The sequence below is a fragment of the Poromitra crassiceps genome (assembly GCF_964638095.1).
Source record: "Poromitra crassiceps genome assembly, contig: HAP1_SCAFFOLD_501, whole genome shotgun sequence".
Lineage (NCBI taxonomy): Eukaryota > Metazoa > Chordata > Actinopteri > Beryciformes > Melamphaidae > Poromitra > Poromitra crassiceps.
This window is the reverse complement of record NW_028151907.1, coordinates 56,994-127,832: the sequence shown is the minus strand read 5'-3', so window position 1 is coordinate 127,832 and position 70,839 is coordinate 56,994. Positions and strand designations below refer to the sequence as shown.

The 70,839-nt window shown below is 44.5% G+C and overlaps 1 protein-coding gene, 1 long non-coding RNA gene and 1 pseudogene across 3 annotated transcripts; 2 read left to right on the top strand and 1 right to left on the bottom strand.

The window, feature by feature from the left end:
- The first annotated feature begins 16,481 nt into the window (after window positions 1-16,481).
- Window positions 16,482-21,342, top strand: LOC310771292 (N-lysine methyltransferase setd6-like; annotated as a pseudogene). The gene is made up of 9 exons: window positions 16,482-16,502; window positions 17,149-17,229; window positions 17,578-17,722; window positions 18,389-18,530; window positions 18,820-19,014; window positions 19,435-19,564; window positions 19,807-20,002; window positions 20,710-20,846; window positions 21,154-21,342. The product of its transcript is annotated as an N-lysine methyltransferase setd6-like (transcript).
- A 198-nt stretch (window positions 21,343-21,540) lies between these two features.
- On the top strand, window positions 21,541-27,631 carry LOC310771291 (histone-lysine N-methyltransferase, H3 lysine-36 specific-like; the record flags this gene model as incomplete). Its single annotated transcript, XM_083663938.1, has 12 exons — window positions 21,541-21,633; window positions 21,744-21,794; window positions 21,913-22,144; window positions 22,648-22,804; window positions 22,903-23,108; window positions 24,381-24,493; window positions 24,589-24,858; window positions 24,983-25,099; window positions 25,220-25,361; window positions 25,531-25,640; window positions 25,968-26,175; window positions 26,865-27,631. The coding sequence occupies 12 exons, from the start codon at window positions 21,541-21,543 to the stop codon at window positions 27,629-27,631; spliced, it is 2,466 nt and encodes an 821-aa protein (XP_083520064.1).
- A 35,350-nt stretch (window positions 27,632-62,981) lies between these two features.
- On the bottom strand, window positions 62,982-65,690 carry LOC310771289. Its single transcript, XR_014552405.1, has 3 exons — window positions 65,577-65,690; window positions 64,460-64,555; window positions 62,982-63,329 (listed from the first exon to the last, which is right to left on the bottom strand). It is a non-coding gene; the product is annotated as an uncharacterized lncRNA (long non-coding RNA).
- Window positions 65,691-70,839: the final 5,149 nt, after the last annotated feature.

Here is a 70,839-nt window from a genome sequence, read left to right as displayed (position 1 = left end):
ACTCCTCCTCTCCTGTCCAGAACATGGAGGTGGCAGCGGTGAGCCATGCTGCTGTTCAACATGGTGCTGGAGCAGGGCAAGTGGGACCTCTGCAGGCACATGATCTGCTTCCTCAAGGCCCATTGGCTCTGGGGAGATGGACACCCCGCCCCCAACAGCCACCACTCAGGTGAACATCTGCAGGTCTTCTCAGCACAGCTCTCTGCCTTTCCTCACCTCTTTCCTCTGACATTAGCAGCAGACATCAGTCAAGCACAAGTGACATGAGAGTGTTTGTAACTCAAATGTTCTAATTCAGCTGCTGTCTTAGCAAACCTTAGGACGTGCAGCACATTGCATCTTTATACCAGTGTTGTTCGCAAACTCTTTCCCATCAAGGACACCTACATTGACACCAATTAGACCTAGGGATGTCGACCGATAACCTTTTACCCGATAATCGACCGTTTCAACATTAACTGATTAATGCTATCAGTGAAGCAAATGTTGCACGTGCCCTTTAACACGTGCCATGCCATGTATCACACACACACACAAGGAGGCATTGAGGCATTGTGACAAGACTGATCAGCAGGCCCAAACGGAATCTGCTGAGTTCAGTGTGCACAGATTCCGTCTGGGCCTGCTGATCAGTGAAGAATTGAGAATATAATGATCACAATATTGAGCAAAATAATTGGGCTGATCATCTTTGACATAATCCACCTTCCAGTTTTCCTAGAGATTTGAGATGATTTCTCCCCCTTGCCTCAGATCAACATGATGCTAGCCAACCTGTACAGGAAGGCTGGTCAGGAACGCTCTGCGGTGACCAGCTACAAAGAGGTCCTGAGGCAGTGTCCCCTCGCCCTGGACGCCATCATCGGTATGCATGTCCACAGAGACGCCTCCATCCTGCTTTGGCTTGCTTACTGCTTACAGCACTTCCTTGCTGAAGTCAGATATCTTAAGTTGATCTTCTCTCTCTATACCAGCCATTCACAACCAGTGGGCCACGAAGGTTTTGCAAGTGGGCTGCCAAATCATTTCCAAAACATTATAATCTTTTGTCTTTAATTTTTCTCATACTTATTATTAGTATGAGAATGCATTTCTCCATTGTTGAATGATGCCGCAATTTAATTTGTAATCAATTATTTAATTAATGATTTGTTAATTAGCCTATTGCAGACAGCCCCTCACTTTTAGTTTCTGCTTTCTGTGTGCTGCTGATGGACAACTATTTTTATTGTTAAAATAAAAAGTGCTGTGAGAACACATTTTGGCCTCCGTACTGTTTATGGTCAGATGGGGGCAAAAAAACAAAACACCCCCCCGCCCCTGATTTCCCCCATTTTCTCCCAAATTATACTTGTCAAATTTTCCCCCTGCTGCCCCGGTTGCTGCTCCACCCTCTGCCGATCTGGGGAGAGCCATAGACTAGCACCATGCTTCCTCCGAACACATGAGCAGTTGCCAGCCGCTTCTTTTCACCTGACAGCGGGGAGCTTCACCGGCAGAAGGTAGCACGTGGGAGGATCCCGCTATTCCCACCAGTTCCCTTCCACCCCGGCCAGGCGCACGCACACGCACGCTCGCTCGCTCTGGCCCTCTGTCTTGGAGTTTGTATTGTACCTGCTGTCTCTTGTGTTTCTATGTTTTGTCTCTTTTGTGCCTCAGCAGATAGTGGAAAGCTCTCTCTCATCTTGTTTCCTCTAGGCCTCCTCTCTCTGTCAGTGAAGGGAGATGAGGTGGCGTCTATGACTATGGATGTGATTCAGAGTATCCCCAGCCTGGACTGGCTCTCTGTCTGGATCAAAGCGTATGCCTTCATACATTCAGGGGACAACCACAGAGCTATCAACACCACTTGGTGAGCCCAGTAGTTCTCCTTTCTGCAGAGGGATGGCTTGTAAAAGTACCATTTAATGCACACATGGGCAAACTAAGGCCCGCGGGCCGGACTCAAAGAAAACCAAAAACGACCACCAAAAACTCAATAAAAGGCAGAATTATGTTAATAAATCTTATCTGCTACAGCCATTGGATTTGTATCCCTATTATATCAGGAGATTAACAAGAATAATCACAACGGGAGAGAGGGTTAAAAATAGGGAGACCTTTGTCCTTCACTTACTTGATGTAAGTCAGTATGGCCTTCAGGAACTAAATGTTGCCCACCTCAGATCTATCCAGTGATATGAGCTAGTTAGCAGCGGCAAGCTGTCTCTCTGCATCAATCATATTAAACGCCAGACAAAATCTTCAAAACAGATCAAAGTGTGGAAAAAGAACAGTATGGCATTTTGTCATAGAAGATGTGTAGGAACCCTGATAACAGTACTCTTACACTTTTCTCCATGCTGCCTCTCCACCCAGGCGTTGTTGCTGGCCCAGTCCTGTGCCTCCCTCCCCTACTCCCCCCACGTCATGGAGCTGATGGTGCCTGTGGTGCTGGAGAAGAGGCCACGTCGCAGGAGCCCATCCCCGACCCGCTGCTGCCCAACGTGGCCAAGTTCATCACGAGTTCCCCCTCTTCCTCCAGACCATCGTCCACTGTGCAAGGAAGACGGAGGATGCCCTGTGGAATGACCTGTTTGCTGCCGTGGGGAACCCCAAGGACCTGTTCAAGGAGTGTCTCATGGCTCTGGATCTTCTGGACACAGCAGCCTCGTATCTGATCATGCTGCAGCCTGCAGGTACTGATTGGTTGCTGTGGTGGTCAGACAAACACAGTTCCACTCTAACACACTATATCTATACAGTGGGGTTTACAGCGAGCTTTGTAAGGATTGTCAAACATATTCAGCCTGGGACCTAAATAAAACAACAACTTCTGACTGGAACTAGGGCTGCAGCTACGTTATTTTCATCTGTCAATTATTTTCTCCACTAATCGGTTAATTAGATATTCATTTGGTTTATAAAATGTCACAAAATGGTAAAAAATGGCAATCAGTTTTCCCCCAAAGGCCAAGATGACCTCCACAAATGTCGTCTTTTGTGCTGACCAACAGTCCACAACACAAAGATAATCACTTTATTGTCATAGAAGACTAAAGAAACAGAAAATATTCACTTTTAAGAAGCTGGAACGGGATAATTTTAGTATTTTTCTTCTTAAAAATGAGTCGAAACATGAATTCATTCAAATGTTAAGAAAAAAAAAGTAATGTCAAAAAGAAAAATATAATTGTAATTATGATGTACAGTATGTCTCTTCCCTGCTCAAAATAAATATGATAAAAAATAATAGTCTAGTGCGGCGATCCTCAAAGTCCGGACTCCGGTCCGCATCTGGACCGAGACGCCGTCCTATCCGGACCGAGCCCTATAACCTACAAATCATCGATAACTTACATTTTCACGGACCGTTTCTATTTTAACCGGCACATGCTTTATAGTCTTAACGGTAATACTGGTTTATCTGCCAGGAAGCTCACAGACCAATGCATGCGCTGTAAATCATCACACGTGATGCTACTCGGCCAATCAAATAAGCGAATCGTTTCTCTCTGTTGCTTCTCAGTGGTGCTGCGAGAGTGTGACACACGGGGGGAGGCGAGGCGAGGCGAGATATAGTAATTTGACATGGTGTGCTTAAAAGAAACCACTCTTACATGTCCATTCATTGTTCTTACAGGCAGATCAAAACCAGTATGTCTCGTGTGAAGTGCGGTGCGATCCTGACTAGGGATGTTCATTTTGAAAATTTTCCAAAATCGATAATCGGTGAAAATTAACGATCAATTATCGATTATCGATCTATTAATACTTAGAAAATTTTCAATTTTTTTTTTTTTTTTTTTACAAAATGAATGCCTATGGCAGAAAATACGAAAGACGTGTTTGTGTAAATAACTTGGATTGAAAGTGATGAGATTTGTTCCACATGCAAAGGGCATTGTCATGTTTTCTGATGTGCAATGTTCATAAACAGTGCAAGATATGGATATTGATGATTATTATTAATGGAGTGTGCATTGACATATTCTTCATACATGCACCCAACTGTGAGGCACATACCGTGATGGCACGGGACGAATACATGTACCGTGAAACCCCTTATATGTGTGTGTGTGTGTGTGTACATACAACCATACATATATAGTGTGTGTGTGTGTGTGTGTGTGTGTGTGTGTATGGGGCCAGTGCACATTAATCAACATATCAGCATTATACATCAATGTAAATTTGCTGGAAGTGCACACGTGACTTGCTGTTCTCTACAGTACATTTAGACTTGAGACTTGATGTTAATGACATGGACTTGACTCAGACCTTGTTTGGTAATCTACATTTAGACTAAGCAAAAGTGGACAGAGGGACCTACCCGCTTGTCGGTGACCATGCTGCTGTAGCACCCGGACAAGGTGGGCAGTAGGACCCTGGGGGGCAGCTTGGTGGCCAGGGTGCTCCTCAGGGAGGCGAGGTGGACCGGCAGCTGGGGTGGACAGGACGGGGAAGACTCTGCCAGCTGGGTCAGCCGGCACACCTGGAGGCAGTGGTCGTGTTAACCCAATAATATGGTCAATGGTAAATGGCCTGTATTTATATAGCGCTTTTATCCAAAGCGCTTTAAAAATCAGTAGGTACATTCACCCATTCACACAGACATTCACACACCAATGGCAGCAAGCTACCACGCAGGGTAGCAATCTGTAGAGCGGACATCCCGCCCCTTCTGTCGATGTTGACAGTCCGACAACGTCTCATATGCAGCTATTTATTACTATTATTATTAACCAAAATGTTATCTGGACATACAATCCATCAGCTCCACCTCCATTCTGTTATCTGGACATACAATCCATCAGCTCCACCTCCATTATGTTATCTGGACATACAATCCATCAGCTCCACCTCCATTCTATTTATTAATATTATTATTAACCAAAATGCTATCTGGACATACAATCCATCAGCTCCACCTCCATTCTCGCATCAACTGGACTGTAAACAATAACCATGATTACCCAGATTGAGGGTTCAGTGTCTTGCCCAAGGACACTTCGACATGCAGACTGGAGGAGGTGGGGATCGAACCACCGACCTCTTTTATCCAAAGCGATTTAGACCTCTTTTATCCAAAGCGATCAGTGGATGACCCGCTCTACCTCCTGAGCTACAGCCGCCCCAGTATTCTCTGTCTTTCAACTTCTTTTTTTTAAACAATGACAGAAAAATCGGAAGGCTGTCTGTCATTTTAACACAGGGAATAATACAAATGACAGTAAATCGAACGTAATCTCTGCCTGGAGGAGCAGATTACAGGTCAGTCTGCTGAAATGTGTCTGTTGTGTCTCGATTGTCAACACAACATACAAGATTTAATAAGAGTGTTGTGGTGCTGACGTGTGCTTCAGGCTGTCATATATAACATGTCCTGGTTGTGGTGCTGACCTGTGCTTCAGGCTGTCATATATAACAGTGACCTTGACCTTTGACCACGAAAATCTAATCAGTTCATCCTTGAGTCCAAGTCGATGTTTGAGGCAAATTTGATGAAACTCCGTCAAGGCATTCTGAGATATCGCGTTAACAAGCTTGAAAATGGCGTTCGAGTGGTCACAGTGACCTTGACCTTTGACCACCAAAATCGAATGAGTTCATCCTTGAGTCCAAGTGGATGTTTAAGGCAAATTTGATGAAATTCCATCAAGGCATTCCTCAGATATTGCGTTAATAAGCTGGAAAATGGCGTTCGAGAGGTCACAGTGACCTTGACCTTTGACATTTGACCACCAAAATCGAATCAGTTCATCCTTGAGTCCAAGTGGATGTTTAAGGCAAATTTGATGAAATTCCATCAAGGCATTCCTCAGATATCGCGTTAACAAGCTGGAAAATGGCGTTCGAGAGGTCACAGTGACCTTGACCTTTGACCACCAAAATCTAATCAGATCATCCTTCAGCCTAAGTGGATGTTTAAGGCAAATTTGATGAAATTCCGTCAAGGCGTTCCTCAGATATCGCGTTAACGAACATCGTATGTCCGTACGTACAGACGTACGTACGGACATACGTACGGACGGACGGACGGACAACCCGGATCCATAATGCCTCCGGCCTGGCTATCGCCGGCGGCAGAGGCATAAAAGTTGGGAGTCAATCGGAAGGGCAAGACCATGCAGAAAACCAAAGCTTTTGGAGCACAAACTTGACTTACTGCTGGCTGGCATTGTTTGGTGTGGAGAGTGGGTCTGGGCCAAAGATGGATTTACACAGTAGGGGTGGTTTATCATAACCTTGCTTGCAAGATGAATAACCTCGCGAGATCAAAAGAGATTCTCTCGACGTAATCCATCTTGTCATGCACAGGCAGTTAAGATGATTGGCCGAACCGTGCCGGCTCGACGAATCAGCGGCAGCCTTAGGCGGGCTCAGGCTCATCTGGGCAAGTAGTGGGTACATGGTCTTTGTAGTTCTTTTCACTCGTCAACATGGCTGCCGCCGCGGAAGTGACAGGCAGTCTGAATGAAATTGAATGTAACGTTCCCAATTCTATGTATTAAATTCTAAAAAACGACCCTCAACATTTGGGAAGGCTGAGCCACACAACTAGTTCGTTATAATCTAACTTCATGCTTCGAAAGCGACTTTACGACGATGAGGACTCAATCAATGAATACCACGGAGATCAGGCACAGGCACCTTCGGCGATCTGATTGGTTGAAGTTAACACGCACCAGCGGTGATAGACAGATGGGTCATCCAATCACCTGCCAAGTAGCTTGGAAAAAGTGCCCGCCTCCGTCAGCGGGTCGGGTTACTGCATTCCCAGATCGACTGGTTTAGTGAAACGTAATGTGGAGCTAAACCGTCCATCTGGCAGCGTCAGGTTAGGTTTATCAGCCCTTCACCATCAAAGGTTAAGTTATTTAAAAATGTATAGTTAGGCCGCTATGCCAACTGATTTGACTCTGTTTAGTCTGTCTGTGTCTGCCACTGTTTTGACTGACTATCACGTCGAGTGGAAATGTTTCTGAATGTGAGGGGGACCAGACACATCTGGCACATCAGGCTGTCTGCTGGTGATAATTGTGTGTGTGTGTGTGTGTGTGTGTGTGTGTGTGTGTGTGTGTGTGTGTGTGTGTGTGTGTGTGTGTGTGTGTGTGTGTGTGTGTGTGTGTGTGTGTGTGTGTGTGTGTGTGTGTGTGTGTGTGTGCACTGTGAAGATCTATAACGTTAGGCTTGGCTTACATGCAGTGTTGTTGGTTTTGTGTAGGAGTGTAGACTGCTGTCATGCATTGTGCACCTCGGTCCGGTGTCATATTGTGCTGAAGTGCACACACAGCTAGTGTGGTGGTGATGATGCATTATTATCAGTACCAGAACTCCCTCCATTCACCATATCACTCCCGTTCTTCATTAAATACCGTATCGACTTCAAAATCCTGCTTCTCACCTTCAAGGCCCTTCACAATCTTGCACCTCCATATCTGTCTGAACTCCTTCACACCTGTTGTTGTTGCCTGGTTGTTTTTCAAAAAGATCTGTGGTAGCAAGGAACCAGAATGTTTATATAATCATATTCAATATACATGTGACAGACATACCCGCACTACCAGACAGGTGGCGAGGGAGCATTTCACTTTACCTAGGCCTAGAACAAATGCAATGAAAAAATCTGTCATGTACCGAGCCATGTCTAAATGGAATGCTCTACCTCCTACAATTATAAATATAGAAAGTAGATATAGACTTAAAAAGAAGCTAAAAGTACATTTTATAATTTCATAACTACCGTAAATTCCGCACTATAAGCCGCACTGGAGTATAAGCCGCAGCAGCAAAATTGCCTGTTTGTTACATATATAAGCCGCACCGGACTATAAGCCGCAGGTGTTTTAATGTTTTTTTTTTTTTTTTTTTTTTTTTTTTATTGTGTTTTAATGTTTAATTACCATATGTAAGGATTCATGCACAGAGGGGATTGTCGGGAAAGAGATGGCTGTTTGAGGAAGCTCCCATTTATTAACATTTCAACAAAACAACATAACACAACACCACCTGTGTTTTTTTTTACAGTGCACACAGTGTCCGCGGTGTGGTGAAAAGAGGGCAAGAGAGGAAATTAAAACAGAAGTGGATTTATAGTTAGAAAGAGTGCTAAAAAAGAGAGATTTTTTTTTTTTTTGGGGGGGAAAAAATCCATAGATAAGCCGCACCGTTATATAAGCCGCAGGGCCAAAAAACGGGGAAAAAGCCGCGGCTTATAGTCTGAAATTTACGGTAGTTAATTATACGCAATGAATGGAACTGGTATTAGAAATAGTGATTATACACCTAGATATCGTATAGAGTTGATAGTAATTAATGTAGTAATATAGTTAGACGTTATATAACATAAGGATGTACTATGGGTGGACAGATGATAGTTAATGATTGATAAACGGATAGTAATGTATTAGTTAGGCTATAGGTAGATGTATTATATTATAGTATTATATGCCTGTATAAACTGTATAGTATTTTAGGAAGATTGTGATGGAGGTTACATGGTTATTTGGATGGACATATGCTGTATTTAGAACCAGGTTGAGTGAGTTTTTGTTTGTTTTCTCTTGTTTGTCTTAAATTTATGATTTTAAAATGTGTTTTGTCTTTTACTTTGCATATTTGTAATGTATCTGTATTGTTTGTTTTGACTGTGGACCCCAGGAAGAGTAGCTGTTGCCTTGTGTAATGGCTAATGGGGATCCTAATAAACTAAACTAAACTAAACCTACACTCCCTCTCGCGCTCTCCGATCCTCCTCTGCCTTCCAATTCACTGTACCCTCTGCCCGCCTGACCACCCCCGTCTCTGGAACTCCCTCCCACAAGACATCGGTAACATTGACTCTCTCTCCCACTTCAAATCTTGTCTGAAAACGCACCTTTTTAAACTGGCCTATTCTGTGTGGTAATTCTTTTACCTAATTGTTGTTTTTAAAGTCGAGCTGAACCCAAAAATGACTTTTCTTTTCTTTTAGTTCAAATATCTGGGTATGCAGTGCACCTATTTAATAATGTATGCCAAAAAAATCACAAAATCTAATTTCTGTAGTTTTTCACACTTTTTCACATCAAAAGTTCATTTTTCAAGATTTCATTCATAACAGTAATCTACAGTTTGTGACGTCACCTAGTACTATCAAATGTCTAGCCCATTTCAACCAATCATATGACGACATGGCAGCTGTCAATCAAATCTTCATTTCAGGATAATTTTCTCCTCCAAATGAAGGAGAAAATGGCGCCTAGTGCCTGTCATCTGGCAGAATTCCTATCCCCATAAACTAACTACTAACTTGGTCAATTGTATGTTGATCTAGATCTACACAATAAAGAAAATGGTACTTTCTAAGAATGCAAAGAAATGGAACTGGCTCGTTAAAACTCGCATTCCAGGAATATCGTATTTACCACAATAGCGATAATGGCGCACGCCTGAGAGCGTGGTTGTCAGGGGTCGCCCCTCGGAGATTCCAGGCGGGCGGGCAGCACCCATGCATCGGATTGTCCACTCGTTCCGCACAGAAGCAGCCTGGCTGCCTGGTAGTCTGCGGATCCCACTCGCGTATAGCACAACAACACGTTGAATCCCCCTGCATTTGGGGTGGAACACGCTATGATTGGCCAATGCCAAAGCCAGTCCCCAGAATTGTCAAATCAAATCATCGACACCCTATTATGGTCCGCCTCTCAACCCTGTCATCTCGCGCTATTGCATTCCGTTCCGGTCCATTTCGACTTTAAGTTATCTTTTGAATGACTGTTTGATTGCCTTGATATTTGCTGCTTGTTTTGAACCATGTGGTGTAAGGTGTCCTTCAGTGTTGTGCATTATTAAATGAGAGGGTGGCTGGGTGAGTGAATGAGTTAGCGACCCACCTGTGGCAGAGGGGGAGGAGGTGTTGGGGGGGAGGAGCCTCATCAATGTACGGACAGTCTATTTTGTATGTTATTGGCCAAGTATATTAAAGGAGAATTTAATTTTTTTTTTTACCTGGAGCCCTCTGCTCACATTAATTATTATCTGACGACTCACCTAGTGTTCTCCGCAGTGATTTGAAGCGTCCTAGGCATTGTTGTGATCTAAATAGTACTCCAAGCCAGTCCTTGAATGCGCTCCGTCGGGGCCACATGGCAGCGTGCTGTTACTCCATGTAAATAGACAGTTTTCTTCCCGTGTTCTACCCATATCGTCAGTATATGACCCCTAAAGAAACATCAGACTGCTAATCACCCCCAGGCTATTTCCACTACTCTTTCCAGGGATCTCATTTCCTCATTCGGGGTGAGTTTCACCAACTCTCGTCAAGTCAGTACACAGCCCAGCCAACTCTCGTCAAGTCAGTACACAGCCCAGCCAACTCTCGTCAAGTCAGTACACAGCCCAGCCAACTCTCATCAAGTCAGTACACAGCCCAGCCAGCAGGAAAGTCTCGCGAGGAAAAGTGTACTTACTTACTTACTTACTTGTGTACTTGAGCCTCTTTGCAGGTGCTGTGTCAGGAGGAGGAGCCTGTGGAGCCACAGAGGATGCCTGAGAGAGAGAGAGAGAGAGAGGGGGGGGGAGGTAGGCGAGAGAGAGAGGGAGAGAGAGGGGGAGGGGAGAGAGAGGGAGAGGGGGAGAGAGGGAGAAAGAGGGGGAGGGGAGAGAGAGAGGAGAGAGAGAGAGAGAGGGGGGGGGGGGGGAGAGAGGGAGAGAGGAAGAGGGGGAGAAAGAGGAGGAGGGGAGAGCGAGAGGGGGAGAGAGAGGGAGAGAGAGAGAGAGAGGGAGGGAGAGAGAGGGAGAGGGGGAAGAGAGGGAGGGGAGAAAGAGAGATTGAGAGGGGGAGGGGCTTGTTTTGGGTCTGTGTAGACACTTTATTAGCAATACAAAATAACAGGTTTTACTTCGTTTCGAACTCAAGCTCTCACTAGTGCCTTAAATGCTGCAACGCAGCCCTATGGAAGACTGTTATTTTGCTCCAAAATTACTTTTCATTAAAACCTGACCACCCACCCGTAGGTGGCGTGGTACCCCCTGGGACTGACACGGATCCACGTGACTACGTCACGTCCTGCCAGTCCAGGGAATAATCACTCTTCCGCTTTCTTCCACCCGCTGTGAAGACGTGTTTTGTGAAAGCTCCGCGGTTAACGAGGAGTTATATTATATAGCTTTAGATACTAGGCTCGTTCCGGCTGACTTGCCCACCTCAAGAGGGTCGCGTGGACGGGATAAAGCAGGCTTCGGAGACCGACCCTGTACCCTTCACCCTGCGGCGTCGGAACAAGTCATCTAAAAAGCTAAGAGTATCTTCCTTAGTTAACTGTTGCTAACTGCCGCCGTGCAGTTGATGTGAAACGTTTCCCCGGAAACGGGGTAACGTTGTTAGGCTTGAGCGCATGACTCAGGTCTGCACTCATAACTCTAGCTAGGTTTGCATACATGCAGAATAGCTTGTACCGTTAGCACTAGAACAACAGGCTAAATAGCACAGTTGTCACAGATAGCTAGATGCATCCGTGCGGTTGCTTCTGTTGCTAGGTACTTTAGGAACGCCGGCTTTTTAGCGCGCGCGTTAGATAGTTAGCTAGTTTGCTCAGTGCAGCTAGCTTGGACTACCTTGTAGCACAGATAGCTAACGTGCACACGTGCAGTTAGTGTCTGTGTGCTAAGTACTTCGCGCCAGCTACCTCTGTGTAGGGCGCGCCTTAAGCGAGAGTAGTAATGCTCTTCAGTGAAATAGCTAGTTAGCTAGCTTGCTCCCGTGCAGCCAGTATCTAGCGATGTGTAGTACTCCAGCTCTTACCGGTGCAGGCTTAGCTTGCACGTTAACCCCGTTGATCGCGTTGGCATACTCTGCCGTGGGCAAGGTTCCCCAGGAGGGTATCAAGGTGCTTTCTACGCGAGGTGTTGCGACATCCTCTGCGTTGTTGCGCGGTGTGTCGGTGGAGGACATGTGTGCCGCGGCCTCATGGTCCTCTCATCACACTTTTGTCAGGTACTACAGTCTCGACGTGTCCGGTGCGCAGTTCGCGCACGCGGTGCTGTCGGTGGCAAGAAAGTAGTATCGTTGCCACTCTAATATGTCAGACGGTTAGGCATAAACGTTGCCATATGGCCGTGGTTCACCGGTGCCTTTCGGGTCGCCCTGTGGGGTGCTCCCGGCAGCAAGGTCGGTTGAATGGAGGCACTAGTGAGAGCTTGAGTTCGAAACGAAGTAAAACGTTAGGGTTGTGCTACAACCCAGGTTTTACGAGTGAGAACGAGAGCTCTCACTACCCAGCCTTGCTGTGTCGATGCGTCACGGGGTGCGTCGGATCTCAGCGGGCTGGAAGAAATTAGAGTGATTATTCCCTGGACTGGCAGGACGTGACGTAGTCACGTGGATCCGTGTCAGTCCCAGGGGGTACCACGCCACCTACGGGTGGGTGGTCAGGTTTTAATGAAAAGTAATTTTGGAGCAAAATAACAGTCTTCCATAGGGCTGCGTTGCAGCGTTTAAGGCACTAGTGAGAGCTCTCGTTCTCACTCGTAAAACCTGGGTTGTAGCACAACCCTAACGTTTTTGTGAACCTCAAGTCAAAGCCTTTTCCCCCCAATATTGTATTTTAATTTGTCAGAACAGTGCATAGACAAGACCAGTGCTGACCAATTTGGGGCCCGCGCTCTGTTTGTTTTGGCCCGCCACGGATTCGGGACTTTTTTTTTTTTTTTTTTTTATACCACAATACATTTTAATGTAATTCCACAACGTTTATTTTTGGCCCTCGGCCCTCCACCCAGATTGAGTTTTGGCCCTTCATGGGAAAGAATTTGGGCACCCCTGGACAAGACAAACAAACATGCTCAGACACAGGGCGGGGGGGGGACATATTATTGACATTCAATATTACAACATGATTACCAGCCGCATAATGTGCTTATGAGAGATATTGTGCCTGGGATCCCACGCAAGGGTCCATGACAAAGCAGCCGGGCGAGTCACCCCATCACCCCGTCACCTCATCAAGGTAGGCTAGAAACGGCTGTCATAGACTTTGATACAAACCTGGGAAGCTGTTCTATGAACATTCAGCTTTGGTTTTGCTGCTGCAACATGGGACCCACCAAACTGAATTAGATGAGAGAGAGAGAGAGAGAGAGAGAGAGAGAGAGAGAGAGCGAGAGAGAGAGAGGGAGAGAGAGAGAGAGAGAGAGAGAGAGGGAGAGAGAGAGAGAGAGAGAGATAAAGAGAGAGAGAGAGAGAGAAAGAGAGGGAGGGAGAGAGAGGGAGAGGGGGAAGAGAGGGAGGGGAGAGAGAGAGATGGAGAGGGGGAGGGGCTTGTTTTGGGTCTGTGTAGACACTTTATTAGCAATACAAAATAACAGGTTTTTGTGAACATCAAGTCAAAGCCTTTTCCCCCCAATATTGTATTTTAATTTGTCAGAACAGTGCATAGACAAGACCAGTGCTGACCAATTTGGGGCCCGCGCTCTGTTTGTTTTGGCCCGCCACGGATTTGGGACTTTTTTTTTTTTTTTTTTTTATACCACAATACATTTTAATGTAATTCCACAATGTTTATTTTTGGCCCTCGGCCCTCCACCCAGATTGAGTTTTGGCCCTTCATGGGAAAGAATTTGGGCACCCCTGGACAAGACAAACAAACATGCTCAGACACAGGGGGGGGGGGGGGACATATTATTGACATTCAATATTACAACATGATTACCAGCCGCATAATGTGCTTATGAGAGATATTGTGCCTGGGATCCCACGCAAGGGTCCATGACAAAGCAGCCGGGCGAGTCACCCATCACCCCGTCACCTCATCAAGGTAGGCTACAAACGGGTGTCATAGACTTTGATACAAACCTGGGAAGCTGTTCTATGGACATTCAGCTTTGGTTTTGCTGCTGCAACATGGGACCCACCAAACTGAATTAGATGAGATAGAGAGAGAGAGAGATAGATAGATAGATAGAGAGAGAGAGAGAGAGAGAGAGAGAGAGAGGGAGAGAGAGAGAGAGAGAGAGAGAGAGATAAAGTGAGAGAGTCAAGATGGACAAGAGGCTGTAGGACCGGTTGTATGATTGGTAACACCCGGCAAATTTTCTCCATTAGCAGTGCTGGGTTTCAACAGCTACTGAATATGTTGTGTTCATGTGCCATGTGTTGTGTACAGTACAAGCAAACATGGTAAGGAAATTCCACTCATGTTCTGATACTGCCCCCTTGTGGGTGAAGTATAACAAAGCGAGCATCCACAAACTTCAAGTTGCTTATAATGACTGACTGCATCGGACTGTTGCAGAGTCAACACTTTTCAGCTGCTCATGAGAAATCTGTTGATGTACAAGTTTATTTGTGAACTGAATGTTTCACAGAATGCTATTATCATGCTGCTGAGTATAATCCTGCTTTTAATGATGTGACTCACATAATGTGGACATTTTGCTATAAGTGCCTTTTATAGTTTCACTGTGCTTTTAAAAAGTATTTTCATTTAATTGTTGTTTGTTTTTTTATGGACTAATGTGTTGCGAATCAAAGTTGATTGATTGATATTACAAGATAATTACAACATTTCTGATCGACCATTATTATATTTACCATAGTCAGCTTCAGCTATATTCAACAGAGTACCACAGGGATGACATATTTTTGCAGGCGGAAGTCCCGGACTTCCTGGATCTTACGGGGGAAAGTCAATGAGCTTTTAGAATGGGGATTTCACTTAAATGCATCAAATAAGGTCTGTGGTTAACAAAAGTTTCTGGAAGCGATAATTTGGGGTCAGCAGGATAATCTTCACCAACTTGAATCACTTTTAGGACTTTTGAAACGTAAATGCGTTTTTTAACGAAGCCGTTACACTCAGCGTCATCAATACTCACCAGCGTGTGTGTGTGTGTGTGTGTGTGTGTGTGTATGCATTTTTTTTCCCTCTATAGGGGAGAAATTAATAGTTAGAACACCAGAACAAACAATATAGCCTGTAACCTTATAAACATGTTATAATAGCTACATTTCAGGATTGCCCGACTATAAAACTCTTAATAAGGGTTAACATAATAGAATAAAATCATAAAATGATTAAATTTGTTGGATTAAGAAGGACAAGGCTGCAGATATATCTCGGGGGGCCTGTTCTTTCTTGGAGTATTGCTGGTTGGAGCGAGGGGTTCAGCTCAGCTTTGTTAAAGTACTTTTTTCCTAAAATAATGAGTCTTTCCTCTAATGTCATCAGGCCAGATATCTGGTGGCAATAGTTTGTGTTAGTATATCTGGGGAGCCTGTATGACATTCGTATTGCAATATTTTGGACAGTCTGGAGTTTTTTCAGTTCTACTTTTCCTATATTGCACCACGCCGGCATTGCATATTCAAACAGCGGCCTAATGTAGGCTATGCCTGGAAAATATGAATAGCAATTTCGGGTTTAGCTCCACCATGTTTCCTGCACAGCACTTTAAGGTGGTTCAGTCAGAGGCTGACCAGTAGTAGTAGTAGTAATCTTGGTACCTTGTAGGGACAGCTCAGGACGGACAGTCCTCTTCAGTCCCTCTGTTCCTCGGAGTGGATAGAAGGGCGGAGGGGATCAGGGAGGCAGGCTGTTACACTCAGCATCATAACCCTACTCACCAGCGCGTGTGTGTGTGTGTGTGTGTGTGTGTGTGTGTGCGTGCGTGCGTGCGTGTGTGTGTGTGTATGCATTTTTTTTCCTTTTCTTTTCTTTTTTTTTTCTATAGGGGAGAAATTAAGAGTTAGAACACTAAAACAAACAATATAGCCTGTGACCTTATAAACATGTTATAATAGCTACATTTCAGGATTGCCCGACTATAAAACTCTTAATAAGGGTTAACATAATAGAACAAAATCATAAAATTAACCTTATAAACGTTATAATACAATCCAGGATTAACCGGCTATAAAACTCACCATGAGGATTGAAATGATAATAGAATAAAACCATAAAATCATAAAGTGATTAGGCTACATTTGTTGGGTTAAGAAGGACAAGGGGGTGCTGCAGATATATCTCGGGGGGCCTGTTCGTTCTTCGAGTATTGCTGGTTGGAGCGAGGGGTTCAGCTCAGCTTTGTTAAAGTACTTTTTTCCTAAAATGATAAGTCTTTCCTCTAATGTCATCAGGCCAGATATCTGGTGGCAATAGTTTGTGTTAGTATATCTGGGGAGCCTGTATGACATTGGTATTGCAATATTTTGGACAGTCTGGAGTTTTTTCAGTTCTACTTTTCCTATATTGCACCACGCCGGCATTGCATATTCAAACAGCGGTCTAATGTAGGCTATGCCTGGAAAACACGAATAGCAATTTCGGGTTTAGCTCCACCAGAGGCTGACCAACTGTAGACAGCTCTTTATATAGCGCAGGTGACGTCACACGTATGAACTCACCGACGCCCCGCCCATTGTAGTATATATATATATATATATATATATATATATATATATATATATATATATATATATATATACACACACACATATATATACTCCAACACAGCCGGAAATGAGCAATATTCCCTTCAAAGTATAAGGTATATATATTTTTTAACATCGTTTCATTATTATTATGCCTTTATTTTGAAAGCAATAACCAGGGGAAAACCCCCGTTTTGTATTGTGGCTGGCTTGACGCTGGTCCCCATGATCTCCAAAACAACAATAAAGTAGGAGAGAGAAAACATGGCGAGCGGAGAGGAGGCCACATACTTTGAACTTTGATGTAGCCTAGAAAGTTCGACAGCTTGTCTACCTGCCAATTTGTGTGAACTAGCTCATCTTATCTAGGCCCGTTTCACAGCAACCGTTTTGACGTGGCAGCAGGATGTAAAGCAAGCAGGTATAACCTATAACAGTAATGAGGGCCCTGGCACTGGAACTCCTAAATGGAATTGAACCATTTGTGTGTGTGTGTGTGTGTGTGTGTGTGTGTGTGTGTGTGTGATACCTGTTTTACTTCCTGCATCAAATTGTTTGCTGTGAAATGGATCCTAGCCCCATAATGTTACGCTATGTTCTCCGTATACACTCTGGAACTAGCGTCACACAAACTTCCATAAGTCAGTTGGGGGACTCGGCTGTTCAAAACGCTCTCCTACCCGTCTCTGACGTCCGATTGCAGATGCAAAGATATAATGATGTTTATAATATCCATGTGACTCCATTGCTGACAGGTAGACGAAGGCTCAGAGCTCAAGCCTCTGCAGAACTTTCTACAATGGTGTGACCGAGTCGGCCTAGTGCTCAGCAATAAGGTCATTGTTCTCACAATTTACACAATAATCTCAGATATCCTTTTATGTATGTAGGCTATTACTTAACCCATTGATACCTGATGCAGCATTTGCGTGTATACATCCCTCATTTGTGTGTGTATCCCTTTAAGACTGCGAACCGCATTCACGCGGTTCGCGGTCTTAAAGGGATACACACACAAATGCTGCATCAGGTATCAATTTTTTAATCTGTCAAATCAACATGTATATATGTCTGCCTGAATCTGTCATTCAAAAGAGGTAGAGCCTGATATACAGTAGGTAGAGCCTGATATAGGTGAGCGAACATCATTCCTTGAGCTGGACGTGTCTCTCTCTCCCTCCCAGGTGTATGTGAGCAAAGAGGGGACAGTGGCAGAGTATGGCATGCTGGCTAAGGAGGACATAGAGGAGGGGGAGGTTCTGTTCACCATCCCCAGATCTGCTCTTCTCCACCAGGCAACAACTAAGGTCTCTGCCCTGCTGGAACAAGGTGACAACAAGCAGGGGAAGAAAAGCATGAACGGACCTATATACTGATATTTAACGAAATTGCTCACCCTAAAATCCAAAATACATATTTTCCCTCTCCCCTGAGTTGTTATTTATCCATCTAGAGATCATTTTGTGTTAGTGGCGCTCGGCCTGTGGTGCTCAATTTGCAAAAATAAAACATTTGAAAAGCTCAACAGCAATGTCTCTTTCCAGAAACTTTCCAGAAATTATGACCCGGTTACTCAAGATAATCCACGGACCTTGTTGTGAATGTGAGCAGTTTCATGTAGGAACTATTTTCTTTTGACCAAACTACACCCACTAGCTGCTAGCTAGCTAGTTCTGACATGAAACTGCAGCTAGCAGCAGCTAGCTAGTGGGTGTAGTTTGGTCCAGAATAGAAAATAGTTCCTACATGAAACTCTCTATGGAAAAATCTTTAGGGCCGATATCTACAAAACTCGGGCAACTAACACAAAACAATCTATGGATAAATAACACTACGGGGGAGAGAAAAAATATGTATTTTGGATTTTAGGGTGAGCTGTCCCTGCATTGGATGTATCATGATAAATACCATGTATGTAGTATTTCTTCCCCCAGCTACATGTGCGATTGAGGCTGATCTCACTGTCTCTACGCCTTCTCTCTCTCCCCTTCCCAGACAGGGCCTCTCTGGAGAGCTCGTCGGGCTGGGTTCCCCTGCTGCTGGCTCTGCTGTATGAGTACACGAACCCGCGGTCCCAATGGAGTCCCTACCTCTCCCTCTGGACTAACTTCAGGGCGCTGGACCAGCCCATGTTCTGGTGAGGAACAGTCTTCAATCAGTGTATACGTTTCCCAGCAAGAATGTCTACCTCCTGAATTGATTGGTTTGAAAGTAACAAAGCAAATTTACTGATGTAGATGTAAGCTATATTATGGTGTTTCTGCACTGCACTTCCCAGAGGTCAGCTGTCAATCAAACAGTGTCTCAATCAAGCAATCAATTAATTAATGAATTCCAGGCCTGTCTAACGTGTTTAGAAGAATGCTGCTGTTCTGCGCTCAGTATTTGAATTCTAGCATCCTTCACTTGATTGCTTCTTGTCACAGGTCCAGAGAGGAGAGATCCAGCCTGTTGAAGGGAACATGTGTTCCCTAGGCGGTGGACAGAGACCTGGCCAACATCCAGAGGGAATACACAGACGTGATCCTGCCCTTCATCAGCAGACACCCGGATCTCTGGAACCCCAGCACACACACCCTGGAGCTCTACACACAGCTGGTGGCCTTTGTCATGGCCTACAGGTTAGCAGGCAAGAGACCAACCGCGTTTGGGTTAGGGCTGGGCATTTTAAGTCAATTCAATATTCAACTACTCTCATCAAATTTTGATATATCATATTACTCAAGTACTTGCAAAACATACAGTATAATTAATTATCCTCCTGGAAACACACAGGCGGAACTAAAGTTTGCCTACGCCAAACAGTTAATTTTGTCGGTTGACTGAAACACACAACCAGAACCAAAGTTTGGCTACTAATTTCATAGGCTATATGCCTGTAAGAACATCTCTTACCATCTCATGTTTTCACCTTTATGTCAATTGGCCAACAACAGAAAACGGCGGTCTTCAACTCCCGGTTCTGAATGAAATGACAAGTCACAGTTACAATCACAATAAGGGAATCTTCATCTTCACCTTCTCCTTTCTTATCGCTGTAGTTTCCAAGAGCCCCACGAGGAGGAGGAGGACGAGGAGGAGGAGGCGGCCCCCAACCCACCGATGATGGTTCCTATGGCCGACATGCTTAACCACGTGTCGAGTCACAACGCCAATCTGGAGTACACACCGGTGAGGGGACACGCCCACTTCGTTATAATTAGCTGCACGCACGCACAACCTCTGAGTGTCACTCGCCAAACGTCAAATCTAGTCGCCAATGGCGCTTGACGGATGTTCATTTCGGGCCCTGCTTTCTTTTAATGAGTGTCCAACTATGTCTTTCTCTCTGTCTCGTAGTCTGAGTCCCTTCTTTTTCTGACCCATATCCTCTCTTCTCTCGTTCGTTCTCTTACATCCTGTGTCTTTCTCAGGACAGTCTGAAGATGGTTTGCGTGCGCCCCATTCGAAAGGGGGACGAGGTATTTAACACCTACGGCCAGATGGCCAACTGGCAGCTGCTGCACATGTACGGCTTCAGCGAGTCGTACGCCAGCAACAGCAACGACACCGCCGACATCCCCATCACCAACCTCTATAGAGTCTGGTCCCCTCCGGGACTGTCCTACAGCAGGTCAGTGACAGTCAATACAAATACCAATGCTCTCTGTCCTTTTCACACCATATCAGCAGGCTGCAGTCTTAGGGCCTGTGTGTGTCCACCTAGCATCTTTTTCCGACGTTAAACGCTGGGAGTGCGCTGGGGAGCGCTGATCCCAGCTCACAATATACAAGGAAGCAACGTTAGTTCAGTGCGGTAGGAGCTTGATAGCTGACAGCTAGCAAGCTAACAACACAGGTAGGTAGGCTACGCTATTAAAAGCAGTAAGCACAACACTCACCAGAAATATTAAGTGTCTAGCCAATCTGCTCCCACAATTGAGCCTTTCTGTCTCTGTTGCGATAGTTTCTCCATATGATTAGTTGCCAGAAAAGCAGCACCCGACACCAGCGTCTTTCTGAAAAGTTAAATTATTCTCAGCTGGGAGCGCTGGGAGCCGGCGCACAAAAACCCGGAGCGCTTTGAAATAGACGCTGGGTGCAGCGCACTTTCTATAGACGTCCATGTGCGCTCGCATACGCTCTCCCCCCATTAGAAACAACTGAAAAAAGATGCTGGACCTGAGGAAAAGACGCTAGGTGGACACAGGCCCTTAAAGGAGAATTCTGTTTTTTTTACAACCTGGACCTTATTTCCAGCTTTAAATATGATTTTTAAGTCACCACAAGTCAGCCTTCCTCTAAAACGTGTCCTCTCCCTCCTGCTCTCCTCCCAGGTGTTCAGTCTGATCTGGACGGGCAGCTGGTGGAGGAGAAGTGGCGGATGCTGTGCGAGACGGTGGGAGAGGACAGAGCCTTTATCTTCGGCAACCAGGGCTGCCTCACAGACACGGAGCTCCACACCACGCTTAAGGTGAGCGAATACACACAACAGTGCTGTTTACATGTATTGCCTGCATTTGTACTCAAGTACCGGTACTGAATACTGGACAAATCTCCTTAAATTGCTCTGGCATTCATTTATATTTCATGAAAAAAGCATCTCAATTGAGAGCCTTGCAGATCGCCTCGCAACGCTCTATTGATACAATTGATACATATATACATATGTATATATATATATATATATATATATACATATATATATATATACATATATATATACATATATTGATACAATACTCTATTGATATTGATACAACGCTCTCGCTCTGCTGCAGAGACCCCAGAAAAAACCCATCTACCTCTCAAATCTGGTAAATAGATACTTCAGTGTGCTGCGTATTGTCATCGTCATCTTAACTGTGCTGCGTATTGTCATCGTCATCTTATCCAGTATCAACTATCCTGCAGTACCATGTAGAATAGGTGGCCGCTGCAGGCCACAACTCTTTATTGAGTTTGAATAAGTAATGCACACAGTAGTCACATGACCTTTGTGATATTCTTTATTGAGTTTGAATAGGTAATGCACACATTAGTCACATGACCTTTGTGATATTCTTTATTGAGTTTGAATAGGTAATGCATACAGTAGTCACATGACCTTTGTGATATTCTTTATTGAGTTTGAATAGGTAATGCACACATTAGTCACATGACCTTCAATGAACCAAGACCGAAAGAGGCCGAGGAAGCTGTCCCACAAGGTTCTGGAATGCACCATAGAAGAAGTGTCTGCTACTCCTCCAAAGAAGAAGGTGTGTTGCCGCTGAGAAAGAGACGAAGAAGAAGAGTTCCAATAGACAGTTTGGAGTAGTTTTGAAACTGTTGCTGTATTTTCACAACCTGTTCTGTCTTTGCTTTCTAGGAGTCAAAGAGAATTACCTCAGAGGTCAAGAGGGTCGTCACGGACACTCAGGTACACAAGAGTACACAAGTTGAAAATTAACCCAATAAAAAAACATGTTAGTTAGTACCCAAACAGTGTGATGCCACAATTATACACTCATAACACGATGACACCTTGCCATGGACAGGTTGCATCTGTGAAGAAACAAAAGCCTGTGCCCAGCACATCGTCTGCCCCGGTCACTGCGGTCCCGCAGCCTCCAGAGAGCAGCGATGTCCTCCTCGTGGCCGCGTCTCCCAGCCCCCCAGGCTGTAAGACCCCCAAGCAGGAGGCAGACACGGAGGACTGCAGCATCGGGGACAGACAAAACGTACCCAATGGAACACTAACTCCCAAATCTGAGGTCTGCACGTCGCATTGTTCAGTCAGTTCAATTCATAACGCTCGGTGCTTATGGTCATAACTCGTCTTATCTAAAGGGAAACAGAATCTTTCGTTGGAGGCCTTTCTTCACTCTGCATTCCTCATCTCTCTAGGTGCTCGCTCCTGGTCTCAATGACCTTGCTTCCTCCAGTTGAGAGCTACTGTATTTCCACAGGGTTTTTATCAGGATGTAATCTGGATAAAGTCATTCATCCTTAGATGACTGTAACTCTATTCTAGCATCGATCAAAAGTCTCAAACTCTCGCATCTCTCGTTTTACAATGTAAAGAAGATGCTGCGTGTCATCACCGGCTGAACAAGAATGTCTGATGTTACAAAACAAATTCCTGCTTTTTCATATTAGCAGCGCAAAAATGAGCCACAAAATACAGTTGTGCACTGGTTTTGTTGAATAGTGTAAAGACGGTAAAGACGGTAAAGACGCTTTCCACTTTGTTGCCGTCTCAGTGATGTGTTGTGTCTTGCTGCGGCCTGCAGGGGGCAGCCTGCTGTGCTGTGAGGCCTGTCCTGCTGCTTTCCACCGGGAGTGTCTGAGCATGGAGATGCCCGAGGGCAGCTGGTTCTGCAACGACTGCAAAGCTGGGAAGAAGCCTCGCATCAAGGACCTCCTGTGGGTCAAGTGGGGACGTTACAGGTAAGGAGAGAGAAATAGTCTCCCCCTGTTATTGATAGTGGTTCTCTTCTCACCAAAGGCTGATGAACATTTGACCCTGGGGTCTCTCATTGCTCAAGGTGGTGGCCCGCAGAAGTCTGTCTCACCAAAGACGTCCCAAATAACATCTTGAGGATGAAGCATGAGGTGGGAGAGTTCCCGGTGCAGTTCTTTGGCTCCAAAGACTTTGTGTGGACGTACCAGGCCAGAGTCTTCCCCTACATGGAAGGAGACACGCAGAACATAGAGAAGATGGGCAAGGGTGCTGATGCAATCTACAAGACAGGCATGTAGCCTATTAACTCATTGAGTGCCAGCCACTTTTGGAGAACGGACGCTCCCAGTGCCAGAGTTTCAGAGCGTTTTCAGTGATTTCTCGAGGCCCACAGAATATTGTGTGATATTACTATGTAAACACTGAACACGCACAAAGAACGATGAGACTCTATTCTATCATCTGCAAAAAAAAGTTTATTGATCCCATTTTCCGTTCTTTAGTTATGAGCCGGAGAAGATAGCTTGATTCATCCAAAAATAGCAATTTTTTTCTAGAAGCTGAGATAATTGGCCTTTTGTGAAATTAATCATTTCAAGCACATCACTGACTCTGAAGCTAATCTTTTCTAATGTAGTCACACCTCAAAAATAATTTCCTTCAATAAAACAGTTTAGGCCAGGGAATTTTGTTTGGCAGAATAATATTTTTAGCTACAACCAGCAGCGCTGGCCCCTGCGTGCGCTGCTGGTTGCAGCTTCTTGCTGGTTTTGATTTGCTGCTGGTGGGCATCGGATATTCTGGCTTGCGTTTGTCAATCCTGTCCTGCTGCCTGGGTCTGTCTGGGTGTTGCGTGCTGCTCTGCGTGCCCCCCCCCCCCCCCCCGCCCCGCCCCGCCCCGCCCCGCCTCGCCTCGCCTCAACTGCACACTCCTCCTCCTGTCTGTGGTGGCTCTCTGCTGAGTTTGCTGTGCGCACAGTGAAGGGTGCGGACAGCCAGGCTTTTTTACAGCGTTCCGCGTGTTTGTCACCGGCAACGATGCTTCCAGTTGAGCATAATAACAACTCCACGGTGTGGATGTGCGGATTTGCTGTCGCAACCGACACGGAGCGGCTCAATTGTGGGAGCAGATTGGCTGCTGCAGGCACAGCTGCAGTAACGTGCTTCAGCATATCGATGCATACGGATGCGATGCGATTTCCGTTTCCATAACGACTTCTTCTTTGTTTTTTCCTTGCCTTTCTGTTATGTGGAGAGCACTGTCGCCACCTAAGGGTTCTGTAAAATAGGTTAGACACATCCAATAGCTATAATATTTGTACATCAGAGGCAGAAGGCTTTGATCGACGCCCCACCGTCAAAAAACGCAATTGACGAACATGTCCGTCCTTGGCACTCTACGTTACTATTTGAAATGACGAACATGTCCGTCCTTGGCACTCAATGAGTTAACTGTCTTTTTTTGCAAGTGCTCGATTGAAAATGTTATTACACATTTTTAGTTCAGTTGGCTCAAGTTATTATTTTAAATAGTTTAAGTAAACACTGTATCTGTTCTTGTAGCCCTGACTGAAGCAGCAGAGCGCTTCAAAGAGCTGCAGGCGGAGAAGGAGATGAAGCAGCTTCAGGAGGAGAGAAAGAATGACAAGAAACCTCCTCCATACAGACACATTAGGGTAACAGCGTATCAACAAAAACACACTTTGTTAGACTGACCAATAATAACGATAACATGTGACGCTTAAGAAAAAAAACTGTGCCATTGTCTCAGGTGAACCGACCAATCGGCAAGGTGCAGATCATCACGGCCGACCTGTCGGAGATCCCGCGCTGCAACTGCAAGGCGTCCGACGAGAACGCGTGCGGCGGCGACTCGGAGTGCATCAACCGCATGCTGATGTACGAGTGCCACCCTCAGGTGTGCGTGGCGGGGGAGCGCTGTCAGAACCAGGCCTTCACAAAGCGCCAGTACACCAGCGTGGAGATCTTCAGGACGTTGTCCCGTGGCTGGGGCTTACGCAGCATCTGCGACATCAAGAAGGTAGGCAGCCCGGGAGAAAGCCGAGAGAATATTTTTGATAAATGTGATATGAACTATCCACATTTTCCTCGTTCCCTTCTGTTTGACCATCTCTTCTTTGCTCGCTCGCTTCTCTCTCTCTCAGGGGGCCTTTGTGAACGAATATGTGGGAGAGGTGATCGATGAGGAAGAATGTCGAACCAGGATCCGACATGCTCAGGAGAACGACATCTGTAACTTCTACATGCTTACACTGGACAAGGTGAGTCTGAGTCAAACAAAACAACGTGGTGCACGCCGGGGGAGCAGCACACACCATTTGTCATTCAAATGAAATGCTCGGTGCGTGTCCTAAGCCTACACTTGTACGTTGTTATGTCAGGACCAGATCATCGATGCCGGGCCCAAGGGCAACCAGGCTCGCTTCATGAACCACTGTTGCCAGCCCAACTGTGAGACTCAGAAGTGGACTGTGAACGGGGACACCAGGGTGGGACTGTTCGCTCTGCAGGACATCGCAAAAGGTCCCAACTCGTTGTCTTTTTATTGATCATATTATTATATCATATTATATTATATTATATTATATATTATATTATTGATCATTTATATTATCAGTGAGTAATATCAGAATGCAGATGATTTTTGTTATAATCTGAGTACAGTGTGGAGCTAATGCAGTACATACAACAGGTGTGGACCTGACATTCAACTACAACCTGGAGTGTCTTGGCAATGGGAAGACTGTGTGTAAATGTGGAGCGCCCAACTGCAGCGGTTTCCTGGGTGTCCGACCGACAAAGGTGAAGACTCACATTTCAACACTTTTAGCTCGGCCTGATTGTGATATTGCTGTCAGACTACACCAAATACATAAAACATTTGGGAAAATAGTAAAATTCCCCCAAACTACTGTATCTCTGAACTATCTCATTAACCAGATCACACACATTTAGGCTATTCTATGTGGTCTCCTTTTGATAACTAATGTAATATTGTTTCACTTCCATTCACTGAGCCTCCCCTGAAACTGCTTGGAGGCAACCCCCCCCTCCCCCCGGGGAGGCCCGCCTCCCACTTTGAAAACCCCTGTGTTAGACCATCTTCTGAGCGTCTTTGTCCATGTGCAGAACCAGCCGTCTGCAGAGAAGCTGAAGGAAGGCAAGAAGAAGGTCCCTGGCAAGAAGAAGACCAAGCAGGAGGTGACCAAGGAGAGGGAGGACGAGTGCTTCAGCTGCGGCGACGGGGGACAGATCGTGTCCTGCAAGAAACCCGGCTGCCCCAAGGTCTACCATGCCGACTGTCTCAACCTGGCCAAGAGACCTGCAGGCAAGTGGGGTGGAGATGCTTCATTGTATCACATGCAGTTCTGCCAAGAAGGCTTCGTACCTACTATTATATTATACTACTAAAAATCTGTGATTTTTTTTGTGTTTTTATGACCAAGAACAACACTGGCAGGTCTCTGGCACAGCTGACAGTGGTCTGTAACTGACATGAATAATGAAATCACATTTTCACAATAGAGACACTAGCTGATTAGAGTGGGGATCCAACTGAGAATAGGTCATACATCATCATGCAAAATATTGGAATAATAATACTGCTTTGCCATTTGCTTTTTTTGGCTTTAGAACAAAAAGTTTTGCAATGCTGATGTCTCACTCATACTAGCACGGACCTCCATCAATGAACAGTTGAAAAAAGGTCATCATTTTGGCGTTTCTACAGCAGAATAAAATGTAACAAAAATTGCGGTTCATTTTTCTGCCCCCACGACACATGGACACATTTTTGTATTATGATATATTGAATTTCAATATATTGTCCCATCCCTAGAAGCCAGAAATCTCAGCACCTGGCTAAACCATTGGTAATCATTAACAACCCTGGCAACCCTCTGCAGTTTATTAATGTCATTTTTATGCTATGGGACAATAAACATTGTATTTATTGCACCTTTAACCTCAAAATGACCAAATCATGTTGGCTTATCATGATCAATAAGCGTGAACTTGTGTCTCCAGGGCGATGGGAGTGTCCGTGGCACCAGTGTGACGTGTGTGCTAAAGAGGCGGCCTCGTTCTGTGAGATGTGCCCCAGCTCGTACTGTAAGGAACACCGTGAAGGCATGCTCTTCATCTCCCGGCTGGACGGCAAGCTGTCGTGCAGCGAGCACTACCCGTGCGGCGCCGACCCCCTGGAGCCGGGCGAGATCCGCGAATACGTGCCCGACGACGGGAGCCCCGGGGCCGCTGAGGCCCTGCCCCCGCCTCCCTCCCTGGTCCCCGAATCCAGAGCCGACTCTGCCGCCACCGGCCTGCCCTCCTCCCCCCCCGACGGGGAGGAGCGGGACCCTCCCCCTCGCCTCTACATCAACACAAAGACCGCTACCTCGCGTTTCTTACCCTCCAGCAGCAGGTCCTACCTTGCGGACAGAACTGAAGGGTTCTCCTCTCCTTCCTCCTTCTCCAAGGGCGAGAAGGAGGACGGCGAGGTAGAGGACGGGGATTTGGACGAGTTAGAAGTGGAGGAGGAGGAAGATGAGGATGATGAGGACGACGACGAGGACGACGAGGACGAGGACGGCGACGACATCGAGGAGATGGAAGTCGTGGTAGATGAGGAGGATGAGCAGCAGTACGGAGGTGAACTGGTGGGGGAGGAAGAGGAGGAGGAGGAGGAGGAGGATGAGGAGGGGGATGTGTATGACACTTGGGGGGACTACGTGGGGGACGACACCGAGGAGGGAGAGGTGGACGAGTGGTGGAGAGTGGAGGACGATGACAAGTGAGCCGGCTCGCCTCCCTCTTCGGACTCGGCCAATCCGCTCCCTCGAAGCCACTCTGCTCTCGACAGAAAAACTAAACGTAGGAAAAGACTATACAGTAGAGTTTGTTGGTTTGGTACCTAGTTGAGTTTGGTACTCTCCCCTCCTCTCCTCTGGTTCCCCCTCTCCCCCTCTGCTCTCCTCTCTGGTTCCCCCCCTCTCTCTCCTCTCTCTCTCTCCTCTGGTTCCCCCTCTCTCTCCTCCTCTCCCCCCTCTCTCTCCTCTGGTTCCCCCTCTCCCCCCTCTCTCTCCTCTGGTTCCCCCTCTGCTCTCCTCTCTCCCCTCCTCTCCTCTGGTTCCCCCTCTCTCCTCTCCCCTCCTCTCCTCTGGTTCCCCCTCTCTCCTCTCCCCCTCTCTCCTCCTCTCCTCCCTCTCTCTCTGGGGGTTCCCCCCACCCACCCCCATCTGCGGTCGCCTTTTATACACGTCCCAAACAACGCAGGACAACGTGATTGGCTGGCTCAGATACGTATCGTCGCCGTGAAGTCACATTTTCGAGCAGCCCCTGTCAGCCGACAGCGCCCCCTCCCCGTGCGGCTGAATTATGCTCACCCTGCCGTGAAGGGCGCGGGGGTGGAGCGAGGGGCGGGCGCGTCAAATTACGTAAATTTGTTGGGCGTGGTTATTCGCTAGCTCCAACGGCCGCTCGCGTTGTGCCTGATTTTTTTTCTAACAGCGCGAGCTTCTCTCCAAACATGTCCGCTTTCGAGCCACTGAAATCAGTGATTTCTAACCCCACATAGGATAAGCAATAACCACGCCCTGTGGCGCCGGGATTGGCCAGGAGCAACACTGGAGGGCACGCAGCACAGCGATTTCATGAACCAACTGAATAGCTCTTGAGAAAGGACAGCGATTTCGAGAGCGGACATTGAGAGCGGACATTGAAATGAATTATGGTCACCTTAGCATAGTAATAATAATAATAAGCATAATAATTGTAATCTACACAATGTACACAATCTACAAAAACATGCAATAATATAAACGGTGTTGTGTTCACGTTCATAGCTCATATAATATAATGTATCATATCGTTAATTTCAAGCTCGATTCTTACCCAGAGAAAAGGTAGCCTACAGCACTGAAAATATAACAAGCAATAGTTTTTTAAACATCTTTATTTAAAAAGATGAAAAACCCCAGGTGCTTTAGTCCCAAGCTTCAATGCTCCTGGCCAATCCCGGCGCCACAGGGCGTGGTTATTGCTTATCCTATGTGGGGTTAGAAATCACGCTACGGAGACAGGAAGACAGCAGAAGACCCGCCCCTGTCTTCCGGTGGCCTGTGCTGCAGTGTTTTCGTAGCACAGCACGGGGCTATTATTACTTCCGCCCATAGCCGGAAAACTCGGAGCGAGGTTTTTCCATCCAGGCTAGCTAAGATGGCAGTATATTTATGTATTTATTTTCTACTTAATGTGATGTGTGTGACATTAAAACAAAACAAGAATTAGCTGAACACTGCAATAAAGACTTCAGGCCCCCCCCCCCCACCACACACACACACACATAAATAAAGAGAGAGAACAGATCACATTGGAAAAATACATAATTAGTCAAATAAAAGATGACACGCTGGCTGGATCAAATTAAGTTTCAAAATATTAAATACATCCCCCATACAACTTCCCTGGATACATTTGGTGTGTCTCAGACTCAGCTCTGTTTGAGGCAGATAGAATCCTCCTGGCTCTCTGTCTGTTTATGAGGAGAGCGCACAACCTCTCCCTCTGCACTGTCTCTGATCTCCACAGGCTTAAAATAACGTTTACATTCATTCACCCCTTAATTCATGGAAATCCCCCTTAAAATGAAGTTATTAATTGAGGAAACACATTGAAGCCCCTTTAAACAGCCCCTTAATATGGCTGCTTACTTTCTAATGTAATCACATGTAAGAAAATTAAAGGACATAAAAAAAAATCCCTTAATCTCGTCTCCAATCAAATAAATCCCTTCAAACCCAATGGTATCAACCCTTACTGCTTTTCAAGCTATGTTATTTAAATTGTTAATTAATGTTTATTTAATGGGGCAATCAAGAACATTTCAGCGATCAAATTAATCCCCGCATCCAGGAACAAACTCCACTACTTAATAAAAACATATCCACATTTACTCTGTATATATACAAACAGCTCAGTCTGCCTGCCTGGTAACCCACTTTCCCATCATATTTTATTTCTCACAACATAAATCTTTTATGAGAGCAATTCAGCAACATTTTGCATCAACCCACTAAGCTACATCAACCCAACAGGCAGCCAGCAGTCATTTGGGGATCCACTTCATTTTTGTTGTGGCTGAACTTGTTAGAAATTGTATTTAATGGCTAGCCCCTTGAGATGCACCATCTCGTTTTCAAGGGGGTCCAACACAAAAACAGAACAATGCAACATGAACAAACATACAACACAGCAGCACACGGAGGCTCCATTCACCATGAACAAACATACAACACAGCAGCACACGGAGGCTCCATTCACCGACCCACCGACACATTCCCCTAACCCACAACAACCTACAGAAAAAGTAAGAAGTTGATAGAGCGAGATAGTATTATGCATATTATACACATATATATACAATACACACATACTGTAGTACTATATATATTATATTATATATTTCTATATATACCATATCATATTATATTATATATATCCGTATATATCCACGCACATACACATATATGTACATATTTACACATGCATGTATATATGTACATATATACTATACACACATACATACCATAGATATTATACAAACATTGCACAATGCACTAACGATTCAGACAACAGAGTGACCAAACAAGCAGTAATAAGGGGCAAGAAGACAATACCATTAAAAGCAGCAGCATGGTGTTTTGAGGAATGGTACTAGTGAGTTTTTGAAGAGGTGAAATGAGTTGATTGTTCTGAGGGTATTGGGCAGGTTGTTCCAATCAGAAGGAGCTTTGAATTTAAATGCACGTCTGCCAATTTCTTTATTAGTTCTTTATATTATAACTTTATATTTCCAGTCCCACTTTTAATACTCTAGGACCCCGGAAGTTAGGAGAATTTAATGACAGATATGAAAGTAGAAAAGTAGAAGACATTTTGTTTATAATGGATACATATTACCTAGAGAGGGTCAGTATGTGCAGGTGTAAAGCATGATAAAATCCACTTGGTGGCGGTAATGCCATGAGCATGGAGTGGTGTGGCTGGGCTTGTGGTTTCATACATAGACACACATTGGTGTCTGTTAATAGCAGGAATCAGCATGTTTTTAAACAAACGGATTGGCAATATTTCCAGGTGCAAATGTCATTTGTTTTAAACAGCAGTTCATGTTGAAACCATGCCCTCTTTGAACTCTACTGTTTCATACCTTAAGCTAGACACTCTTTTAAACTTTAAATGAGTCACAATTTTTAGGACTCTATCACTTTAATCTAATCTGTTTGAGAAATCACACTTTATACTTTTTAGACCTTTATAATGGGACCCTATCGAGCAGGGAACTCACTTCTACTTTTTACTAAATTCACAGTTTATAACTGACAGTTCACACAACTTTAACACTAGTCTCATCTCATCCATGAAACTATTAAAACACATCACAGAGACATGCATGCTGTTGCTCTGGGCAGCATATTTCATCATCGCGATGGCTCAGGATAAAACACATCCCCCTCATGTTTTCCCAATAAATGTAATGTAGTTACAAAAAAGGTGTTGATTGAATTTGTGAACTCTGAAGTCCCTGGAAACCAAAAATAAATGTGTTTTGAGTTTTGCTCCTCTAAGTAAAGACATTTTTAAAGCTTTGAGATCAGTCAAACATTAAATAATTGAAGTAGCCTGTGCAGAAAATAACAGTCATGTAATACAAGCTCTTTTTGCTAGCATTTATTTATTTCAGTAATTTCCTTTAATGTGAGAATACAGTTACAACAAAACTGGAAAATTAGTTTAATATAATAAAATACAATAACAATTATTGCAACAATTATTTTATTATGTTGGCAAACAAGCGAAAGGTTAACATTAGTATTAACACATTCACTGCCAGACGTTTTTTTTTTTACTGTAGTTAGCTTCTGCCAGAGGGTTTTTTTGAGGATTCTGGCTCATCTTTCAAGACCCGAGGATTCTTTTCTGCTAAGATTTTGTGAACACACAATATCTCAAAAGAACTAATAGAATGTGTGCTTTCTCTGTCTAAAAGAGTTAGTTTGTAGAGTTAGTAGTTATGTAAGCATTAGCAGTTGAATACAGCATGGTTTCAGCATCAGAAAAAATATTCAGAGATAAACGGCTTTTTGTGAAATTCGATAGAACAGTCACTTTAACCATTCATTTTTGGCTCTCTCTCTCTCTCTCCCTCCCCCTCTCGCTCTCTCTCCCTCCCTCTCGCTCTCCCTCCCTCTCTCTCTCTCCCTCCCTCTCGGGAGGGAGACGCACTAGGTTTAATCCTAGTGAGAGGGGGAGAGGGAGAGAGAGAGAGAGAGAGAGAGAGAGAGAGAGGGAGGGAGGGAGAGAGAGAGAGGGAGAGAGAGAGAGAGAGAGAGAGGGAGAGAGCGAGAGGGAGAGTTGCTTCAACTCCTCCCTCCGTGGGCGTTCTTCTTGGCTGCAGCGGCCGTCACAAGCTTGTCTGCTTTGCTGCTGTCCTGTGCCTGTCTGCACGGCCGCTGTTTGAGGAAGTCTGGATGTACTCGCTCGCTTCTTGGAGTTTTGGTTGAGAGAAGCTTTTGCGATTCTGGTCATATTTATGCTGCGTGTTTCAAAGTGTGTTCCACCTGTAATCTATTATGCAAATTTGCAATCCCGCATCGCCAGCAATCAGCGCGAAAACGAAAGCGTTTTCCCCCATCCATTTTCATGAGAATGGCTGGGGTGAGAATGGCGTGACAAGTTAAAAAAATGCTTGCCTTCCTCTAGTCAGGAGAGCACTGTTGCCACTTAGTGGGTCGGTGGAATGGGTTGTAAACGTTCGGTGGCTCCAATAATTATATAAGAGATGTAAAAGGGTTAGATGCACATCCCACGGTCAAAAAAAAAAAAATCATTTTTTTTACGTATTAACTCATTAACACATTAAGTGCCATAGACGACCTAACTCGTCTTACATAATCCAGCGCTTAAGTGCCAAGGACGGACTAACTCGTCTTACATAAAGATTTTTTTTTTTTGACAGTGGGACATCAATCAACCCCTTTTACATCTTCGAGATAACTATTTGGAGCAAGAGCATGTGTGTAATCTATTTTACCGACCACTAAGTGGCGACAGAGACCGAGAGAAGTCACAGCCACGGGACCCAAAAGCCACAAAAGCAGCCGCCTCCCGCGGAAATGGCTTGGCGATTTTACAGTCATTAGCCCGGACACACACACACAGAACGGACAGAGATCCCTTCCCCCCAGAGCCGCGCAGCAACGCGCGAACACACACACACACACACACACACACACACACACACACACACACACACACACACCGCGGAAGCAAGCCATTCAAGGAAATGGCGACGCGATTTTACAGTAATCCATTTCAGACTCGTCTTGCCCGACAGGCAGACAGGCAGGCAGGCAGCACAACGCGCTTCTGACACGCTCCTCCTTCCTCCTGGCTCTAGAGCCAGGAGGAAGGAGGAGAAGACACACGGAGGGAGGAGTTTGAATGAGAGGGGTGTTTCCTGTTGTTATGGAGGAAATTACTGTTCAAAACTATTGTTTAGAATGTCTGACGGTCTTACTGATGCCAAAAATGAATGGTTAAAGTGACTGTTTCACAAGAAGCCATTTATCTCTGAATAAATTTCCAGACGCTGAAACCATGCTGTACTCAACGGCTAATATCTACATAACTACTAACTCTGCAAACTAACTCTTTTAGACAGAGAAAGCACACATTCTATTAGTTATTTTTAGATGATTGATGTTCATGAATTCTTAACAGAAAAGAATCCTCGGCTGTTCTAAAATGAGCCAGAATCGTCAAAAACACCCCTGGCACAACTTACCTACAGGAATGAAAACATGGCTGGCATTCAATGTGTTAAGTGCCATAGACGACCTAACTCGTCTTACATAATCCAGCGCTTAAGTGCCAAGGACGGACTAACTCGTCTTACATAAAGATTTTTTTTTTTTGACAGTGGGACATCAATCAACCCCTTTTACATCTTCGAGATAACTATTTGGAGCAAGAGCATGTGTGTAATCTATTTTACCGACCACTAAGTGGCGACAGAGACCGAGAGAAGTCACAGCCACGGGACCCAAAAGCCACAAAAGCAGCCGCCTCCCGCGGAAATGGCTTGGCGATTTTACAGTCAGAAGCCCGGACACACACACACAGAACGGACAGAGATCCCTTCCCCCCAGAGCCGCGCAGCAACGCGCGAACACACACACAGACACACACACACACACACACACACACACACACACACACACCGCGGAAGCAAGCCATTCAAGGAAATGGCGACGCGATTTTACAGTAATCCATTTCAGACTCGTCTTGCCCGACAGGCAGACAGGCAGGCAGGCAGCAGCAACGCGCTTCTGACACGCCCGCTGTTAGGAGGAAGGAGGAGAAGACACACGGAGGGAGGAGTTTGAATGAGAGGGGTGTTTCCTGTTGTTATGGAGGAAATTACTGTTCAAAACTATTGTTTAGAATGTCTGACGGTCTTACTGATGCCAAAAATGAATGGTTAAAGTGACTGTTTCACAAAAAGCCATTTATCTCTGAATAAATTTCCAGACGCTGAAACCATGCTGTACTCAACGGCTAATATCTACATAACTACTAACTCTGCAAACTAACTCTTTTAGACAGAGAAAGCACACATTCTATTAGTTATTTTTAGATGATTGATGTTCATGAATTCTTAACAGAAAAGAATCCTCGGCTGTTCTAAAATGAGCCAGAATCGTCAAAAACACCCCTGGCACAACTTACCTACAGGAATGAAAACATGGCTGGCATTCAATGTGTTAATACGTCCATGGCAGTGAAGCGCTGGATTTTTTTTGACGTATACATACGTCAGTGGCAGTCAACGTGTTAAACATTAATTCATTTTTTTTTTTTATAAATAGACCATGTCAGGGTGCCCAAGTATAACCCATTTTCAATGGTTTTAAATTGAAAAAACAAAATGTTTTTTCCCCCGTTTTCGTTTTCCGTTTTAAACTTTGAAACAGAAAAACGGAAAAACGTTTTTAGCAATTTTTTTTTTTTTTTTTTTTGTAAATTCATGGCGGGCCACTTAAAAACGGGCAGCGGGCCGCAGTTGGCCCGCGGGCCGTAGTTTGGCCACCCCTGTCTTAACCCATTGATACCTGATGCAGCATTTGCGTGTATATCCCTCATTTGTGTGTGTATCCCTTTAAGACCGCGAACCGCGTCCACGGTCTTAAAGGGATACACACACAGATGCTGCATCAGGTATCAATGGGTTAAATGACAGTAAATCCTGAATGAATGACTGACTGGTCTAATCTGTGTGATTGACAGGAGAGATGAGTAGAGGAGCGGGGTTTTCACCACCAGCATTACGACCGGGACTGCAGTATGGGTAGAGTTTCTCAGTGAAGGTGCAGCCAGTAAAGGAATAGATCAGAGCTGCAGCATCTACGTCATAGAAGGAGACCAGACCCTCCTCATAATCCACAAACACCCCCACCTTCTGAGGCTGTGTCTTCAGAGAGATTAAGACATCAGCAGCTATGTACTCATTTCCATCCCTCAACTCTATAGTCCAGAAGCCATTCTCTGGCTCCAGTATGACTTTTCCCTTCCTGTTGATCGACTCTTTGGCCACTCCTAAAGTCCACCTAGTCTTCACTTTAACCTGAACCTCATAGTAAAACCTTCCTGAAGAGAAGCTCTGCTTTCCTAAGACGCTGGGATAAGAAAATCTCTCTGGGTTGTCTGGGAGATTCTCCTTTACATCAGCACAATTTACTTGTTTCCCATCATCAGACAGGATGAGAAAGGGATTTGCTGTATCAGGATCTAGAGTCACATCCACGGCATACTGCTGGACCCTTTTCAGCTCAGCCTCAAGCAGCTTCTGCATCTCTTTCCTGAGAGTCTCCTCCAGCTGAGCCACAGCTCTCCTCACAGTCTCCTCCAGCTGAGCCACAGCTCTCCTCACAGTCTCATCACATGATGAGTGGACACTGACCTCTGTCCAGTCCTTGGTGTGGGGAGGCGTCTTCAGGGATGGGAAGCTTTGGAGGAGGTGGAGGTGGTCTTCAATGAGTAAGAGCTTCTTCACCTCAGCGCTTCTCTTCATCAGCTCAGATATTTCCTGTTCCAGCTCTTTAATTAAGCGTTCAGCCTGCTTCTCTGTTGTTTTCTGCTTCTCCTCAATCGTCTTAATGAGCTCAGCCTGGCCTCTCTGCGCAGACTGTATCAGACCAGTGAAGACCTGCACACTGTGTGCTATCATGCTGTCAGCAGCTTCCTTGCTGAGCTTTACTGAGTGTTTGATGTTCGGAATATTCAGCCGTCTCTCCCGGATCATCTGCTGAATTTCAGCCTCCGTCTTCCCCAGCTCAGCCTTCTTTCCTTCATATCCTTCCTTCAGAGGGACACATTGATGCGACTTGTGGTCTGACTCAGTGCAGACCTGACATACACATATCTGGTCAGTCTTGCAGAACCGCTTCAGTGATTTATCATGCTCTTCACATCTCCTGCCTTCCAGGTTCTCCACAGGATGCATCAGCTTGTGTCTTTTGAAGCCTTTGATTCTCTGGTGAGGCTCCAGGTGAGTCTCACAGTAGGAGGTCAGACACTTCACACAGGACTTCTGTGCCTTCCGTTTGGTCCCAATGCAGACGTCACAGGGAACTTCTCCTGGTTTGGCACAGCTGCTGGCATTCATCTGAGCTGACTTTCTGACCTGAACAGCCAACCCAGATATGAAAGTGTTGACATGAAGCTCAGGTCTTCCATTAAATTGGTGGTTACATATGGGACACAGGCACTGGGTACTAGTAGCCCAGTGGTGTGTGATACAGTTTTTGCAGAAGTTGTGTCCACATGGTATTGCGACTGGATCAGTGAATACATCCAGACAGATGGAGCATTGAAGCTGCTCTTCAGAGAGGAGACTGGTGGCAGCAGACATATCTAGACACGGACACCAAAAGTGAAAGTGTGAAATAACAATACTGTAACACACAATTCTTGAATATTCAAAAATATCAAAGTTACGGTAGATCATTGGAATATATGATCAAAAGTTATTTTGAGTTATGCAGTTACATTACATCATTTGACAAGTATCAGTGCAAAAGAAAACTGGGAAATTGGAAATCTGGATACAGCTAGATTATGTATCACTGCTCTGTTTATCAAAATAATAAAAGTAGCCACATAGCTCCGCCTCCGATGCAAAAGTTTAACGGGACACTAACAGATCTGATCTGCCAGCACACACAGGTTTGACTGGAGTTAAAAGTACTAGATACACACAGGTTTGACTGGAGTTAAAAGTACTAGATACACACAGGTTTGACTGGAGTTAAAAGTACTAGGTACACACAGGTTTGACTGGAGTTAAAAGTACTAGGTACACACAGGTTTGACTGGAGTTAAAAGTACTAGGTACACACAGGTTTGACTGGAGTTAAAAGTACTAGGTACACACAGGTTTGACTGGAGTTAAAAGTACTAGATACACACAGGTTTGACTGGAGTTAAAAGTACTAGATACACACAGGTTTGACTGGAGTTAAAAGTACTAGATACACACAGGTTTGACTGGAGTTAAAAGTACTAGGTACACACAGGTTTGACTGGAGTTAAAAGTACTAGGTACACACAGGTTTGACTGGAGTTAAAAGTACTAGGTACACACAGGTTTGACTGGAGTTAAAAGTACTAGGTACACACAGGTTTGATTGGAGTTAACACGTTCACTGCCAATGACGAGTTGACTCGTGAAAAAAAAAAATTGCTACGTGGATCAATGCCCCCCACGTCTCCTATAAAAATATTGGAAGTATTGAATGTGTATAATCTATTTTACCGACCAACTAAGTGGCGACAGTGCTCTCCCGACAGAGAGAAAGCCAACCAAATACAGCCGCGGGAGAAAGCCATTCTCAAGGAAATGGCTTGGCGATTTTACAGTCATCAGTCACCAGACTCGCCCGAGAGCGGCCGCGCCAGCAGCAGCATACCGAGAGCGGAGAGCGGTGCTGGCGTGGGGGATTGCAAATTTGCATAATAGATTATGGGTGAAACACACTTTGAAACACCCGCAGAAAGGCCAGAATCGCACGCATTCCGAAAACCCAGAAACGAACGAGCCTCATTCTCATACTGTAGGCGAAAACGCTTTCACGCTGCTGCACACGGGCGGACAACGGTGGGGGGTTCCAAAAATAGACTGGGTGGGCAGCATAAAGCCTAGAATCGCACAAAGCTTCATCAAAGCTCTCAACCGAAAATCCAAGAAACGATTGAGTCCCATCCACAGTCCACACTCGCCACACTCGCCGACGAGGGGCCGCCAGAGAGGGAGGCTGCTCACTGCTCAGACAGGCAGGAGAAACTGGCTTGTGACAAACGCCACCAGACACGCCCACGGAGGGAGGAGTTTGAAAGAGAGGGTGTTCAGAACTATATTGTTCAGATGTCTGATCTCTCACTGATGCCAAAAATAAATGGTTAAAGTGACTGTTCTGCCTGTTTGATTGAATTTCACAAAACTGCGATTATCTCAGCTTCCTGTCTCAGACGCTGAAACCATGCTGTACTCAACGGCTAATATCTACATAACTACTAACTCTACAAACTAACTCTTTTAGACAGAGAAAGCACACATTCTATTAGTACTTTTGTGAACTTCGTGTTCACAAAGTCCAAGCAGAAAATTATCCTCGGCTCTTGTAAAATGAGCCAGAATCCTCAAAAAACGGCTTGGCAGAAGCTACCTACAGTAAAAATAAAATGGCTGGCAGTGAATGTGTTAAAAGTACTAGGTACACACAGGTTTGACTGGAGTTAAAAGTACTAGGTACACACAGGTTTGACTGGAGTTAAAAGTACTAGGTACACACAGGTTTGACTGGAGTTAAAAGTACTAGATACACACAAGTTTGACTGGAGTTAAAAGTAGGCTACTAGGTACACACAGGTGCAGGCACTGGCACACCAGCTGCGTTTACATACACACTTTTTCCTCAATCTGATTGAAATCAATTGGATTGAAGATTTAAATGGGATGATGTGATTTAATATCATCCGGTGTTTACATGCGGCGACACATTTAATTGAACAGGCTGTGTGACATGCGGAAAAGTGATGAATAGCTACAACTTGACAGGTCTGCCAACTCTCGCTTTGACCATGAGACAAGCAAACAAGCTATTTATTGACACTTCACTCTCTTCACGCCACAAGTAGGATACATTTTCTCACAGTGAAACATAAATGCATACTGTAATTAACACCAGTATAGCATGCGTGAATTATGCCAGACATATGGACTGTCACACGGAAATGAGACAGGGAATCCTGAGCCTACTACATTATATTGTATACTATATTGCCTACTCCTTGCATCGTCGGAGACGAGTGTTGAAAATCTCCAATCATCATCATCATCAACTTTATTTGCAGACACAGTGTCCAGATATAACAACAGACAACAATTCAGAGAACACACAAATACACAGTATATCTATAAAAGGCACTTATACCAAAACTTCCACATATGTGATTGGTATCTGACAGAACTAATACCAGGGTTGGTTAGTAGCATGATATTCGAGTTCTGAGAGACATTTAGACGCCCAATAAATTTGTACATCAAGGTTCTTAAAAGTGCCTGAAAAGTGCTGACACCTGCATGGCAGAACAGTTCACTTGCACTAGTCCACCTGGGTTTTCTCAGCAAAATCCTCATACAGTCATTGTATGCAACCTGAAGTTTGTGGAGGCTAGCTTTTTTATACTTAACCCACAGGGGAGCAGTGTACAAAGGGGTACAGTAGGCCCTAAAGAGACTTATCTTTACCTCAACAAAAGTGGAATTTCCTAACCAACATGTTAGCCTGGGCATATAACATACGGCGCTGTCTGTACATGTCGTCATCATCAGACATTTGGTCTGTCATAAAATGACCCAGATATTTAGTTTTAACACAGACAGATAAAACATTATCAGACAAATAAAAAGCAGGAAAAGTGAGATCCCTGTCCCCTTTAGTTCTACAGATCATAACCACACTTTTTTTGGCATTGTACTTTACATCGAATTTGACACCATAGATGGAGCAGATATTCAATAGTTGAAACCCAGCACTGCTAGGGAGACGATGGCCAAATCGTCCGCATACATAAGGTGGTTGACTAAGGTATTACCAATCATACAACCAGTCCTACAGTGATTTAGCTGGTCAGATAAATCATCCAGACCATGTATAGATTGCCCCCTGCCTCACCCCATTACCAACACCAAAGGGGGTGGATACTCTATTGCCCCATCTGACCTGCATATTCTGGTTGGCATACCAGTATGCCAGAAGACGGGTTATGCTGCCAGGCACACCTCTTTGACTCAGTTTTAAAAACAGTTTATGGTGATTGACCCGGTCAAACGCCTTAGAGGCATCAATAAAACCAATTAGTACAGAAGAATTCTGCCTTCTATAGGTCTCAACAATTTCTTTCAAAGCATATATACACAAATCAGTACTATGCTTTGCTATAAAACCAAACTGATTGTCTGTTGTGGAAATAAAAAGGCTTAAATGATCTAATAAAATCCTTTCCAGTACTTTGGATAACACACTAGCCAGAGCAATCGGCCTGTAATTATCTATGCTTCCTACCTTACCTGCTTTGTCTTTTATGACCGGCACAAGAGTAACAGACAACATAGACTGAGGCAACACACCATGGCTCATGAAACCAGTAAAGCAAATGGCAAGCAGAGCTGCGACCCTAGGGCTTGCTAGCTTAACTCATTGAGTGCCAGCCACTTTTGGAGAACGACGCTCCCAGTGCCAGAGTTTCAGAGCGTTTTCAGTGATTTCTCGAGGCCCACAGAATATTGTGTGATATTACTATGTAAACACCGAACACGCACAAAGAACAAGGAGACTCTATTGTATCATCAGCAAAAAAAAGTTTATTGATACCATTTTCCGTTCTTTAGTTATGAGCCGGAGAAGATAGGTTGTTTTCAGCGTTTTCAGGCATTTCAAATTATAAGCTGAGATATTCAGCCTTTTGTGAAATGAAGCATTTCAAGCACATTCACTGACTCTAGCTAATATTTTCTGATGTAGTGACGTGGTGTAGTTGTGTCCTGCCCTGCGTGCCCCACCCCCCTCTCCCCCCCTCAGCTGAAAACTCCTCCCCACACTAGTAACACACAGCCTCACGCACCCAGCATCTATTTTCGGAGTGCTGTTTGTGCGCCGCCTCCCAGGCAGCGCAACATGGAAAAGCCACACGCGGACTGCAGGGAAAGGTTTGGCTTTTCAGTGTCGGCTGCTGCTTTTCCTAGTGGCTAATCGTGTGGAGAAACTATGCTGACAGACAGACAGAGGCAGAAGGGCTCAGTTGTGTGCGCGGATTGACTGTGTTCGCAGGCACCGGCAGTTGCAGCCAGAACAATCTACATGGCTCTGGGCTGCAGCATGAGCGGTTTTCTCTTTGATCACGGGGCTTTTTCAGGCTGTCATTGGCACTCAATGAGCTAAATGGGTGACTATACTATAAATACTAAACGTGATTTAGCGGGTTCCTTTTATCAGTTTGACTTGAAACAATGTCACAGGCTGGGAAAGGGTCTGATCTAATGTAAACAAGCAAAACATGAAAGTACGTCCGAGTACGTCTTTGGCACAGAACGCCATTGTAAAAAGTACGTCCGAGTACGTCTTTGGCAGAGAATGAGTTAAGGTGCTCTGCAGTGATGTCATCTAAGCCACTTGCTTTATTGTCAGCCAACTGTGCAATAGCTTGATAGACCTCAACAGTTTTAATAGACACTGCCTCGTCATGGGCAATGTTTCCCACCTTAACACTAGCAAAGCCGGGACATTTTTACCTACCACAAGGGCCAGAAGAGGGGTCGACTGACCCCTAGTCATTTGAATGAGAGGCTGTGCATTTGCACCTCTTGTGTGGAGTCTCCCTGTCAATTCTATTCAAATGCGAAATGAATTCTATTCAAATGCTAAATGTACTGGCCGGGGAGAGGGGAGGTGTCTCTGCTATCATGGCAAATTTGTCTAGCATGGGTAAACCCATCCCCCACGTGACCTGCTCTCAGACCTGTTCTCAGTCACTATAGTCTGGAGATCGAGCCATTCAAACCGATTTCTAGGGAGTGTTGGGCCCCCCTCGATAGACCACTCCACCAGTCAACCGTCATCCAATCAGCTTGGTGCACAGAGCACATGCGCAGTGCAACAGATGGCGTCATCACTCTGCGACCTTTGCTGTTAGCGCTCGAGCTAACTCCACCTAGCTAACTCACCGAGCTAACTCACTAGGCTACTGCTAGCAACCACAACCGGAGCGCGATGGCTACTAGCAATGTGAACGATTTTTGCAGGTTGTGTAAGAGAAACCTTCGTTCTAAAGGCAAGTTGGGCAGCTGCAAACCACTCGAGAAGGGGGTATTTCTACGCCTGGAGAGGGTTGGTGTGAAACTACACCAACAGGATAGCAAATCATGTCGGATTTGCCAGAGTCTGACTGAGGTATGTACTTGTAACCTAATGTACTAGTGCTGCACGATTAATCTACACTTCCCCCGTGCACTCCCGCGAATAAGTAATGTTATGCGCAGCCAGTTTATCAGATAATTTCGCCGTAAAATGTGTCCAGGTGAGGAGAAGCCCCAGCTTGTACAAGCTGTCCTTTGTATGGTCGCTGCCCGTCCGCTCAGACCCGACTTTTCCTCATCGGCTGTAGTGGGTTAGCGAGGTAACGTTAGCTAGATTATGGGAGCATTTAACGATCTAATGAATTCTAGAAAAACATGTCAGAAGCTAGCTAACGTTAGCCACGTGTAACATACAGTAACTAATATGTTTTATATTATTAGTCATTTGGATTTGCCAGAGTCTGACTGAGGTATGTACTTGTAACCTAATGTACTAGTGCTGCACGATTAACACATCGAGTGCCAGCGACGCCATATGGCGTCATTAGAAATTTACCGTAGGCTGCCAGCGACGCCAAATGGCGTCAATAACTCGAAATTGTTTTTTTGACGGGGGGGTGGTGTCGATCTATGCCTCTTACATCGCCTCTTACAATATGAGAGATATTGAATGTGTCTAACCTATTTTACAGAACCCTTAGGTGGCGACAGCGCACTCCAGATGAGAGAAAGTGGAGTTAAACACACAGAAGAAGTCGTTGGGGAAAAGGAAATCGCATCGCATCCGTCCGTATGCAGCTGCTTCATTGAAGCATAACGTTAGCTGTGCCCCTGCAGCAGCCAATCTGCTGTCACAATTGAGCACCTCCGTGTCCGCTGCAACAGCCCATTCGCATTATCAGCCGTGGAGTTGTTATTATTCTCAACTGGAACGCGGCTGTAAAAAAGCTGGATGTAGCGGACTTTTCAGTGCTGAGCACACGCAGAGCAAACGCACTCACAGCAGAGCAGAGAGACACTCCTCCCACAACGGGGGGGGGGGGGGGGGGGAGGAGGAGGGGGGGAGGTGGGGCACGCAGGACACTACAGCATACAACAGACCCAGGCACTGCAGCAGGCTCGATGCACAGAGAGCAAACAAGCTAGAATAGGCTATCTGATGCCCACCAGCAGTAAATCAAGACCAGCATGAAGGTGTAGGGTCTGCGCACGCAGGGGCCAGCGCTGCTGGTTGCAGCTAAAAAGTATTATTTGGCCAAACAAAATTCCTTTGTTTTCACTCTTTTATTGAAGGAAATTATTTTTGAGGTGTCATTACATCAGAAAATATTAGCAATGAGTCAATGATGTGCTTGAAATGCTTCCTTTCACAAAAGGCTGAATATCTCAGGTTTCTAGAAAAAAATGGCTGTTTTTGGTCTAATCAAGCTATCTTCTCCGGCTCATAACTAAAGAACGGAAAATGGGATCAATAAACTTTTTTTTGCAGGTGATAGAAGAGAGTCTCATCGTTATTTGTGCGTGTTCAGTGTTTACATAGTAATTATTAAAGAAATTATATGACTGTTTTAAAATGCATTGCGGCCTATGTGGCACAGTACAGCACCTTTTGCCCAAGGGCCGTGGCACTCAAAGTGTTAATCTACACTTCCCCCGTGCACTCCCGCAAATAAGTAATGTTATGCGCAGCCAGTTTATCAGATAATTTCGCCGTAAAATGTTAACGGGGATCTATACTGTTACATGTGTCTACTGTACTGACGTCCTCTGTTTATTCTTTCAGGTATTAATTCAATACCCTTCCAATCCAAACAGACCAGAGTGCCATGCCCCACATCAGCCGCAGGTATTGTGGAGAAGGGCAACTGGTCAGCTGCTGCCAACCTGATGAGGAAACAGGCGTGCTTGTTATGCTGGATCCTCCGGCGCTGTTCGCCTCAGGACTTGAAGGCCTAACGTTGTACCATGGACTGTATACATTCTGTGCTAATAATGCTAGCATGCTAACATCCTTTTCACACACACACACTGAATATACCGAAATGCTAGATTTGTTCATGGACTTAACGCTAATGTTAATCAAAAACGGCCGCAGTCATAACGGTAAGGTGTGTTTGACCTAATTGAAATATTAACGTTAATGCCCTCACATTTCAGCGTGGTTACAGATAAACCTATTTAACGCTAGCTAGCTACAGTAGATTTTTGGAGGCTATAGCGTTAACGTGAATGTCATGACATAGTGAGCGTAGTGTTATAATGTATATTATACATAATCCAGATCATATTCCAGATGCAACCTAGCTAGATGTTAAGCTCCACACTGCTGTATGAGTACAATCAAATCTATCAAGCCTTAATATCATATTCCAACGTGAATTCAGCTGAGGGGTTCGCTCCAGAACGAGACTGTTGCATTAAATATTTGTACACGTTACTGTGCAGTAGTTAGTGCAGGCTAGTTAATTGTTAAGGTTTTTGAATTCTAAAAGGCTCACAGCACATGTTGTTTCTGACTTGGATTGATTAATCAAAAAATTCAAAATCTTTACTACTGTACTGTCCATTAATAATGACATCAGGTGACAAGCTGAAATGTCAATTCTTATAGCAAATCTAGGTAAATTTCAGACTTTAACGTAGTGTCTTGTCTGAAGTGAATACAAGTGACCTATATTTTTCAATCCTGTCTTTGAATAAAAGTTGTACATTGTGTTATACTTGAAAACCATGTCTGCTCCCTTATTTGTGTTGACAATTACAACAAATCTGTATGGTTTATCTGTTGGCATTAAACCGTGGTATTTCCTTGGGTGATATTCCATATTTGTCATTAAACCTAGCTGTTCACATCTGCATTTTCTACAAATTGGGCTGAATTTGCAATGATGAATCAAAGCCACGTGAGATATCACAAGTAGCCTACTTTTATTAAAAAACAAAATAAAATGCAGAGAGGTTTCCTTCTCTAACTATTGGTGCGTTCACAAAATATTTACACAATGAGATTTTTTTATAAATAATCATCAATAACGTGGATAATGATGACATCTGCAGCTGCTGGACGAGAGACAGAAGAAACTACCAACCGAAGATTGGAGCAGAGGACATGACTATAGAGAAACTTAACCGACCAGCACTCTGCTTCAATCAATGAATGCTTATAAATAAACCATACACATGAGAATTACCGTTAACGTTACAGCATTTAATAACATAAATATGGTGATATCTGGTGGTCTGAAATTACTCTCTAGCTACAGTAGGGTAACTGGCTCCTATTGTGTCTTATTATTGTAACGTTTGAATCAGCGTTTCATAACTATAATAGCCTAATGTTACTGTAGCCTGGATGACGTTAGCTAATGCTACCCAGCCTTCCATTGGCATATGCTGCCTCACAAATCAATCATTGCAGCCGGACTGGTCATTTGGTTCAGCATCAAAATGGGCTGAGAGATTGAGTAGGCTAAAATACACATGAGAATTACAGTTAACGTTACAGCATTTAATAACGTTAATTTTCGTGTACCCGATGCCAGGATATTTTGTCACTTTGTTTGCATCAAGTTCTCTGGACTTATATACACAAGCTCACAGCGTCCTAACAGGTTAACGTTATAATCTCAGGAGAGATTGAGTAGGCTAAATAAACCATACACATGAGACCATGCCCAAATGGTCTACTGCCCAGAAGCGTCAGTTTACATGTTTGGTAGGGAATTATTTTAATTATGTTAAATCAGCGTTTATCTTCCATAATGCATTAAATCATAATCACAATGCTATGAAGACATTACCTGATCACCACAGAGCTGCACAGACAAGTTTATCAGATAATTTCGCCGTAAAATGTGTCCAAGTGATCAGCTCTGAAGCCCCGGCTTGTATGATCCGCTAAAATCCGATTTCGATATAGGTGTTATTTTTATCAAAAGACCTAGCATCACATTATTCAGTTTAAGGATCCTTATGTGGAAACATTTTGAGAACCACTGTTTTGAAGTACTATTACTATAGCTGTTTTCATTCTCACATGACAATACAACAGAATAGAGTATCAAACAAAAAACATTTTTATTAACAGCTGTTTTTCACTTGAATTTCCTCAACGTAGTTGCATAGCCATATAGCTAGCCATATAGCTAGTAGCTAGCTCGGGAGCTATGCTTTAGAGAGGCCAAATGCTAACGGCTAGGTAGTGCTAAGCCGCTGCAGCTGTTACACGTCATTGACAAAGACGCACTCTCTGATTGGCCAATCACGGCAGGACTGATGTTGGCAGTCATGCCGTCACTCATTGGCTGCGGGTCTGCGTGGGTCTTTCAATCGCCCCAGAAATCGATTTGAATGGCCCGGAGTCTAGACGCTAGTGACTGGGAACTGAGAGAGCAGGTCACGTGGGGGCTGGGTTTACCTAGGCTAAAATTTGTCCTCCACAAGGCCGGCAGCCCTTGTGCTCTTGTCATCAAAGCGTAGATAGCGCATGATATCGGTCTGATTTTGAAAATGTATGAACACAGGGTCGTACAACAGACATATTTAGGAAAAGTCAAGAAAGTAGGGATTTGGAACTCGATCGAGTGCAAAGATATATTTTATTTTAACTCACAGGGGTCACGTGACCCCTTTGACGGCCCTTCTAGTGTTTTAAAGGGATCGCTTGTCACACAATTAAAAAGGTCAGAGTAGTGTTGCCTCCACAACTCAGCTATGTTGTCTGTACCAGAGACCCCCTCTATGGTGCATGGCAACAATGTATTGCTCCTGTTCAGGGCTCTCACCTCCTTCCAAAAGCCAGTGACATTGTTACCAAGCAACTTCTCAGCCATAGAGTCAGCTCTCATTGCTTGTTCATTCTTACCTACATAGCGGACTGCATATTTGAACTTAGCATTTGTGCTTTTTTTGTGATCCAAGACAGGACCCTGCCTAGGCCTACCCTCCAAGACCCAGGCCCTATTCACCTTATTCTTTGCCCACACATGGACGCTTCCGCATTACGTCATTTTGTAATAGTATTTCCGTTTTGACTTGCCAAAAACTCTGCAGGCAAGATGGCTGCGCACACTCCGCATCTAAACTGGCAGAATTACTCCCCCATAAAGTAACATATCTTGGCCAATACGTATGTAACATACAAAATAAAACAACCCGTAATATCTTAATTTTATGTAGAATGCAGAGGATATGTAACCGTTTAGTTAAACTTGCATTCCAGGAATATTGTGCTCTAAAGATGACGTTAGTGGAGTCGAGGCTGTTGCGTCCTGAAACGCACATAGTTTGCACGAGGCGTAACCTATGTGCGATTCGAAATAACGCATCCGAGATAGAAAACGTTATGAATAGCCACGTTATAAAACAACAACCTAACGCTGGTGATCCGTATGGAAACAGTGTTACTCGAAATGGTTAAAAGTTATATCAATTTGGTCATTCAGTGGCATTTTACTGCCATATAACATAACTAAGTAGCAGCTGATATTAGCCACAGTAGGCAACTAGCGCTGAACCGGAAGAACAAATACGTTTGTGTTGAACGCGGAAGAGAGAAAAAGTGGGCGTGGTGAATAAGGTGAATAGGCCTCCTTAGCCTCTGTATGAAGTGCAGCAACATGCTTATTCCAGCCAGGCTTGATGTTGTGTGCCTTAGGCTTGGTATTGTAAGGCCTACTGGCCTCATACACAGCTCCCACAATACAGTCATACATGGCACAGAGGTCTTTACGGTGTGACTCATTTTTACAATTGACATCAGCACACATAACAGCACCTAAGGGTAAATATACATTACTCAGAAGGTCATCAGTTTTCCCATAGTAAGATAACACATCAGCCCTGGATAGCTTAGCCCAGTCAATTCTAGCCTTACATGCACTATAAACTTCATGAGCTAGCTCCGGGAGATTATCTATGTCCAAACCATTGAGATATAATATGAATGGAGGGAGTGTCCCTATCTCCTCCCTGTATGTTCTTTTGAAGCCAAAATCCAGCCAGATCACTGAACCAGAGTCTGCGCAGTAGCGCCCTTGATTGAGAACCTGTGAGAGCTCCACGCCCCTCTGAACTTTCTTATGTAGAGCTGCTGTTTCTAGAATGCGCACAGTGCGTTGTGTATTTATATACAGTTTAGCTCTGTAAATATTACACTTTAAAGCCCCAATCAGTAAGATTTTTGACATTTTTTACTGTAATATAACTGCTTTTTAGTGACAGGACATGGTAGATTGACTTTTAATAGGGAGACCCTCGTCTTTATTTATCCCACACCGCCCTCCATTGGCCAGCACTGGGACTAAGCAGTTTGTCTGTCACGTCCCGTAGCAAGAAAAAAGAAAAAAGAAAACCATGCGCGCATGCGCTGTACAGCGGAAGCGCTGTGTTCATGAAAACGAGGAAGTAACTCGATTCGGATTTGCTACGAAAATGATGTTTCACGGAACTATGGATTATTATTTCATCACGTGGTGAGTACCCGATGTCACAACATGTACATAGAGCTTCTGGCGCTGTGTTTTGTTGACTTTGAACGGCGATATCGTTATCGATACTAATGCATGCAGAGGGCGCAGTGGAAAACTTACTGATTGGGGCTTTAAGTTGTAATATTTTTTGTCTCGCCAAAAGTAACCAGGAAGAGTCCCACTATGAGATCAGTTTATCAAAATGACGCCTGTACGAAAATCTGATTTTGGTTGTCGGAGATTTTAGACCTCCAGGCTGCTGAGTGCTCTCAGCGCTCTCAGCCCGGGCCGGAAGTGGAGGCAGGCCACTCACTCACCTTCAGCCTCACTGGGGGGATTGCTGTGTTGACTAAGCTAGCCTAATGTTTCCGTGGCATTTTGATTAATTTTATGATTACATTTCTTTTGGCGCAAATGTTGGTTTAACATATCTAACCGTGAGGCTACGTTGTTGTACCGCCCCGGTACAGTGTGTGGGCAGCCCAACCTAACGTTAGCCCATAGCCTTGTACCAAGACGCTGATTACATTACACTGCAATGTAATGCAGTGTAATGTAATCAGCGTCTTGGTACAAGGCTAGTTAGCCCAGTGAGTGCGTGAGCCAGGCTGCCTGGTCTATTGCCTGGTATATCGTTACTAAGAGAGGAGCTTGTGAAGAACGAACATCCCCACAGACCAAGCATTTCCCCCAGATATGCATATAAAAATGTTTGTTGCTTTAATAGCCTACAAAAAATAAAACGTCTGTTTGTATGTCATGCTAACCCATTAGCGATGAGCTAATGGTGGTTGTGTACTACTAGGCCTCATCTCATCTTATACCCGGGACGGGAGTTAACGTTATAAAACACATTTCCTGTCAGTTGGACAACCTGGTCAGTTCTGAAAATATGTGTCTATTATTGTGTTATTCCAGCTATCGTTATCGGTTGTTAAGTTATAGTAATATGAAAAACAGCCGACTAGCGCAAGCAGCTAATGCTAGCCTGCATGTTAACTCATTCACCGCCAGTTTAGGACTGCCAATATTTAGCACAGGCCAAAGATTTTCATAATTGTTGGTCATCTTTCAAGACCCACAGTAAATTATCTATTAGCACCAGAGTGATTTGCAATACCTCAAAATGAAGATGTACGTCTCTGGGTTCACCAGGGAAAAAAAAGTGAGCTTTTAGCATGTTCTGTACTCTACTTATAGCCATTTATATACACCCTGTTTTCCCCCAAAAGTTCTCCCTGAGAAAATAAACAGGAGAAAAGGCAATTTTTGTAAAAGGGCACAATCTCAGGCAGAACTCACTCTCAATTCTTTTATTTTGAACTGTATTGACATCAGACATGTAAATATGATTCGTTAGGACACAAATGACAAAAAAAAAAAATATATATATATATATATACACATGAAGTGCTTTTTTTTTTACATTCAACAATACAGTTTACTCTGTGTGAGTGTGCAGACAGACAGACAGACACACCGACAGACAGACAGACAGACACACACACACACACACACACGATCCCCGATCCCCCTTTTAGATTTCTAACCCCACATAGGATAAGCAATAACCACGCCCTGTGGCGCTGGGATTGGCCAGGAGCAACACTGGAGGGCACGCAGCCCAGCGATTTCATGAACTGAATAGCTCTTGAGAAAGGACAGCGGGCTGCTGTGACTGCCGCTTATGCCTTGTGCCTTGCTGTTGTGTTTATTTTGCACCCATCCTCGTCCATGTCTCCCTGTCATATCCTCCCTGCTATCTGATCGTTCCCGTTTTCCCCTCGGCTATTCAACACGTCCTCACCGCCCTCGCAAACTGATCGATCATTTCCTCATTCCTCCGATGATCAAACACATCTCTTGATTACTTTCTCCCGGCTGGCACAGAGGAAGGCGACTCCAGCTCGTGCAGCGCGCCGAGGCGCGTTTCAATGGCGTTTCTCCTGTCTGCACAAGGAAGCGTTACCCGTTTTCTGCTTTTCCTCTTGCTCAATTTCAAAACAACAGCTGCGGTATGTGTTTGTTCACGTGTTGTCTTAGATGCTAGGGACCTGATACCATGTGACAGGCTGGGGAAGTGTTTAAACTACGCCCTGCAGTAATAAAAACAAAAACACGTCAAACACGTCATTGGCGGGGAGGGCTATTTCTGATAACACGTCAAAGACGTCATTGGCGGTAGGGATGCAGGGGTTAACCGGTTTGACTATTAACCACGATTTAAAACGTCACGGTTATATAACCGCAGAGGCTCCGCTACACTGAGTGTTTTGTTTCACAACAGTCCGTCAGTTTAAACTCCCATGCGGCGCAGACGGCGCTGGAAGGAGAGGAACCTGTCTCTCGCTTCGTTTCCGCACGGACTATTTAGCGGAGGCACCAAACACAGGCAGCTGCCATGTCTCCCAGTAGTAGCTAGTCTGTAACCTAGCCATGGATGCCAGCCCAACATAAATGTTGCAATACATGTCCCGCAAGGTTTCTGAGATTAGGGGAAAGTCTGAGCTGGTGTTACGTTAAACCAAACGTGGGGAAGAGGCAGCGGATTTGTTTAGCGTTAACATACAGTCATTGACGTTAACGTTAGCTGTTGTGGCTAATGTTAGCTAGCTGGCCATGGCCTAGCGTACATAGTTCCTCAAGCTCGTTGTGACCAAACATCCCCGCATTTAAAGCACTTCATGCTCCCAGCGCTGGCCTAAACCATAGAGAACCTCATGCTTTACATGAAAAGAAACATCAAGGGTTTGTGTTAACTCCAAAAGCAACCCGCTAACGTTACATGTAGGCCTAATAACGTGAAGCTAACGTAGCTAGCTGCTTGGCAGTCATGATCTGACTGAGACAAGGAAAACAAATGCGCACATTTACATAACAAACACCAGTCAACACCACAGAGTGTCCTTTCTTTAATCCAGAGGGAGCATTTTCCAGTAAAAAGTGAAACGACACATGATGGCTTATAGTGAGGCTTTCCATGCCTGCCCCATCATCACTTCAATAGAACTGACCCCAATGCAAAATTCATTTCAGACGGCACATTTAGTTGCCAGTAACATGCCAATAAGAGTCTAAGTTACTATGCCTTTTGTGTTTTTTCTGCAGACTAAGCAGCTATAGGCTTTCGCTTCTATAAAGTAATAATAAAATATTTTTTGTATTGACTATTGAGTAATACAATCATATTCTATATCAGAAATGTTGTTTGTTTTATGTTCACAATAGTGATGTCAGTTAGATTTGATTAGGTCAGAGCCATGGAATATTAAATCATCCATCTTTGCTCACTACATCTGCCCTTTCTTCTTTTTTTAATCCCAGGTGTGCATAAAATACAGGTTAAGAACTTATTTTTTTAAATACAAAAATGTGAAAAAAGTAACATAGTATGTTTATCGTATCGGTTATTGGCCAGGAGAATATTTATCGGTTAGCGTAGGCCTATACTATCGGCTGTAAAAATCCATATCATGCATTAGTATTCCGGAAGGCAGCAACTGTTAAGATTGTGGGGGAAATACAATAAAACCTCTATTTAGAGAATGCTCATGTGATTTTTATACGTCCATAACAATAATCGTGAAACCGTGATAATCGTGGTTTTTTCTCAGACTATAATCGTGGATCAAAAAAAATAATCGTTGCATCCCTAATTGGCGGTGAATGAGTTAAAACCATTGTGTAGCCTACTTATAACGTAGCTGGAGTAACTCATAAAACACATATTTTCTGAACTTACTTCAGTCCCCAACCAACGTTAATTCCTCGCGCACAAATCATTTGTTTTCATTCCTCAAAACAATGTTCTTTTTATTGGGGTCCATTGATGTCTGGTAGCCAGCACAGCCAACATGAGCCACCTGACTTCCCGGGAGCGTTAGATAACATGAAGCCGTGTGTGTTCTATGATGTGCAGAGCCTGTCCAGCCAATGACGGCTTGAGACTGGCTGCCACAGCTGTCAATCATCCATTTTTATCCCTTTTTATATGTCAAATAACTACTTAAAAACAAACTGATCAGAAAAATGACCACTTGCACAGGCATTAGCATGATAATGACTATCTAAAATGATACAAACCACCTTTGGAAAAAAATTATCTGATGCATACTGTGATTATTTCGGTTGTGATTTTCCCATCCACTAACGTGGGGAGGCGGGCCTTGTGACCTAATACTGGATTCAGCCGTCAGGGCGGCGATCTAACATGCAGCGGCTTCACTAAACGGGAGGTGAAATGGCGTCCATCTTATATACCGTAAATTCCGGACTATAAGCCGCGGCTTTTTTCCCGTTTTTTGGCCCCTGCGGCTTATATAACGGTGCGTCTTATCTATGGATTTTTTCAGAAAAAAAAAAAAAAATACAAATAAAATCTCTTTTTTAGCACTCTTTCTAACTATAAATCCACTTCTGTTTTAATTTCCTCTCTTGCCCTCTTTTCACCACACCGCGGACACTGTGTGCACTGTAAAAATAAACAACGGTGGTGTTGTGTTATGTTGTTTTGTTGAAATGTTACGGTAATACGGTAAATGGGAGCTTCTTCAAACAGCCATCTCTTTCCCGACAATCCCCTCTGTGCGTGACCACTTACATATGGTAATTACGGTAAGCAAACGGCCACTCGGCCATCAACTCCCTCCCCCGACTACCAGGAGAAAATCACAAACTTCGGCGAATTCACACAAAGGAAGATCAAGGAATATTCCATCGAACCGGAGCAGATCATAAATATGGATGAAGTGCCTTTGACGTTCGACCTGCCACTCACTCGGACTGTTAACAAGAAGCGCCCTGGAGGATTCTTTCACCAAAAAAAAAGCTTTGCTCGTTCTCGACAGCATGAGAACGAGCAGTAGAAGCAACACTCTCACTTACCATGGGGAAGGTACGCAGAAATTCACACGACAGCTTTCAAGTTGAAAGCAGTCAATCTCGCATTAAAAGAGGGAAAGAGCAGCCGCGCGTAACCTGGGCATCGATGAGTCAATGGTGAGGCGTTGGACGGTGCAGCAGGAGGAACTGTCTCAGCACGGAATATTATAGGAGTGTGAAAACATCCACAATCACCAACGGGTTCCAAAACGCTGGACTGCTGCGGGATGAAGAGGATGATGCCGCCACAGCTGGCGCTGAGGGCCGTCAGAGGCTTCAGAGGCTGTTCGATGCCGACAGTGACGAAGAGGAGTTCGTTGGTTTTGAGTGACAATGAAGGAGAGAGGAGAGTGGTTGACGAAGCCACCCTGAACCTGTTCGTTTCCGACACTGAAGATGAGGACTTTGGTGGTTTCAGTACGCAGGAAGAAGAGGAAGACGAGGATTAGTGACTTGACTTCTCTGGTTACAGGTTTGCTGCACATATAGCCTATTGTTGTGTGATTTTGTCTGGGGATTAGTGACCTGACTTTTGTTTTGTTTTGTTGAAATGTTAATAAATGGGAGCTTCCCCAATCTTTCCCCAGCCATCTCTTTTCCGACATTCCTCTCTGTGCACGAACCCTTTCATATGGTAATTAAACATCAAAACACCCGCGGCTTATAGACCGGTGCGGCTTATAGAAGAAAAAAATAGTCAATTTTGGTCCCGCGGCTTATAGACCGGTGCGTCTTATAGTCCGGAATTTACGGTAGGTCGATGGTCCAAACACATAATGATAATCCAATCTTATGATCAGTTCATGAAAAGGTTTAAACTACCCTGTTTAATCTGATTGAGGTGTTTATGGAGCATTTTTAATCCGTTTGGGCTTTTAAACCTATTACAATCTGATAGGCTCCATGTAAACGTGCCTAGTGTGACCTGACCATTCAGGGAGTCACATCGGATTGGGTTGAATGGAAAATCACAATAAGATCAACATTTAAAATATCATTCCATATTGTCACACCTACAGGTCATGGTATGAACCCCACATTAGAAAATACACATTGGAGAACATCATAACCAGAAATACAATATAATACATTTACAGTTGAAAAATAGTAGCAAAGTAGCAAAAATAACCCCATATATCAGGGGGGGGGGGGGGGGGGTGTCATTTTAAATAGCTTAAACCTGCAAAATCAACATATTGGTGTTTACTGCAGATTAGGGTTGTCCCGATCCGATCACGTGATCGGAAATCGGGGCCGATCACGTGATTTTCAACTGATCCGGATTCGGGGGGAAGAGATCGGATTTTTATGTATAAAAACAATGATAACAACGTCACAAAACAAATATGGCAATTCTCACATTTCAGTCATCCAAATAAACAATCTGTCATTTATTTTATCATTGCAATTTGTCATATTCATCGTAAACACGAGCCCTCTTGCGCAGCAACACACGCAGTTTTAACTTTAGTAGTGAGCATTGATAAGAAGCGACAACTAATCTATTGCAACAGCGCACAAGAGATCGGCCATTTTGGGGCGCAACAAACCTCTGTGCTATTGTCCTGTTGTCTGCGGCGCCAAAATGGCCACGGTTCTATTGTCAATTGTCGCTTCTTTCCTTCCATACTCTTTGTTTAGTGTTCGACTAGCGACACATCAGAACGCGATAAAACATACAAAAACACATGTCCAACCATAATAACTAGATGGTCGCACAGTGGCTAAAACAGAAACAAGACGTAACGTTAGTTAGGGATCATGATTAAACTCACCTAGGAGTCGGACTAGGAAGAAAAGCCAGAAGTGTTCTGCACTGCCTGCCTGCATCAGTAAAGTTGCCATAATGAACATGTCTTTTTGTTGTCTGCATTCCGTCTGTCTTGTGAATAAAATCTGTCGTTCCTCCATGTTGTCAGATGAAGTGGCCGGACTGCACTCGTCTCACAGATAAAGTTTCAATCATTTTAATCCACGCAGACTGTCCTCAGTGACTCTCCATGTTGTCTCACTTGTAAACAGAGCTGCACCCCGCCCCCATCTAGCAAGCATGCTTAATTCTATTGATGTGGCTCATTGGCCGAAACTCGAAACAATAGCAGACAGCCAGTGAAACGCCGCATGCAAATTAATACCAGCCCAGAGATAGCCAGAGAAGTCAGTGGGTCCCAAACATTTCTGGCTTCAGTACCCCCTTTCCCTGATTTCTGAATCAAAGTACCCCCTTTACCATAAGCTGTAAAGATATTTTATTTTGTTTACTTGGTTTAAAACCAATGCTGCACTAACTGAGTTGTGGTTGTGATAAAAGAGCCGTACAAAGATGTCATATTGGTTGGTTAAAATAAAAACACTTAAACACTTAGAAGAAAGGGGGGAAAAAGCATCCAAGTTGTCCCAACTTGTTGTCCCAACTATTTCTGCAATGCATTGCAGAAATATCGGATCGGGACTCGGTATCGGCAGATACTCAAAATCATATGACTCGGACTCGGAGGCAAAAAAAGGTGATCGGGACGTGCAGATACTATTCTTTGCTACTTTTATACTATTTTTCAACTTCTTCAATGTATTATATTGTATTTCTGGCTATGATGTTCTCTCCAATGTGTATTTTCTAATGTGTGGCAGGTTGATTAATGTGTGACAATATAGAACATTTTAAATATGTTGACATCTTTAGTGTGATTTTCCATTCGATTCAACCCGATCCAATGTAACTCATTGATTGGTCAGGTCACACGGTTTGCCTGTGTGTGTAGAACTTCTAACTCCAGTCAAACCAGTGTGCTGTTAGATCAACCCTGAAACGTTGGCTCTGTTACTGTCTCATTAAACCAGCTGGTATTTCCCATTCCAAACTCGTAGGAGCCTCGCAGCCCCGACCTCAAAAATCCAAGATGGCTCATCTGCGCAACAACAGTAGTTATAATCGTATAAATGCTATTTAGCACTTCTGTCTTGTTTGTGTCTCATTAAATCAGCTGTACACACAGCACGGCCTACTTCTATCTGTGTGGACATGTTGCTGCAGTGTTTGTATGCGCAAAATGCCACGAAATGCCTTGTTATCAACTGTTATTGCTAACAACAGGCCGATGTTCATCATCGGGGTCAGAGTCAGAATCTGATTTAACTTCATCATTCCCAGCTACACTACGATCTGTATGATCATTTTCCATTTGTACATGATCTGATTCAACTTCATCATTTCCAGCTACACTACCATCCGTATCATCACTTTCCATTTGTACATGGGAAGCTGGTTGGGAAACGTGTGATATTCTGAAGGGTGGTTCCCTATTCACACAGTGGTGTAAATTTTCCCTTTGATTATAAAGAGTTTCCTCATATTCCTCAATGATATCTTTCTCGATGCCCCTTACAATTCTGCTGACTCTACATCTCTTAGCCCAATAAGAAGTCATCTTCTTATAGAAGATCTAACTTCTTTCTCTTTCTATTAAAAAAAAAAAAAAAAAAAATCCTAAACTAAACTCGTTCCTTAAGAATCTGTAGTTGTCATAGACTGTGCTCTATAGTTGGTTGTTCTATTGCTGACAAAAAGTGTGTTATTGTAAGTCGCTTTGGATAAAAGCGTCTGCCAAATGACGTAATGTAATGTAATCTTAAGTAAAGAGAGGTGGTGCTACTATAATTGGAATTATTACTTGGCCTTGTGTATTGCAGCGAATCCTCTCAACTCCTTGTATCACAACCCTGAAAATGGAGAAAAACAAATCAGAATCAAAAATAATGCATAAACTAACATTAAAAATATATCAGCCTTCAGGTGCAATGCAAATATGACTACATTGACAAAATCCTGCCTGCGTCTACTGAGGATACGTCCCAGTTATGCATCCACGCAATGTTTTTTCTTTATTTGGTCTATATTATTTGGTATATATTATTGTGGATTGTTGTGCAAGAGCATATTGCATTGATAGAGCCTAATTGCTCATGGTTGGATTAGGGCTGGGCGATATGCTGTCAATGTTTTGGGTCAGACATAAGCCTACAGGAGCGACGTGATGACGTGGACACGTAGTCAGTGAGGTGTGTGTGTGTGTGTGTGAGAGAGAGAGGGGCGACGTGATGACGTGACACGCAGTCAGTGGTGTGTGTGTGTGTTTAGCCTAGCGAAACGCTAAGACTAGAGAGAACTGAAAGTTACTTCAGTTATCAGAGGAAGAGTTTCATGCGTGACAGTGAAGCTGTACATTATGTTCGCTGCAGTACTGAAATAAACGGTCCGTTCTCCACTGCGGAATTGGTCCGGACTAATCGCCACATGAGCTCCAGACGGCCGGCGGCCCGGGGCTCGACTCCGCTGCACCCACCCCGAGGTGCAGCGGAGTCGGGCTCGCAGCACCGCAGCACGCACCCCCCTACAGGCCCACAAGCTACGTGTGTGCCTCAAGAGTCAGCATACCAGCTAATAATGTTAACAAGCTACAACCTCCGGACTAAGTTGCCACGGCAATAATTCACGAAGTTAACATTTAGTCAAACGATGACAGCCAGATGATGGTATCTCAAGGGGATAATAAATTATAATATCATAACGATTTACCCGTTTGTCTGGCTAATGTTAGCGTTAGCTAGCATCAGCCTTTATGGGGCACATAGCATGCTAGCTGCTAACGTTAGTCGACAGCAGCTACAACCTCAGTTGCCACGGCAATAATTCACAAAGTTAACATTTAGTCAAACGATTACAGCCAGATGATGGTATCTCAAGGGGATAATAAATTATAATATCATAAGGATGTACCCGTTTGTCTGGCTAATGTTAGCGTTAGCTAGCATCAGCCTTTATGAGGCACATAGCATGCTAGCTGCTAACGTTAGTCGACAGCAGCTACAACCTCAGTTGCCACGGCAATAATTCACAAAGTTAACATTTAGTCAAACGATGACAGCCAGATGATGGTATCACAAGGGGATAATACATTATAATCTCATAAGGACTTACCAGTTTGTCTCCTGAATTTCCACTTTCCTCCAGGGAGCCAGAGAGCCAGACATTGCCCATTGCCCGCCAAACAGTTTTAACTCAAGTCCCGGGAGATCTAGCTGGTCTCGCGAGCTGCCCCCGCCTACCCTCGCAAGGGGGAGGGGGCCCACAGCAATCAGCCCACCACACATTGAAACTATGTCATTTTAATGTTGACATTTCAACATTGAAAAACCAGCATCTATACAATGTTGATTCAACAACATTTTTTCAAACGTTGAAATGGTATCTGTAATTTAACATTGAGTCAACATAGATTTTTCAACCTCAACCACAAATAACCAATTTGACCAAAATTCAACGTTGAATTAACGTCTTTTGCTATCTGGGTTGTTATCAATTGTTATTGCTAACAATGGCTAGCGAGTGAATCTGAGAAGTGAACAGTGAACTTCCCAGCTCAACTTTTCTGCAAATGGAATGCTAACAAAACGGATGTTTAAGGAGTTGCTCCAGTTTCCTCATTTGCCAGGCGCTCATGCTCATGTTGGGCTCTCTGTTAGAGGGACACATTCCTGTGAGAAGCAACAACACCAAGCGAGGCTGCAATGAGGATATTGAAAGACAAAATCCTACATGCCATCCTATTTTAATGTTATTTGACTTTCTTTATATATATACTGTATATATATATATATATATATATATATATATATATATATATATATATATATATATATATATATATATATATATATATATGACACACACCGGTAGGCTATATATATATATGTATGTGTGTGTGTATAGGGGCATTAACATGAGAAATGACCAATCACAGCAGGAGAGAGGGTTAAAAATAGGGAGACTCCTGCAAGTGTTGGCAGGTATGATGTCAAATGTATGGCCCTTCACTTACTTTATGTAAATCAGTATGGTGGAAAGAATTGCCCACTCCTACAGTGCCCCTGGGCACTGTGGGGGTGGGAGGGAGGGGTTCCCCCTCTCCTCTCCCCCTCTCTCCCTCTCCTCTCCCCCTCTGCTCTCCTCCTCTCCCCTCCTCTCCTCTGGTTCCCCCTCTCCTCTCCCCTCCTCTGGTTCCCCCTCTCCTCTCCCCCTCTGCTCTCCTCTCCTCTCTCCCCTCCTCTCCTCTGGTTCCCCCTCTCTTCTCTCCTCCTCTCCCCTTCTCTCCCCTGGTTCCCCCTCTCTCCTCTCCCCCTCTCTCTCCTCCTCTCGCCCCTCTCTCTCCTCTGGTTCCCCCTCTGCTCTCCTCTCCCCCTCTCTCCCCTCCTCTCCTCTGGTTCCCCCTCTCTCCTCTCCCCCTCTCTCTCCTCCTCTCCCCCTCTCTCCCCTCCTCTCCTCTGGTTCCCCCTCTGCTCTCCTCTCTGGTTCCCCCCCTCTCTCCTCCTCTCTCCCCTCTCCTCTGGTTCCCCCTCTCTCTCCTCCTCTCCCCCTCTCTCTCCTCTGGTTCCCCCTCTCCCCCCTCTCTCTCCTCTGGTTCCCCCTCTCCTCTCCCCCTCTGCTCTCCTCTCTCCCCTCCTCTCCTCTGGTTCCCCCTCTCTCCTCTCCCCTCTCTCCCCTGGTTCCCCCTCTCTCCTCTCCCCCTCTCTCTCCTCCTCTCCCCCCTCTCTCTCCTCTGGTTCCCCCTCTGCTCTCCTCTCCCCCTCTCTCCCCTCCTCTCCTCTGGTTCCCCCTCTCTCCTCCTCTCCCCCTCTCTCCCCTCCTCTCCTCTGGTTCCCCCTCTGCTCTCCTCTCTGGTTCCCCCCTCTCTCTCCTCCTCTCTCCCCTCTCCTCTGGTTCCCCCTCTCTCTCCTCCTCTCCCCCCTCTGGTTCCCCCTCTCCCCCCTCTCTCTCCTCTGGTTCCCCCTCTCCTCTCCCCCTCTGCTCTCCTCTCTCCCCTCCTCTCCTCTGGTTCCCCCTCTCTCCTCTCCCCCTCTCTCCTCCTCTCCCCCTCTCTCCCCTCCTCTCCTCTGGTTCCCCCTCTGCTCTCCTCTCTGGTTCCCCCCTCTCTCTCCTCCTCTCTCCCCTCTCCTCTGGTTCCCCCTCTCTCTCCTCCTCTCCCCCCTCTGGTTCCCCCTCTCCCCCCTCTCTCTCCTCTGGTTCCCCCTCTCCTCTCCCCCTCTGCTCTCCTCTCTCCCCTCCTCTCCTCTGGTTCCCCCTCTCTCCTCTCCCCTCCTCTCCTCTGGTTCCCCCTCTCTCCTCTCCCCCTCTCTCTCCTCCTCTCCCCCCTCTCTCTCTGGGGGTTCCCCCCACCCACCCCCATCTGCGGTCGCCTTTTATACACGTCCCAAACAACGCAGGACAACGTGATTGGCTGGCTCAGATTTGAACAGATCTGAGGCAGCCAATCGCGTTAATCCTGTGATGACGTAATGTCCTGTGCCCCATGACCGGATGGACCATATGGACTTCCTCCCCCCCTGGCTGCGCTATCATAGCTGCTGACTGTTACTGCACTATCCGTCAGATCCCTTTGCAATACATAAAGGTACATGGACGTTACTCTGCAGAAACTACAGTAACAAAATCACGAATTGCTCTGTTTTATAGGCCTGGCCTAAACATGGTCGTCCGTCCGCCTCGAATTGGAGCCGTCTCGCCGTCTGGCGGCGCCAGCGAGCCCTACATGCTCGGACGCCACTACACCCTCCCTCCTCCTGTGGAAGCTCCGTGTGAAAATGGCGGAGATTGTGTGCCAGGCAGTCTGAATGAAATTGAATGTAACATTCCCAATTCTATGTATTAAATTCTAAAAAACGACCCTCAACATTTGGGAAGGCTAAGCCACACAACTAGTTCGTTATAATCTAACATCCTGCCTTGAAAGGCGACTTTACGACGAAGAGCCAAGGCAACGGCCAATCACAACTCTCCTGCAGCTGACGTCACGCACGTATCGTCGCCGTGAAGTCACATTTTCGAGCAGCCCCCGTCAGCCGACGGCGCCCCCTCCCCGTGCGGCTGAATTATGCTCACCCTGCCGTGAAGGGCGCGGGGGTGGAGCGAGGGGCGGGCGCGTCAAATTACGTAAATTTGTTGGGCGTGGTTATTCGCTAGCTCCAACGGCCGCTCGCGTTGTGCCTGATTTTTTTTCTAACAGCGCGAGCTTCTCTCCAAACATGTCCGCTTTCGAGCCACTGAACCCTGAACTATGAGCTGTGTTTTCGCCACATTTCGGAGGGCGGGGCGAGGCTCTGACGGACGACCATGTTTAGGCCTTAAAACGTATTCAAATTAATACTGGAGAGCTTTGTGTCCAACTTCCGGTCAGGCATGTTAACTAGCATTTCAGTACCTACTTTAAGATTAAAGGTCTTTGCACACACAGTTCGCTTGTTCTTCATATGCGTTTTCTTAATCCGTCATCTGAAAACACAGACGGGTCCCAGCTCGCAAAAAGCTATTGACTGATGCGAAAAACACAGAAAATCGAACCTCGTCCGAAAACTTAAATGACGGACGGACGTAATTGTCGGACTCGGTGTGTCAATGATGATCGCACACCTCGCGGGCACGCGCCTCAAAGTCCGTGAGTCTGTGAGTGCGGACATTGAGATTGGGCCACACAAATGAGGTCGTATTTTTTTTTTTTTTTCATGCGTCAATTTTGGATGAAAAAAACTGACTGTGTGTGCAAAGACTAAGAAAAGAAATGACCTTCAGGTGTTGATGAGATGCATGTGGTTTTACATAAACCTCTTGCTGAGTGCATCATGATAAGAACAGCTAAGGTCTCCTCTATGATTGACAGCAGGTGTTACAGGTGTTTCTCCATCTACTGGCAGTGTGAAAAGGTTTAACAGCAGCCTCTAAATTTCACTTGATACAAGGCAGCCTAACCCAGAATAAAATGTTGGCAGGTTGCGCTTCTGCAATCCACTGATACGTAGAATACATGGACTGTATATAGAATATCACATTTCTGAAGTAAAAATACACTATTATCACCTCTCTAGATACGTGTAATCCAGAGATCACAGGTTGTAAAATAGCCTCACCTGTGTCGTGACAATACTTTCAACACCTTCCGACAAAGCATTGTTCAGCTGTCAGCAACAAAGACTAAATAAAATAAAAACACCCATCTAGAATCTTATGGATTAGCACATTAATGAGAGACAAACTGGGTTGCTGGATGGGAATAATTTTACTTTCATTTGAACAAAGCACAGTGAGAGAAAGACAGAGGAGACTGTTCAGATCATTCTCACTGCTCTCACTGTGGAGCAGACTGGATGTAAAATATATATAAAGAATAAAGACTAATATTAATATTATTAGATAGTATTGAAATGCATTATATACAGTAAGTAATATGTATATCTGCCAAAAGCAAATAATCAGTCTGCCTGAAAAATAATGATTTATTCACAACATAATATTTACAGTACATCAATTCTATTTGCAAAAAAAGAACAGCGAAATTAATAGAATTTAAAGTTACGAGTATAAACAGTATAACAGTATAAAAGTGCCACACAGCCTTTCAAGTCATTAGGGGAGACAGAGGGTGTGCTGCTGGCTTCAAGACGGTACAAGTCAAGCTGCATCTAGGATTCAGTCTGGAACCGACAGTCCGAGGGAGAGGAGCAGGGTTGCCAGATCTCATGAGAGAAACAAGCAATCGAAGCGGGGAGCGGTGTCAGTCTTCAGACAGCAGCCGGTGGAAATGATCCTTCCTCCTCCAGCGTCTCCCGGAAATCCTCCTAAACACACACATACGAGAACACACACACACACACACACACACACACACACACACACACGAGAACACACACACACACACACACACACATACGAGAACACACACAGACACACACACGAGAACACACACACACACACACACACACACACACACACACACACACACACACACACACACACACACACACGAGAACACACACACACACACACACACACACACACACACACACACACACACTAGACATCAATACCACAATAATCACAAGGAGTTTTATTCCATAGACTGATATCATGTGGAGTAACTATGAAGGTATAATCAAGGTAAATAATCATAGTTTCAGCAGCTGACCAGATGTTTGGAGAACAGGACTAGGGTTGCAACTACCGATTATTTTCATTATGGATTTATCTGTTGATTATTTTCTCGACGAATCAATTAGTCATTTGATCTATAAAATGGTGAAAAATGGCGATCACTCTTTTCCCCAAAGCCTAAGGTGACACCCTCACATGTAAAATGGTAAATTAACTGGATTTATATACTGTAGTGCTTTTTGGCAGTCTGACGACCGCTCAAAGTGCTTTACAGTAATGTCTACATTCACCCATCCATGCTCACATCACACACCGTCGCAATCTGCAGTCATGCAAGGTGCCAACTTCCAAAAATGGCCACTTGAGGCTGGCTGCAAAAGGGAGTCATTCCCCATTCACCTCATGTTAAAACGCCTGACTTTACAGCAGAAATAAACATGTTTACAGCCCTGGCTGGTACAAAAAACAGTTTTGGTCTCTATAGTTAAGTTCTAAGCCAACTGTATGGGGGGCGAAGTTCTATCTAATTCACCCGTTTAGAGTAAAATAGATGATAAAAAATAAAGGCTTGGGCGTGATTGACAGGTCGCCTGTCCAGTGATTGCGCAGCTCGCTGATCAAGGACCAATATCGCCCTTGACTATTTCTCAGAATTCAAAAAACATATTTTATTCATGGTAGGAATGGGCCTCTATCAAGAAAAATAAAGAAATAAAAATAAAAATAAAATAAATTAATAATAACAATAAAACAAAAATCATCCACAAATGAAACAAGCGGGTAATAAAGGTGATGTCATGTGATAGCAGTGACTCACAGTGGTAGCCAGTTGATCCAGGTAGGGGATGAGCCTCTGCAGCTCTGTGTCCTCCTGCGCTCCAGACCAGCTCGTGATGGGCATCGTGTTCCTCAGCTACAAAACAAAATAAAAATCACCCTCAATTCATACAAACGCTCTTCCCTCTGTACTGAGGTGAGATAAGAGGGAGTTACATTAGTACACCACCTCAAATACAAACGCTCTTCCCTCTGTACTGAGGTGAGATAAGAGGGAGTTACATTAGGACACCACCCCAAAAGGTCTCTTTAAAAAACACAATTGTAAGTCTTCATGTTTGGAATTCATCTTCTTAACATGACATTTTTCGAGCTGCAAACTGTGCTACAATTGTGACTGAGACGGATAAATGAAATTTAAAATCCCTGGAAACCAAAATCCACAAAAACCTTCTAACTATTAAATTTAGGGTCTTATGTTAGTAATTGTGTGCCTCAGAAAATGGTTGACATTACTTTCAACCCTAACCCCAAAAATCAACACTTTTCTACAAGGTCTGGATTTCCATTTCCTCATTGAAGAGAGCGGTGCGCGCGGTGCTAAAATGCATGATCTTATCACGTCATAAGATTTAATCGAATCACACGCATGCACGCACGCGCGCACACACACACACACAAGCGCTGTGCACTCGCAGCGGCAGAGATCTCTTCCTCTCTGTCAGTAGGCTATGCGCCGAGCAACACACGCACACACGCGCGCACGCACGCACACGCACATGCACACACACACACACACACACACACACACACACACACACACACACACACACACACACACACACACACACACACACAATAAATAAAAATAATTAATAATAAAAAAATATTTCTGGTTTCCAGGGACTTTAAATTCTTGGTTGATACTAATTGAGTCCACATTAGGGCCACGGACCTCCATTTGATGAAATGTTGTCTCTCGGACCCAAATATGAGAATATTTGTATTGTCAGATATGATTTTGTCCAGAATTCCATCATGTGTATTGTAGGTAGAGAGATAACAGTGAAGCTATGATCAAACCAGTCGTTCTGATACATTCTTTAATTGTGTTAGCTTCTTGTAGGTGGGTTGAGTAGGTGGGTGTGGGTGCTTACATGGTATGGGTAGGTGTGGGGGGCATTGTCCAGGACCACCATCTTGGCCAGGTCTCTGCCCAGAACGCCCAGGTCCTTCACATAATGTCCCAAGACACAGATGCAGTCCTCCTGGGGCCTGTACTACAAAGCAAGATTAGTGGTTTAGCGAGGTAACTTCAGGTTTAAACCTGGTTTGGCCGTACTACAAAGCAAGTTAACTTCTTACCGACATATATTTCCATAGCAACTTATGCTTCACACTTAACCTGGTCCGCAGCAGGTTAAGTTGCAAGGATAAGATTAGACCTTAAATACACCGCCCACGAACCAATCAAATCAGCAGTTTGGAAAAATGGCCAACCCCTTTCTGGACGAGGAAGGAGCACAAATTGTAATGTTGAATTAACCAAGGACTAAAGCCTTGCACTTGTTGCAGGCTACATTTTAATTAAGCCCTACTTACCACTTTGGAATATGTTTTTATATATTCATTTTTGTGCTCTCAAGTAGCCTAGATACGTTGTTTGACCCCGCTGATCGATTGCAGCTGAATAGTGAGTGGAGACATATCACTAAACCGGCATAAAAAGGTTACATAAACGTCTCCAAAGCGCACGGTGCCGTGTGCGCAACGGAGCTGAGACTGACGTTGGGTTGGAATTGAAATGGTCATACAGCCTACTACATCTAAGCAATTTAATATGGGATCACCTGCACACAGGCGATCCCATATTAAGATGATTCATATCTAGGCTACTCCTGCATTTTGCAGCTGCAACTCTGTTGCTTTTGGCCTGTATGATGTGATTGAACTTCATATTTCCAGCATCATTATATGAAATATGGAGATATGCGACTCTGCTGACATTACAATAGCCATGTGACCACAAAATAGACTATTTTTTAAAAATGAAATCTATGCCCGCACATACCGTGTCGATTCAGTTCAGAAGCATTTATTTTATTTTATTATCATTCTTTTTTTTATTGATTAGCCTATAGGAATTATTCAATCAGTGCGACTAAACACATTGATTTTATTTTATTTTATTTTATTTTATTTGACGGTTACAAATTGAAATACAATATACTGAACAAAGTACAGACACGGATCATTATTATTCATTGAGCCTAAATGGTCTATAGCTACATACGGATTTTGGACTGAGATAGATTACACATTGCTTCCACAAAAGACTGTAGATAGAGAGCTGTAGATAGCCTACGAAACCGCTCTTCAAATAAATTACTGGTGTGGATAAAAGTGGTCACTTTAGACAGTCATTCGGAACAGTAATAATATCCAACGCAGATTTGTATTTGCGGTTTCATTCAATGAGGAAATAGGCGTGTCTGGCGCTGTCGGAGTTGGAGCAGTCCATATTGCACTCTGATTGGCAGTTGTTAAAAACCACGCCTCTTTTGCGGGCACGAGCTCCAGTGCACGGGCATTTTCATGTGCACGCGCTGTCAGCTTGATTAGAAAAACCTGGTTCGAGTTAACGAGTGCCAATCGACGTTCGTAGTACAAGTTAACTACAATCGAGCTGATCTGGTTTAGACAAACCAGATCAAGGGACAGATCCTGGATCTTCTAATACAACATTCGTAGTACAGGCCTCTGGTACAGACGGTACCTAGATAAAGACATAAACAACAAGTCACACAACATGCTGGACGCTTCAAGCTCATTTTACTGCTCAACTCATTAAAGTCGAGCTGAACCCGTTCGTCACGTGCGTCTGAGTCATAGACTGTAAATATAATGGACGTCGTTACCCCATTGAATTTGTTCTTCTGAATTGAGTTCAAGTCATACACGAGCTGGACGTTGCCATTTTGATTTTAGTGCGAAGGTGGGGGTTGAGAGGGTGGAGCTAGGGGGGGCGTGAGATGAGCACCGATTAGCATAACCTATGGGGGTGAGCCGGGGTGAGCCTACGTGCTGACAAACACGCCCACCTTTCTTCCCAAGCGAGGGGCCTGAGCTATCCTAGCTAGCAGACAACCTGCTAAGATCAAGCTAGCTAACACGGCTAATGCTACATCCAGGCACCCAGTCTGACGAGGCTACCCACCTTTTCTGCCGTTGCGCCGGGACCTTGAGGCAGTGGAGTCATCCCACATAACGTTACGTTCAGGTAGGCTACATTTACACGAAATTACAATAAAAAAGTTTAACCAAAGATTTATCTGTTATTGACATTCTAACTAGAGCGTTATATAATGTACTAAGCATAATAGCTACCGTGAATCAACATTAACGTTTATCAATGTAAAGCTAGCTACTTAGATGATTAATTTTAACTAACGCTATATATCAATCAACGTTGACAGTTGACCTGAATTTCGATTGATCAAATAACTTTAACGTTAGTTAGTTACAAGTCGTTTCTTTTTGTCACTTGATTATAATTGTATTAAGTTAAGGGTTTGGATAACCTGTGATGGGAACGTTAGTTAAGTAGCCTATGTATGTTCTTAAATGTTTTATTCATACTGGATTGATGCTATTGCCGTTGTACAACGGCAGAAATCTGCAGTTTGATTATCCGTGCGGATACGTCAGTGCCTTAGAAATGTTTATTTCTTTCAGACATCTTTTGCTGTACTTGAGGGCATGGCCACCAGTGACACCTCCATCACACCTGCTGCACATAGCATGAAATGTAAGCACCAAACTTGGCTGCTTGACTTTTAGACAGCTGTTACTGTGCATTGTCTTCAAAGGACAAGTATTTAAAGACTGATCTGTTGTAAAGGGTCACTCCCTTTTACAATTGTATCCTACAGATGTGGTAGGCTATAGTAGTGTCAACATAAACTGAGCCACCATTCATAGGTTATATTTCATGATCTTAAGTATTTATTACTTTATTTCCTCCCACAGCAGCGTGGATCATCGGTGACAGCTATGTCCGGCGAGGGTCCGAGCGAGCTGGAGAGACCTTGGGAACCTACCTCAGCCTGCCAGACATTCACGTGAGCTGGTTTGGGAAAGGTGGACTGCGGTGGGATGCCCTTCTTCCCCTCTTTAACTATGCCCTTGAAGGAAGCGCAGCAGCACCACCGGATCTCCTCATCATCCACTGTGGCGGCAATGACATCGGGGCGGTGAAGAGCGTCGTGCTGGTCAACAGAATGAAGGAGGACCTTCACCATCTCCACCTCCAGCACCCTGGCATGACAATTCTGTTTTCTGAGGTTACCCAGAGGTGCCAGTGGAGAGGTGTGGCAAATCCATCTAAAACCAACAAGGCCAGGAAGTTTGTAAACAGTGTTATGGCTACATTTGTTGGTAGCTTAAATGGTGCCTTGATTAAGCACCCTTACATTAGATATGACAGTCCTGGGCTATTTTTGAGAGATGGAGTTCATTTGACACCTAGTGGAAATGATAGGTTTATAAATACATTAGCTAACAGCATTAAAGACCACTTCAAAATGCAGTGAACAGCTGACATTTGCCAGTGTCACTGCTTTTGAATTTGGACTTTATGGCCCATTTTGTAATGCCAAAACAAGCATAGCCCTGACCATCATGGCTAATGTAGAGTTTATTTTTTTGTGTTAGTCTTATAGAACATCTGTAGCCATAACACTGTTACAACCTCTTCTACCTCTGCTCTTCCTCAACCATACAATCCTGCCCCTTATAGCCTATCCCCTTTACCCCCTACCACATGGCCTCTCCAGCTCTCAAGGCCCCTGCGGGCCATAGCGGTTGCCAGATGCACAGACTCAGTCTGTAGACCAGTGATACTCAACTTGTGGCCCGTGATAGGGTGCAGAGTGGCCCCCCTACCATTTTCTAATTCACAATGAAAACTGGCACAAAATAAAGTTTGACTGAGCCCCAGCTAAATTGTAAAATACTCCTGTCTGCTCACCACTCAGGCACTTATATGTAACTAACTAACTTAAGCTATGTGCACAAAACTGTCAGACTGAACTATTTTGAATGGGTATTGTTTCAATAAAACTCCTTGTGACATTCACATGTGGCTTTGACTTACAACTGAACATTTAGCCCACTTTGTAGAAATTGCAGAAAGATATACTGTGTATTGATATCCAGCCTAAAAATAGAGATATGGATTTTAGGTAGATCTCACCCGGCCCTAGCTTGGTGTTCAGTAACCTCCCAAATAGTCTTCAACCATTTCTAACCACTATTACATTTTGTAAGGTTGCAGAATATATCAGCATCAGTCAAATGTTGAAATGTTAATATCGGTTATAGGGATCACCAAACATTTTCACATGGAGAGGAAACAATGCGGTAAATGTATGATTTATGGGCTATTAAAAATTTCAGGGAAATAAAGACATGCATTACTTTCTCCAAATTCAGTGTTTACATATGTTTTCAGTATAGATTACCATAGAAATGTGATGTTTGATACAGATCATATCAACCGGTAAATACTGGTTATCGGCCATAACAGCAATGTTAATATTGGTTATCGGCATCCCTAATATTTTGTCAAAAGCTTAGATCACCACTATTTACAGCAAACATGGGAAACTGATGAATGACAGCTTTTAAGAATGTGCTTTTACTCTAAATGTTACAATTATCTTCATGGACCCAAATGCAAACCCAGACAATGATGGATGCAGACAGAAAAGCTGTTATTGTAAGGCAAATGGTAGATTTGGGAATGGAACAGAGAGATGGGTTGAGTCATAAGGAAGAGCGGTGTGACCAATCCGAGCAAAGCTGGCTGGCAGGCAGACCGGTAAGGCATGGGCCAGAAGGTTGACACACTGAGGAGCGGGCACCAGGAATCTGTTTCAGACATTATTTTGTGGAGGGGGATTTGACCTGCGACCACATTACATTAGTGAAATCTTTGTCTTGTGAAAAAAAGGATGCCTTCAACCTCTTTACCTTAGAGCAGTGGTTCTCAAATGGGGGTCCGGGGACCCCCAGGGGTCCGTGGCACTTTGCAAGGGGGTCCGCGAAAAGTTTTCAGGAAAATAAAAAATGAATATATTTTTTTAAGCTTCATAGTTAAACGAAAATATTTTATGCTTTAAATCTAAAATGGTTCATGGATTACATTCTAATCTAACAAACCTATCAATTTAAAGGTGAAGCACGTTACCGTGGAAACAATTAAGCTTAGCCCAAAATCACAAATCAGAATGAGGGGGTCCCCGGTATATTCTTTTCTCTTGTAAGGGGTCCTTGGCTGAAAAACATTTGAGAACCTCTGCCTTAGAGTACACATTACATCGGCCTAGGTGTTTAAACTTTCCTCAAGCGTCCTGCAGA